The 72,089-nt window shown below is 37.9% G+C and overlaps 1 protein-coding gene across 1 annotated transcript; it reads right to left on the bottom strand.

The window, feature by feature from the left end:
• Nucleotides 1-51,473: 51,473 nt before the first annotated feature.
• Nucleotides 51,474-53,613, bottom strand: LOC149996291 (uncharacterized). Its single transcript, XM_090258251.1, has 2 exons — nt 52,920-53,613; nt 51,474-52,766 (listed from the first exon to the last, which is right to left on the bottom strand). Exons 1-2 carry the CDS (start codon nt 53,611-53,613, stop codon nt 51,667-51,669), a joined length of 1,794 nt encoding a protein of 597 aa, XP_090114377.1. The 3' UTR covers nt 51,474-51,666.
• Between the last annotated feature and the right edge of the window lie 18,476 nt (nt 53,614-72,089).

The raw sequence follows: 72,089 nt of genomic DNA, 5'->3' as shown, positions 1-72,089 counted from the left end.
TGATAGTATTTTTATTAATTGTGGAAATGTATCTAAAAAAACCTGAAGTATATCTAGCATTTCTTTTGACAGCATACATTTGCAGGTGGCTTAGTTAGTGTGTGCTTGTAACCATTCTGTTTGATGGCACTTTGTAGTGTTAATGCTTCATGCCAGACATTGAAGTTCTCTCCATGTATTCTCACAATAGCATTGTGTTGTCCTCTTTCTATATAGGAAAAACTGAGGCACAATGAGAAATAATCTGGCCTCATTTCACATAGATTTTAGGCGATAAGCTTGAGATTTTGTTGCAGGAACTCAGATTTCTGGGTAGGGGCATGTTTACATGCTCCTCCATCCAGGTGTCCTGTGGCTCAGGACATAAGCTGGCCTTGTCTCTGCCTGCAGCTTTAGACTGTACAGGCCACTGAATCATGGAATCCTGAGAACAAAGAGGTCTGTTAAGTACTCCATCTGCCTCATTGTAAATAAAGTCTTAATTGGAGCTGGCCTTGAGGATTAGTGGGTCTGCTTTGTATTCTTAATAGGTGCTATCTAAGTCATAAGTTACCCTAGCTGTATTTTACATATTAATGATACATTGTAAAAATTCTTTCACTATTGGCTCTAGAGCCACCCCCCACTGTTCTATATTTTGTAACTTTTGAAAGCCTAATAAAAGGACAGTGGGGTCTCATGCTCTCCGCTGACTGCCAGAGAGTGCTGCAACCCCCTGATCGTTTTTATCATTCTGCTTGCTGGAATTATCTGCGTGATCACAATTAAATATACATCTGGCACCCAAACAGGGACCTGAAGATAAGAACCGGGAACAGGCAGAACTGAGGAAGGCCTGGGTTGCGCGGTGTCCGCAAACCCCTTGTGAATACGACTCAGGGTCATATGGGGAATTCGCAGTCTTTAGAAGAAGAATATGCGATCCTCATACATTCATTTCTTAAAGAGTCTCAAATTAAGATAAAAGAAAGTACCCTTGTAGATTTGCTTGTACAAGTTAAAAACATTGTTATTGGTTTACTCCAGAAAAGGGAAAAACCAAAACCAACAAAAAAGGACCCACTTCCCATGAAAGAATGGGGTTAGGGTTATCTAAGGGACAAGAGATTTACTTTAGGATGTTACAGCAACTAATAAAAGGAAATGGATGCCAGATTAAGGAAAGGCAACTAATTAATTTACTGCATACTGCTGTGGCTCAAAGCACTGCAGTCTCAGGAAAACAAAGGGAAATTAAGAAAAATAACTCAATATTAAAAAGTGCCACAGTCATGATAAGGGAGGAAAGGGGGAGGAAAAGGGGAATATGTGGAGTGCTGTCAAACAATCGGCTCTGCAGACCCCTTCCCTCTGGAATGCTGAAAAGCCACAATATATCTCGCAGCCTCTGCCGGCTGACACAGGCCCACCGGCTAATCCAAAACTTGATGGAAAAACTGTAAAAATGTTTTTTCTACAATTGCCTTAAAACTAAGGCTCTATTTAGTAAAATAATATATTGTGGTATCGTCGTCGTCGTCGTCGTCGTCGTCATCGTCGTCGGCAGCCGTCCGTCTCGAGAGACGATGGTGTAGCTTCTTAAGAGTCTATCTGCACCGCCGAGAATGGCTGTGCAGTACGACTCGGGAGTGACATGGTATCTGTCTCCTCCCGTGTTGAATCGACATCTTGTGATGACGCTGAAGCTACAGAGCCTGGGCAGGGTAATATGGAGGGTCCGCTGTTGCCCATGCAGCAGACCCCCCCTCTCTTCGCAGCTGAAGGGTCCAAGGGAAAGACGGAGTCGATACAGCTTGGGTTCAGGTGCGCCGCAGGAGTTGCCGGTGTTGACTACAACGTCAAACCGCCTTAGGGACTCCGGCTCCGGATTTTCTGTCGGGGTTTACTCCCTTAGCCTTTCCCCTGAAGAGGTATGCCGCAAGGCAGCGGAGGTTTTTTGGAGTCAGAGTTTTCCTTCTCTGATGTACCCTGACTGGAAGATCGAACCAGCGACACTTAGCTCGCAGGCCGACGCTCAATCCACTGAGCTAAACCAGCCAGGGCCAATATATTGTGGTATATTACTCAAATATTCAACTAATATTCAAAAATTCATGTCTTTTAGTGCTAAGAACTGAATTTTTGTCAGTCTATATTAATATTATATATCTTTTATTATCACTTTAAATACATAGTCAAATATCATTTCATAATATATATTCCTTAGTTGACAAGATTTCCAAGATTTAAAAGTTAAAAATCTTTCTTACAACCTTGAGGTATTTCAAAGGGCCCTTGAAATATCTCAGGAATTTATTATTTTCTTCTTACCAAAAAGAAGAAAACTCTAAACCAATCAGGCTTAATACATTTTAAAATACTTGGAAAGCTTTGTCAAATAAGGAAATCTTACAAAAAAAGCTCAAAAACAATTGGCTTTTAAGAATGCTAATGAAGACTGTAAAACAGTTCTTCATCCTCTTAAACAAAACTTTCAAAATATTAGTCAGTTTATTCAGGTTTGTCAAAATATTGGCACAGAAAATTATAAAGCATCTCTGCTCTCTGCAGCCATCTCTACGGCTGCCACCAAAGGTCAAAAAGAGATTAAATGCTTCGCTTGTAGAAAAACAGGCCACCTTAGAAAGAAGTGCCACAATAATCAAAAAGAAAACTCTAAATCTCCAAGAAAGGACTGTCCTCATTGTGGCAAGGGAAAACATTAGGTCAAGGACTGTAAATCCAAATTAAATAAGAATAGTAAATGTATAGCACCCTCTAATAATCAGGGAAACTGGCAGCGGGGTGAGCTCCAGTGCCTCAAACCAAAACAGGAGACCCGAAGGCCCCAGCAATCAAATGCTTTGAAGTCAGGGCAGTGCCAAGTCACAGACCTTTGCGCAGCCACAGGAGGGAGTGCAGGGCTGGACTTGGTCACCACCCAGCAATTAACTCTTAAAGAACAAAATCACATTTATGTTGCTCCTACTGGAGCATGGGGACCTTTGCCTAAAGAATATGTAGGTTTAATAATTAGCCAATCTAGCCTTATTGTTAAGGGTATTATTACTCAACCAGGAGTTATTAACTCTAATTTTAATAAAGAAATCAAAGTTATAATACAAGCCACGGGCTCTCATATCATACCTACTAACACTCGCATAGCACAGCTTATACTTCTTCCTTATACTGTGCCTGCAACTTAAAATGTTAAAAAAGGAAACAAAGGCTTTGGCAGCACTAATAATAAATTTGTTTTTTAGTCTACCGCTATTAAATTACAAAAACCTCTTTTAGAAGTAAAAATTAAAAATAAAACATTTCAAGGACTATTAAATACTGAAGCTGACGTGTCCATCATATCTTTAGAACATTAGCCTAAGCATTGGGACACTAATATTATTAAGGCTACTTTTGTAGGCTTGGGCACCCTTAACAAAATACATCAAAATACTAAGTCTTATTCTTGCTATAGGCCTGAGGGACAAACGGCAGTTTTGCAGCCTTATATGGCCCCAATATCTGTCACCTTATAGGAAAAAATTTATTACAGCAATAGGATGTTATGTCAAAAGGAAAATATAATTGAATGGCTATTCTTACCTCACAAATCAACCAAAAGGTTAAAAACTTATCTCAGTAAAATTATTCAAATTATAATTCACGGCAAATTACATTTTAGACAACTTTGTAGTCAAAATCCTAATAAAAATTATTGTTCCTTTTACCAACAAGGAAATTGCTAATCATTGGATATTATGTGAGGAATGGCAAAATACTTTTTCTGACTTCCTAGGTAAAATTCATAATTCATGTCCTTCCTCCAAAAGGTTTCAGTTTTTAAAGCAAACTCAGTAAATACTTCCCAAATGTGTTGTCTCACAACCTTTATCTAAGGCAAAAACATACTTTACTAATGCTAATAAATTTGGTGTTGCTGGTTATAATAACTTGAAAAACAGTAAAACTATTCAAAGCCCTTATACTTCTGTACAAAAGGCAGTTATTCGCTATTGTTATGCTTCTAACTAAGGTACTTTCAGTTTCTTTAAACATCATTACAGATTCACAGTATGCCGCTCATACAGTTCAAGCCCTGGAAACTGTAACCATACCTCAGAATAGTTCTGAACTTAATACCCTTTTCTTACAGTTACAGTTCCTCCTTCGAACTCGCCATCATTTAATTTACATAACTCATATTCGTTCCCATACAGGTTTACCAGGACCTTTAGCTGAAGGCAAAAATTATATAAATACTCTAATTGGTTCTGTTATCAAAGCTTGAGCTGAACATCAGCTTCATCATCATAATGCTTGGTCACTTAGACACCGGTATAACATTACCTGGCATCAAGCACATCAAATTGTTAAGGATTGTCCTACATGTCAAATTATTAATCAACCTTCTTTACCAATAGGTGTTAATCCTAAAGGTTTACTACCTAATCAGATCTGGCAAATGAATGTTACTATTGTATCTAGTTTTGGAAAACTTAAATTTGTTCATCACTCTATTGATACTTGCTCTAAATTTTTATGGGCTAAAGCAATGTCCTCTGAATGTGCAGGATGTGTTACTACACATATCTTAGAAGCTTTTGCTAATCTTGGAAAGCCAGAAACTATTAAAACAGATAATGCTCCAGCTTATCTCTCTAAAAAATGTCAGAAATTTTTTTCTCAGCATAATATTAAACATGTTACTGGCATTCCATATAACAGCACTGGACAAGCTCCCATTGAGCATCATAATCAAACATTAAAAAAGCTTCTTAAAAAACAAAAAGGGGGATATAGTGTTACAGAACCCCTGGGCTGCTCCAATTGAAACAGAACCCACAGGCTCTTTAGTTAGGAGCCCGATTGCCCGCCGCCAGAATTATAACTCTCTCAATACCAGAGTTTAGTGAAAAGAAAAAGAATTGTTTATTTAACAGTTATATAGATTTAGATTATTTGCGGATTTCTGCTGTTAAGTCTTATGTTCTTTAAAACATCCATAAACACATATCCTTGCCTCCCCCCTACCAAACCTGGCCAGTCTTAGGAAGGTCAGAAACACCGTTTCCCCACTTTCCAAACACAGTTCAGCTTTACCAGCAGCTGCCACTCAATTCTGATTGGGGAGGTCCTTTCTGTGCTGTGGTGCCCTCCAGCTCTCAATGCAGAACCTCCTGGATTCTCAGCCTCCTTGTAAACTGCCCTCTTCCTGCAAACCGCATGGATCTCCTCTCCTTCTCAAAACCGCATGGTGAGAGTCTCTTCTTAAAGCAGCCTGGAGACCCCTTCTCCAAGCCACATGGAGGGAGCACACGAGAGCGAGGGCCAGAGCCAGCTAAAATGTCCGCAGCTGCTTATATATCCCTGACTGCGTCCTCTGACATAGGGGGTGTTGCAAACAGTTCTGACCATTCACAGAACCTTACGTAGGCTCTGTGTGCTTTTTCCATACCATCCCCTGGTTCAAGACCCCTCCTATCTACCTGAGGCTTTGGATGCATTAAAGCCATTTTGCATAAGAAAGACACTAGCCACCAGCCTCAGGCATGTGGAGGCATTCTAAAAGCTGCTTCCTTCTCACCATCCCACAGCCACAAACTCTGGGGAATTTTGGACTCCCCTGTTTCTGTAACAATAGTATGGACTCCTCCCTGGCTGGTTTGGCTCAGTGGATTGAGCGTCGGCCTGCAAACTAAGTGTCGCTGGTTCAATCTTCCAGTCAGGGCACATCAGAGAAGGAAAACTCTGACTCCAAAAAACCTCCGCTGCCTTGCGGCATACCTCTTCAGGGGAAAGGCTAAGGGAGTAAACCCCGACAGAAAATCCGGAGCCGGAGTCCCTAAGGCGGTTTGACGTTGTAGTCAACACCGGCAACTCCTGCGGCGCACCTGAAGCCAAGCTGTATTGACTCCGTCTTTCCCTTGGACCCTTCAGCTGCGAAGAGAGGGGGGGGGTCTGCTGCATGGGCAACAGCGGACCCTCCATATCACCCTGCCCAGGCTCTGTAGCTTCAGCTTCACTGGAGAGGACACCCCAGCGTCATCACAAGATGTCGATTCAACACGGGAGGAGACAGATACTGTGTCACTCCCGAGTCTGACTGCACAGCCATTCTCGGCGGTGCAGATAGACTCTTAAGAAGCTACACCATCGTCTCTCGAGACGGACAGCTGCCGACGACGACGACGATGAGTATGGACTCCCCAAAGAAAAGATTAATGAATGCAGTATTTACCCTAAATTTTTTGCAAATTGATAATGATTCTCTCATTCCAGCTCAAAGGCATTGGGCAATGAAAATGGTTTCACCAATAAATCAACCTGTTTATTGTTATGATGTTTTAACCTCCAATTGGCTCCCAGCAATTGTTATGGGTCCAAGGCTATGCTTATATTTCCAAAGGCACTTAGAATATCTAGATTCCTGACAAACGCCTTAAGCTGCATCATGTCCGCCCAGAAGAGGGGATGAAAGGACAGCGGCGAGAAGGACTGAAGGAACCTGCCGGACCAAATGCAGAAAATGACTCTAAAACGGAGAAGAAGAAGACCTCCCAGCACAGCCCTGCCTCTGGACTCCTTCATAAGGTGACTAAACAACTGCTTCGCCAAGGCAAGCATTTCATTGGCCTCCTTATTGCAGTCATCATGAAACTTATTGCTGTCACAGCTACCGCCGCGACTGCTGGTGTTGCTCTTCATCAGTCTGTGCAGACTGAGGACTTTGTACGGACTTGGCATCAAAATTCTAAACAATTATGGACTGCTCAATGCCAAATTGATGCTGAAATGCAGTCTGAGTTAGCTGATTTAAACCAAGCGGTTGTTTTAGTGGGTGATCAGTTACAAAGTGTTAAAAGGCAGTTATTTTTAAAATGTGACTGGAACCAATCTTCCTATTGTATTACTCCTATTCCTTATAATGAAACTGAATTCCCTTGGGAAAAGGTTCATAAACATTTGCTAAATCATGATAATCTAACCCAATATATTATTACCTTACAAACTAAAATTTGTACTACTTTTAAGAAACATTTAGAACAATTATCTGGTCAGAATATCTTTGAGGATGTTATAAGTGGAATTGAGAAAATGAATCCTGTCCCATATATTAATGGGTTTATTGGAACTCATGTTGGAACAATCTCTTTATTCCTTATTCTCATTTTAGTGTTTGTTATTATGTTTCTGCGCTATAAGAAAAAACAGAAAGTTAAATCTGCTATCTTCTCGGTCATGCTCCATAAGACTTCTGTAAAACAAAAAGGGGGAGATGTTGCCGGAACTCAGATCTCTGGGTAGGGGCATATTTACATGCTCCTCCATCCAGGTGTCCTGTGGCTCAGGACATAAGCTGGCCTTGTCTCTGCCTGCAGCTTTAGACTGTACAGGCCACTGAGTCATGGAATCCTGAGAACAAAGGGGTCTGTTAAGTACTCCATCTGCCTCATTGTAAATAAAGTCTTAATTGGAGCTGGCCTTGAGGATTAGTGGGTCTGCTTTGTATCCTTAATAGGTGCTATCTAAGTCATAAGTTACCCTAGCTGTATTTTACATGTTAATGATACATTGTAAAAATTCTTTCACTATTGGCTCTAGAGCCACCACCCCCTGTTCTATATTTTGTAACTTTTGAAATCCTAATAAAAGGACAGTGGGGTCTCATGCTCTCCGCTGACTGCCAGAGAGTGCTTCAGCCCCCTGATCATTTTTATCATCCTGCTTGCTGAAATTATCTGTGTGTCCGAATCACAATTAAATCTACAAGACTTGAAGACCAGAGCTTGGCTGTAAAATTTATAGCCCTCATAAAATGCTATACTGCCTCTCAATAGTTTATCAATGAGTATCCAATGATCCAGTGTAATTACTACTACTCAACCATGGTGGAACCAGTGGCTTTGTCTACTCAGCATTTATCTGTCCTCGAGAATTATCTTTTTTTTTAAAGAACTATTACTTCTCTCCTGTTAAACCTTCATGGTTACAGAGATATTTTCATGATAATATAACTCAGAGCCCCTATCTTATGATCTTCCACTATGGTTGGCAACCTGTCATATTTGGGTCAAATGATATACTTCCATGAAATTTTTAGATCTTAGAATGAGAACTTATTCTTTCTTCATCAGGCTGAACCTGGAACCAGTACAACTTCAAAGATATTGGTGTCACATTTTCTGCCATGTGGATCAGAGATATGTTAACATGATGTGAAAGAAAAGATTGGGAATCTCAGCAAAGGAACAGCATAGGAGAAGAGGAGAGCCCATACTAGGATTTCATGCTTTTATTTCAGTTGTTTTGTTCTGAACCTAAATGCATTCCTTTTCTAAATTTATGTGAGACATTCTTATATTCACACACACACATCTTCAGAGGGTGTCCACTCTTCAGAGTCAGGTGCTATTTGGTGTTGGGTACAGCATGGTGAACAAGAGAGACACAGTCCCTGTTCTCAGGGAAGTTACATTTGTGTCCATAGAGTCTAACAAATAAAGAAATAAATAAAGCACATTTCAGAGGCAGATTAAATACGTCAAACAGTAAAATAATAAACCATTAATGGTTAAGGTTAGGGTAGGCTATGTGTTCTGGGATGGTTTCTCTGAGGAGGAGACGTTGAGCCTGAGGTCAAATGACCAGAAAGGCCTGGGTTCTAGAATGTTCCATGTAGAGGAGCAGTAAATGAAGTCCCTGAGGTGGAATGAATTGGCTAACAGTGAATGGTATGTGAATGAGTTTGCTGCATTCAGGGGACAGATGAGTCTGAAAAGTCATGGATAAGGGGAGGTATTGTACAGATAGGCCAATATTAGTTCCTAGTCCCTCAAGTCTGAAAAGGAGATAAACTGAGAAAGCCAGTGTTCTCCAGAGAGAAAGACATTAAATTAAACAAACAAATAAACAAACCCTCAGAAGCTTCCTTAGTGCTTGCTTATGTGACTGGAGAAAGGAGAGAAAAAGGTAAATAATGTATAACCCTGAAAATACCTCTTTTATAGTTGAGAAAGAAAAATTAAGGGCAAAGTAGGGCTACATGGATCATGGGAATACCAGCTGGGGTGTGCTCTGGGCAAACCAGTACCATTCCACTAGTTCTTTCCTATTAAGAGAGTCATAGACAGCTGTCATCACCTTGAAACCATGTCATATTTTTAAACTGAATTGAAGGTGCCTCCTATAGTCCCTCCCCTTCATCCTAACTTTACTTTCAGGACCTAAATAGGTTGTTATGTGATGCAGAGCAGTGGATCTAAAATTTTAGCACTTGAGAATCATGTGGAAAGCATGTTAGACACAGAACACAGATTGATTTTTGATGCAATAGGTCTGGGGTGGGAACTGAGAATCTGCATTTCTCACATGTTGCCAGGAAATGCTACTGGCTCAGGAACCACACTTGGAGAACCACTGTTATAGCCTAAGGCTTTTAGGGTCTATGTTAAAATCAGTTGGAGGGTCTCCTCTGAATGAAAGAGTGCCTGATGATGTATTACTTGTTAATAAGTTATTCTAAATCTTGTAACTCCTGGTGTATTTAGTAATGCTAGACAGTGTTACATTCAAGAGGATCTTGAGTGGGAAGTGAATTATGGTTAGTACTTTGGAGAGTAGGTGTGTGATGGGGAGGTTAGTATGTAATGAGAATTTCTCTCAGTACTGGCTCTTTGGGAAAACTGTTAAGGAACATGAATTTGACATATTTCAAGGCTTGGATTTTACTAAATCACAACTATATTTTTATTCTTAGGTCTGGAATTTATATACATTCTGGTCTTAACCAACTTACTAAACTTGTAAGTGTATTTTTCGTTTTCTGTCATAATGGCAGTCTTTTAATCACTTTGTTTTTGTAAGAAACTGTATGAACTATTTTGCATGAATAATTATAATTATGTAGATTCCACCACAAGTTTTTTCTCTAAGTAAAATAATTTTTACTCTAAAGACTTAAAACGTACCTGACAAGCATGCTAAATGCTTCCATGTGTCATACTATAATAACATATAGTTTTAAATTTGCAATTAATTCATAGGTGACAAGAATGCTATCCAGATTGTATATTTCCTATTCCAATAGATTTATATTTAATATGGGTAACTGACATACACCATGAATTAAAAAACAAGCTTTTTAATGTATAATAATAGATTCATCTTATGCAGAAAAAGCATTAAAGAAAAACAATAGAAGGAAAAAAAGGCCCCAAAAGTGTTACTTGACATCTCCTTTTCTCATTAAGGTTATAGGATCTACTTTATATTTTTTATTAGGCATTATATGAATATATTTATAATTTATTAAAAGGACATAATAATCTGCTTACCTAGTTATTCTACTAAATATTCTACTAAACTCCTGCACATATAGTGTTTCATAAACAGGCTTTAGTTATCATTATTTTTTTTTTTTTATTTACTTTTTAGGGAGAGGAGGAGGGAAGGAGAAAGAGAGGTAGAGAAACATCAATGTGCAACAGATACATTGATCAGTTGCCTCTCACATGCCCCCAGCTGGGGATCTGGCCTGCAACCCAGGCATATGCCTTGACTGGGAATTGAACTGGCAACTTTTTGGTTTACAGGTCTGCACACAATTCACTGTGCCACACCAGCCAGGACTCATAAAAAGGTTTAGTTTTGCCATTTTGTATACATTGTTGGACTAGAAATTACTTAAGTTACTGACTGAAATAAGTTATAGGAGAAAAATATGAGTTATGTTAGGGGGATATCTGTTTCCCAGTTGCCTCATTCTAATTGTAAGTCCCATATTTTTATTCTCACCTGTCTTTTGTTTCCATTGAAATATGCTGTACACTTCAGGGTTACAAACATGGGGATTTTATTTCCTGCTCTATGATTGAGGCAGCTGGGGATATTGTTTTTGGGTCTTTTTAAAAAATAAGTAGTAATGGAATGGTTTTAATATTGTTGTTCTGCCTGGCCCACCGTTCATGTCTTTGTACAGATACAGCCCTAGAGCTTCTGGATGATCATTGACCAGCCTTACTTTGGTGGACCATTTTTCACAATGTGGGCCAATCAATAAACTTCACATTTTTTCTTTTATTTTCTAATTAATACAACCTAGGACATTTTCTCAGGTATTATTATCACATCCTCAGCAGCTTTCTTACAATGTAGGCAACTTGTTAAAAATTGGTTACATTTTGCAATTTTTTAGCGGACACAACCTCCTTATTTCCATATATAGTATCTCGTATTCTTATTCCTTAGAAGAGTTCTCCTTTGGCCAGAACCAGTGTCTTTTTATTCCACTCCACCTAATTTTAGATATCTCTTGTTTTATGTTAATACAGGATGAAGAACCTAATTTCAATTTTCAAGTTAGAGGTGTGAGAAATCTTTTCTGTTGAATTCAATTTTTACCAAAACTTGCAATGGTCTTTTCTGCTATCTCACTTTCTCAGCACTGTTGAAGTACCATTTTCTCTTACACTTGTGTAGTTGTTGCTCTTTCTCTTATCTTAGTTTAAAAAATAAATAAATTGAGTGAAAGAAAGAAAACAAAGGGAAGCAAACTGATTGTCTTATTACTTGGGCCTATTTAAAAATCTTGTGCTACATTACCCTTGAAAAGCTTTTCTTCATTGAAGTCTAATTTTAATTAGTATCTCTTGCCTAAAACTCCACAACAATACAATATCAATTTTGTTCCTTTGTTTTATTGCTACATGAACTTATCTAATACAGGGAATAACATTAGCAAAACTTTCAAATCAATAAAGCCTTATCTACATGCATATTTCTTATGAATACATTAGGGCAAATAAAAATTCTCTTTGAAGATTTAAAACCCCTAATTGTAAGCTAAGCGTTACATAGATGGGATATGTTAAGGTTTAATTTAATTTATTTTTTGGTTTATAGATTTAAAAATATTTCCTTTGTTCAGTATGAGGTGTTGAGTGGATCTAATACAATTTATTCACATTTTTGTATTTATTATAAATCTCCAAGCTGGGGAAAAACATTTATTTCACATTTTAGTTCTATAGCAATTATTTAATGAAAACAATTTATTATCTGAGTATTAAAGATTAACTTAATTCATTCATATGATTGATTGAAGGCACATGGAAAAAATAGAAGTACTTTTCCCTGAGTTAGTGCACTGTAGGTTATAGATTATTCTATCACTTTCTTGATATTGAAAAAATGAGACTTTTCTAACTTTATGTCTATGCTATCCTTAGTATAGCAAATATTATTCATCATATTCACTAGCAGCTCATTATAGTTGGAAAAAACAAATAAAATTTTGTTTTTATTAAAAGTACATTAAAAAACACAAAGGGAAAAATACATTTCAACATTTTGCTTCTAATAGTGTACTTTTTAGGCTTAGAAAAGAAGAGTTGGTATTTTCCCCTAAATAATTCTTCTTTGTTGAATTACTCATGCAAAAATAAGAAAGAAGATCTTGTTTTTTTTTCTTTTCTTTTGAGACTTTTCCTTTTTTCTTTCTGGTTCCACGACAATGCAACTCAGAACATAGAAGGTCCATAACATTTCTTTGTAATGTATTGTGGGCCATTGTAGAGATTAAGTCATAAAAGAAAGCTGACATCTTGAATGGATAACTGCCACCAGCCAAGGTATTGATATCCCTCTAGATTATTTTTTGTAATTTTTTAATAACAGTTGGATTTATACCTAATATTTTATTATTGAAAAATTGTTACATACTATTCAATTCTATAGAATCACTTCTCCTGAAATAGAAACCTATTTTTGAATTAGGGAAACATTTGATAAACCTTGACATCCTAGCCCTGTCCATCCCACTCCCCTTCTAATATGTAACAGTAAAAATAATTTAATATGAAAACCAAACTTTCTTATGCTGAACTCGCAGAAACATATTGATTATGATCAGTATGTTATTGTTCCACTTATTGATTCATTCATCAGTTGATTCTTCTATTTGCTCTGACAGGATCAACCCCACAATCTTGGCTCATTGGGACAATGCTCTAACCAACAGAGCTACCAAGCCAGGGCAAATATGTTATGATATAAAAAGTTAGATACAAAAACATACTCCCTGATAAACTAATCAGATGAAACAAATTACTGACTGATTACTGTCTCTTTCAATGAAATCAGATTTTGAAAGAGAAAATGGTATATAAGTTTTATGAGCACACTATTAAAGACAATTGGGGGCAAACTGTGGAATGCAGTGGGAACGATGGAAAGCAGAATAACACCTCTCATACATTGCAGAGCAGTTAGCACATGTTATTTCAGTCAAATGATCTCATTTTACTTGGCAACTTCATAGAGGTTTGAATAAGTTTGCTGCAGTTTATTAAACCAAATGAGTTACTACAGAATGTTAGTCTCAGAGATTGTGGACAGATAGCAGATTTTATGGTGTGTACTTTTCTCATTTCTGTGGAGGTGGCAAGTTGGAATCATGATACTGTCCATCAGATGGGAAGCAGTCAAATGAATTTCTTCCCCATCAAATGTAATTTCTGTAAAACTGTGTCAACTGAAGCATCCAGTTAAAAACTCATGTTTTTCCCCACCCTCTCCCTGCCATGCTAAATTCTTAGGTATATATTAACTTTTCACTTGGTGCCAATGCTGTCAAAAAATAATGCATCAGCAGAGTTAGCTGATGGGGCATTGTGTGGGTGATATTTTTTTCCTTTTAAGAAGAGTCTTGAGTTCTGAGACAAATGTATATTTTTCTCCAGATCAATTCTTGGCTTCCCTTTTTAATTCTCCTCATGTTCATGTATTAGACTGTTGGACTTTTCACATCTCTTATGTGGTTACCTCAGTGTTTTTAGGGCAAGTTGGAACAGTATGGAGTTTCAAGTCTTTATGATTTTTAATGGACTAAACTGGTGAATAGTCATAAGACAGTAAAATAACTGGCAGGAAAAATGAGGATTTCTCAGGGAGATTAATGACCATGAGGATTTTTCTTTGAATGGTCCTACCACTGTACCACTGGCCTTAATCAAAACAACTGAAAACCCCTAGCCAAAATGGAGAATCAGTGTAGTTGGCTTTATAATATAGTTGGAAAAATTGTAACACAGTTTTGAGTCTCTGCTGCTTCTGATGATTGATTTGTTAGTTCATTCATTCATTTAAAAAACATACTTCTGATGTGTCAGGCATGGCGATACAGTGAAAAATGAAACTAAGAATTGTTTTCTAGCAACTCATAGCTTGAAATGAGTGACCAATGTGAACACACATGGCCATCACAAAATATAACAAGTGAAGATAAAGTACAATGGTGTTTTCAATGGAGATAATCAACCTTTCTTGGATAGCAGAGAGGCCTTTACAGAGTTGGAGGTTTTTTGAAGGATCAGTAGGAGTTTCCCATGTTGATTGAGCAGAAGAGTGTATTTCAAATAGAGAAAAGTCTTTGAAAATGGATAAAAGCAGGAAATAGCTTGATATGCTCACAGACTGTTAACAACTTGATGTGGAGCCTAGTGTTCTGGGTCAGGGAGCAAGCAAGGAGGGCAGTGGGAGATGGACCTGGAGAAAGAGAGAGAGGGCAGATCATCACCAGCACTGCACACTCACTGAAGCTATTGGGAGTGCTGGAACCACTGAAGGGTATTAAAGCAGACCATGACATGGTGCTATTTATGGTTTTGAAAAACCACTCGGGGAGCAAGAGGGAAAGTGAACCAGAGGGTCTCAGGCTGAAGACAAGAAGGTAAGTTGGGAGGAAAATAAAATGACCCAAGAGAAAGATGAGGCTACAGTGCAGCCTTGTGTACAACTTGCTACTCTGGCACTATTGCATACTTACTCATGAAGTGGAAATTGGAATCGTGACTCATAAGAGGTAGTGAGCCTGTGATGTTTGGGACCCTTAGAAAAGTTAAGAAGCAGCCCTCCATTATGGTTAAAGCAAAATAGAAAAGACTGTGTTGAATTATTAACACCATTTGGACTGGTTGATCTTGCTTAGCCATATCACTCATGCATCAAGTTTCAGTTAGAGAAGATCTTAGAAAAAAGAACATTGATCTAGAATGCATAAAGGATAATGGATAATTAGAGAAATATGGCATTAATAAAATTCATTAGGTTGGTGTATTTGCGAGGACTTTGTAAACTGTAAAACAGTATACAAATATTTGGTGTTGCTATTATCTTCCACATACTCATAAAATCTGGGTATTTGCTCCAGTCACAGAGAAACAGATTATTTATTCTGTTCCATAGCCACAGAACTGAAACTTAAACAGAGGCATAAGCTCATAAATACATCTTTATAAACCCCTGGCTGGTTTGGCTCAGTGGATTGAGCGTCGGCCTGCGAGCTAAGTGTCGCTGGTTCGATCTTCCAGTCAGAGCACATCAGAGAAGGAAAACTCTGACTCCAAAAAACCTCCGCTGCCTTGCGGCATACCTCTTCAGGGGAAAGGCTAAGGGAGTAAACCCCGACAGAAAATCCGGAGCCGGAGTCCCTAAGGCGGTTTGACGTTGTAGTCAACACCGGCAACTCCTGCGGCGCACCTGAAGCCAAGCTGTATTGACTCCGTCTTTCCCTTGGACCCTTCAGCTGCGAAGAGAGGGGGGGTCTGCTGCATGGGCAACAGCAGACCCTCCATATCACCCTGCCCAGGCTCTGTAGCTTCAGCTTCACTGGAGAGGACACTCCAGCGTCAGCGCAAGATGTCGATTTAACACGAGAGGGGACAGATACCGTGTCACTCCCGAGTCGGACTGCACAGCCATTCTCGGCGGTGCAGATAGACTCTTAAGAAGCTACACCATCATCTCTCGAGACGGACGGCTGCCGCCGCCGCCGACATCTTTATAAAGAATGTATCTTAATTATAATATGGCATAAACTTTACCTTCATGAATAAAAATATCATACAGGTATCCTTGAATATTTTAGTAAATTTTCATTCAGTTAACAAACTTTTCTGGAACCTCTGCTATATCTTGTGTAGAGAGTCCAACATTAAACAAGATCCAGTCCCTGTCTTTGCTGAGCCTAGCTCTAAAGGAGTGCACCACAGATTAACAGGGATTTCAAGTACTTAATCCAAGGGGGGAAATATGGTGTAGGCTGATTGCAGCACACTGACTGAGCACATAGCTAGTGAAGGGTCAAAGAAGGAAGTCATATCTAAACTAAGCCCTGATGAGAGGCAGAAGATAGCCAAGGAAAGGAGTTGTATATTTGGAGCAGCAGAGGAACCTGTGCAAGCCCTGGAGGCATAAAAGAATGTTCCTGTGCTGGGAGAGGATCAGACCATCAGGAAAAGGAGCTGAAGGAATAAGAGGACTAATGCATGCAAAGCTCACTCTGTACAATGTAGAACATGGTCTGGAGAAAACTTAGACTGCATAAAGAAAAATTTACCTAAAAGATAATAGTATCCTGTGTAAGTGATGGTAAAAATGGATAGAAGTGGACTGAATGGAGAGATATTTAGGAGTTAGCACTGGCAAGACTTGGTGACTGATGGAATGCAGGAGTCTGGAGTGAGGGAGGGGTCCACAGAGATATGTTAATTTGGGGGATGACAGAAACAAAGCAGTTCCATAGATGGAGGAAAATAACACGGGAGGAAGAGCAGGTTTGGTAGAGAGGTTGAAGGGTTCAATTGTTTAGTTGGAGGCACTGGTGAGAAAGAGGAACAGTCTCTGGTAGATAGTATGGAATCTGAGAACAGAGAAAATGCTACATACAGGGCCTCAGTGTGGGGGCAGGGGAGCAGTGGGGGTTCTGGCTCTCCAGACTGAAAGAGGAGCTGGTCCTCTAGGCATAGCCTGTGGCTCTGACTTTATCTGTAAACTGAGTCTTAAATGTGTATTTTAAATACACCACAGGACACTTCTTGATGTTAGGAATAGGAGGCAGTTTGGGAGCTCAGAATATCTTGGGCACTTGGAAAAGCCCAGGAGGGGCCTTCACTTAGGGAAGAGCTCAAGGGGATGTGTCTGTGTTTGGGGGCTGCAAAGGGCAGGAAGTAAAAAGGTGTCCAATCAGAGATGGTTAAATGCCTTCTTTGGACAGTATATGCATGGCAGAGACGGTAGTCTTGGCAGGTGTCAGATTCAGGAAGGGCCATGAAAAGTGAACATCAGAGCAGGTATTCTACACAGAACCATCACCAACGTGTGTGCCAAAATCAGGCAAAGTGTTGCATGGTCAGTCCCTGGGGAGTCCTCTAGGTCTGTTTCAACCCTTTCCAACCAGTTACTTGCTTTTTGTATGCTGGGAATAGTACTCAATTGTTATGCATATTAAGGTGCCTCTTCCACTTCTCATTTTCCCTAGGCACTCTAAACAAACAAATCCCAATATAGGAAGTTAGGCAAGGAAGGAAGAGGTTTTTATGGTCAGAATTTTTGCCATAGAATTTGAATTGAGATCCATTTTCCTTTCAAAGTATCAACATTTAGTATTTAAAAATTTAATTGCTTCAATTACATCTCATTTTAGTTCATGGACTCATAGAGGCCACCTGTGTCGAAGTCAACATCAGGTGTGAGATGAACTCTTAATTTCTAGTGTTTGAGCAGATTCAATCTCTCTCTCTCCTTCTTTCTCTGAATGTTAGCCCCAAATTGTGTCATATTCATGGTAATTTCTACAGCAAGAGTAAGGTGTTGGTGTAGATTTAGTGTCACCAGTAACACAAATCTCTCCCCGAGGACTCGTGAACAGAACTAGTTGATAATATAGTGAGTTTATGAACTGGGAGATAATTTATTTCAAATAAAATTAGAAAACCCAAGCACTACTTTGCAATTTTGGAAAATTTTAGTGTTCAATTACCAAAGTTGAAACACTTGAAATATAAAAAGTGTCAATTTACAAAACAAGAATGGATTAATCTGTACCTTTGAATTAGAGCCAGGATAAAGAATACTGAAAACAGAGAAGTCACTCTTGGGAGATATTGCAAACTCAATTTTTGGCTTCCAGAATATTTATATACCCACCTGGATATATAAAGCAACTCAGACTTTTTTTTTAAGTATATTTTATTGATTATATTGTTACAATAGTTCCAATTTTTTCCCCTTTGCTACCCTCCACCCAGCACCCCCATCCCTCAGCAATACCCCCCAAATCCATGCCCATGGTTTGTACATACAAGCTCTCCCACTTCACCCTTTCATATACTCTTCTTCTTTTTTAAAATAAATAAATCATTAATTAATTATTTTAATAATAAAAAATAACAATCCATCCTCTCAGATATTAAGACCCTTTATAATCTTATAAAGGACAATGGGTGAAGGTCTCAAGCTCCTCTAGCTGCTTCAAGCTGGACATAGTCATCGTCCTACCTACTCTTGGGTCCAAAAATCCCTAATAAGAGTAGGGGTGTGGAGGGGTGAGTGTTATTCCCACATGGGGAAGGAGCGTGCAGACTCCAGGTCAGTTGGCTGTCCCCAGACAATGGCATGCTTGGTTTAACAGGCTGGCATCCTTGTTGTATACTGGGGGCAACAGATTTGGCAAAAGGGTTAAAAGACATCATTCAATCCATAACTACTAGATGACAAAAGGCAGGGATTAATTTTTTAATGTCCCACATTAGGAAAAAAATAAAAGGGCTTCTTTGGAGGAAGGTGTACCAAGCATATCTCACCTGTCCAAAACCCTTTTGCCCATTATACTTAGTTTGGGATGAGGGAAATATTTTAGGTTTCCCCCACTCTCAGACCTCTGGGCTCTTTCGGTCCAAGCCATTAGGATAAAAAAGAGAAACAGTTTTAAAGTGAAGCCCATGGACCTCCCCATTCTTCACCAACCCAGCCACTTAGTTTAGCCCAACCGTTGAGTTTCAGGAGGCAGTGCTGCAGACAATCACTCAGGTAATGAGATCATAGACTTATGCCCTTTGAAAACAGAAAACACATTAATTTATGTAACCTAACCGACAAACAAGTCTCTAAACCTCTAAGACTGTCTTATTGGAAAGACATCCAGTTGCAGGGCATTTGACATTCTTCTTGCCTATAAACTAAACATCTTTGGTAATACCACAGACATAGTTTAATTTTCAAATCAAAACAAACTTTAAATGAAGATAAACTTTAAAGATGGTTAGCTGCACTACTTTATAGTCTACCAGTGAGCATTGTGATTTTCCTTGAATAATGATTTTTCTCCCTAAGATTACCCTCCTTGTCATTAAAGGGACTGAATTAAGTCCATTTTTAATTTATCCTGTTCATTTGCATAAATACAACAAGAGCAGAAAATGATCACTTTTGATCTTTAGTTCTGCTTTGCTGGAACTTATGCAAGAAACATTTAGGGTGACCTTCAATCTGCCCTTAAGGGCACAGAAGCTGAGCCACATACCTGCCATTCAGCCTTGCCTGTACACACCTGTCTTTTCCAAGTTCTTCTGGTTTTCCACTGTGCCTGAAGGTCCCGTCTAGCCATCTTTCAGGAAAACAACCTTCATTCCTTCCCTGGAAAGATTGCTGTGGATCGCACAACCAACAACGGTACCAGACCTTTTATCTTGTGGGCTTTTATTACCTTCAAAAGTCATTCCCAGTTCCTCAAGGCTTTTTGGTAACAACCAGAGCCCAAGCATGTCTTCTTTAGGCATGACATTCCAGTCAAAGACTTGGTAAAAGAAAAACAAAATCTCTATTAACAACTGGTCTTATTAGATTTATGCAAATAAACTTATGTCATTACTTACTTCTTTAGAATGCCAAACTCTGGAGGGATCAGATAGGGAGAAAAATATACAATGTGAAGGAAAATCCTTGTCCTTCTACTATTCACTGAACTGGCATTTCCATTCTTCATATTTTCATTTTTCCCCCACCAAAAAATTTTTTGTTTGTTTTTCCATTACAGTTGTCCCTCTTTTTTCTCCCTCTTGCTTCCCTGCATGCTGTCCCTCCCTTTCCCCACATTCAGTTCCCACTCAGTTGTCCATGTCTGTGGGTCATTTACACAAGTTCTTTGGCTAGACCCTTCCCCTTCTTACGCCCTTCTCTCCCTCCCGCCTCCTCTCTTGTTACTGTTAGTCTACTCCTTGTTTACATAGCTCTGGTTCAATTTTGCTCATTTGTTTGTGTTGTTCATTAGTTTCCTGTAATAGGTGATAGCATAAGGTATTTTTCTTTCGTTGCCTGGCTTATTCCGCTAAGCATAATTCTCTCTAGTTCCATCCATGTTGTTACAAATGGTAGAAGTACCTTCTTTCTTTTTGCTACATAATACTCCATTGTGTAAATGTACCAGTTTTTTGATCCACTCATATACAGATGGGCACTTGTTTCCAGCATTTGGCTATTGTAAATAGTGCTGCTATGAACATTTGGGTGTACAGGTTTTTTTGAATTGGTGTTTTCAGGATTCTTTGGATATAATCCTAGCAATGGAATTGCTGGTTCAAAAGGCAGTTCCATTTTTAGTTTTTTGAGAAAATTCCAAACTGTTTTTTATAGTGACAGCACCAGTCTGCATTCCCACCAGCAATGCACCAGGATTCCCATTTCTCCGTATCCTCTCCAGCACAAGTTGTTTGTTGATTTGTTGATGACGGCCATTCTGACTGGTGTGAGGTGGTATCTCATTGTGGTTTTTATTTGCATCTCTCTGATGGCTAGTGATGTTGAGCATTCTTTCATAAGTGTATGGACCCTCTGTATGTCCTCTTTGGAGAAGTGTTTGTTCAGGTCCTTTGCCTATTTTTTAATTGGGTTGTCTGTCTTCTTTGTTTTGATTCATATAAGTTCTTTATATATTTTGGAGATCAATCCCCTGTCTGAGATATTATTGGCAAATATATTTTCCCATATGATTGGTTCCCTTTTCATCTTGCTGATGTTTTCTTTAGCTGAGCAGAAACTTTTTAGTTTGATGTAGTCCCATTTGTTTATTCTTTCCTTTATTTCCCTTGCCTTAGGAGATATATCAGTGAAAATGTTGCTACGTGGGATATCTGAAATTTTCCTGACTATATTTTCCTTTAGGACTTTTATGGTGTCATGGCTTACATTTAAGGTTTTGATCCATCTTAAGTTTATTCTCGTTTATGGTGTAAGTTGGTGGCCTAGTTTCATTTTTTTATATGTCCCTGTCCAGTTCTCCCAACGCCATTTGTTGAAGAGGCTCTTTTCACTTCATTTGATGTTTCTTCCCCCTTTGTCAAATATTAGTACCATATAGACCTGGGTTTAGTTCTGGGCTCTCTATTCTGTTCCATTGGTCTATATGTCTGCTCGTATGCCAGTACCAGACTGTTTTGATTACCGTGGCCTTGTAGTATAGTTTGATATCAGGTATTGTGATTCCTCCTACTGTGTTCTTCTTCCTCAAAATTGCTGTGGCTATTCAGGCTCTTTTTTGGTTTCATATAGATTCTTGAAATATTTGTTCTAGGTCTGTGAAAAATGTCATTGGTATTTTAATAGGGATTGCATTGAATCTATAAAAATCTTTGGGTAGTATGGACATTTTAATGATGTTGATTCTTCCCATCCATGAACATGGTATATGCTTTCATTTATTTGTATCTTCCTTAATTTCTTTCTTCAGTGTTATGTAGTTTTCTGAGTACAGGTCTCTTACCTCCATGTTTAATTTTATACCTAGGTACTTTATTTTTCTTGTTGCTATGGTAAATGGGATTTTTCTTTCAGTTTCTATCTCTGAGATTTTATTGTTGGTGTACAGAAATGCCTTCGATTTCTGAATATTGACTTTGTACCCTGCTTTTGCTGAATTCACTTATTAGTTCGAGTAGTGTTTTTGTGGAGCCTATAGGGTTTTCTATGTTCACTATCATGTCATCTGTAAGTAATGACAGTTTTACTTCCTCTTTTCTAATTTGGATGCCTTTTATTTCTCTTTCTTGTATGATTGCTGTGGCTAGAACTTCCAAGACTATGTTGAATAGGAGTGGAGAGAGTGGACATCCTTGTGTTGTTCCTGACCTCAGGGGGAATGCTCTCAGTTTTTGCTCATTGAGTATGATGTTGGCTTCAGGTTTCTCATATATGGCCTTTATTATGTTGAGGTATGCTCCCTATATTCCCATTTTGCTGAGAGTTTTTATCATAAATGGGTGTTGTACTTTATCAAATGCTTTTTCAGCACCTATTGATACGATCATGAAATTTTTGTCTTTCATTTTTTTATGTGGTGTATTATGTTTATTGATTTGCGAATATTAAACCATCCTTGAATCCCTGGGATAAATCCCACTTGATCGTGGTGTATGATCTTTCTAATGTGTTGCTGGATTCGGTTTGCCAAAATTTTGTTGAGAATTTTATCATCTAAGTTCATTAGCGATATTGGCCTGTAGTTTTCTTTGTTGTGTCTTAAACTGGTTATGGATTTAGTATAATACTGGCTTCATAGAACGAGTTTGGGAGTCTTCCCTCTTCTTGGATCTTTTGGAATAATCTGAGGAGGATAGGAGTTAGTTCTTTCCTAAACGTTTTGTAGAATTCACCTCTTAAACCATCCGGTCCAGGGCTTTTGTGTGCTGTGATTATTTTTATTACTGCTTCAATTTCACTCGTTTTTATTGGTCTATGCAGGCTTTCTGCTTCTTCTTGATTCAGTTTTGGAAGACTATATGTTTCCAGGAATTTGTCCATTTCCTCTAGGTTCTCAAATTTCTTGCCATACAGTTGTTCATAATAATTATTACAATCCTTTGTATTTCTGTGGTATTGGTTGTGATTTCTCCTCTTTTGTTTCTGATTTTATTTATTTGGGTCCTCTCTCTTTTATTCTTGATGAGCCTGGTTAAAAGTTTGTCAATTTTGTTTATCTTTTCAAAGAATTAGCTCCTATTTATGTTGATCTTTTGAATTGTTGGTTTAGACTCTATGTCATTAAATTGTGCTCTGATCTTGATGATTTCCTTCCTTCTACTCAATCTGGGCTTTGCTTGTTGTTCTTCCTCTAGTTCTTGTATCTGTAGGGTTAAATTTTTTTATTAGAAATTCTTCTATCTTTTTTAGGTAAGCCTGTATTGCTATGAACTTTCCTCTCAGGACTGCTTTTGCTGTATCCCATAGGTTTTAGGTTGTTGTGTGTTCATTATCATTAGTTTCCAGAAACGTTTTGATTTCTTCCTTGATGTCATTGTTAACCCATTCATTATTTAATAGCATGTTATTCATCCTCCATGAGTTTGAATGTTTTTGAGTTTTTTCCTTGAGGTTGATTTCCAATTTTAAGCTGTTGTGATCTGAGAAGATGTTTGATATAATTTCAATTTTCTTTAATTTGTTGAGGCCTGTTTTGTGTCCTACCATGTGGTCTATCTTTGAAACTGTTTCATGTGCACTTGAGAAGAATGTATATTTTGGTTCTTTGGGGTTAAAAGTTCTATATATATTGACTCAGTCCGATTGATCTAGAGTATTGTTCAGTGCCTCATATCTTTGTTGTTTCTTTTCTTCGAAGATCTGTCCATTGTTGACAATGAGGTTTAAAAGTCCCCTGCTATGAGTGTGTTGCTATCTACATCTTTCTTGGAGTCTTTCAAAATTTTTCTTACATATTTGGGTGCTCCTTAGTTGGGTGCATATATATTTATAAGGGTTATATCTTCTTGATGGATTTTTCCCTTAAGTATTATGAAATGTCCTTCTTTGTCTCTTTTTACTGTCTTTGCTTTGAAATCTGTTTTGTCTGATAAAAGTATCACTACCCCAGCTTTTTTTTCATGTCCATTTGCTTGAAATACTTTTTTCCATCCCTTCACTTTCAGTCTGTATATATCTTTTGTTTTAAGGTGAGTCTCTTATAAACAGCATATATGTGGGTCATTGTTTCATATTCATTCAGCTACCCTATGTCTTTTGATTGGAGCATTTAATCCATTTACATTTAAGGTTATTACCGATAAGTACTTATTCATTGCCATTTTTCCCCTTTGTACTCATGTTCCTCTCTATCTCTCTCTGTTTCTTCATCTTCTTAAAGCAGACTCTTTAGCATCACTTTCAATACTGGTTTGGTGGAGATGTATTCTTTTAGCCTTCTTTTTTCTTGGAAACTCCTTATTTCACCTTTGATTTTGAATGAGAGCCTTGCTGGGTAGAGTATTCTTGACTGTAGGCCTTTGTTTTTCATTGCTTGGAATATTTTTTGCCATTCCCTTCTGGCTTGTAGTGTTTCTACTGAGAAATCTGATGATAGCCTTATTGGAGCTCCCTTGTATGTTAGTTTTTTCTCTCTTGCTGCTTTTAGGATTCTCTCTTTGTCTTTGAATGTTGCCATTTTAATTATGATGTGTCTTGAAGTGGGCCTCTTGGGTTTCATCTTCATTGGGTCCCTCTGTGCTTCCTGGACTTGTGTGACTCTTTCTCTCCTCATGTTAGGGAAGTTTTCTGTCATTAGTTTTTCAAAGAGGTTTTCTATCCCTTGCTCTTCTTCTTCTCCTTCTGGAATTCCTATGATATGGATATTATTACGTTTCATGTTGTCCTGCAGCTGTCTTAAAACATCTTCAGTCTTGTTCAGTATTTTTTCATTTTGTTGAACTATCTGTGAGTTTTTGTCTACATTTTCCTCCAGCTCGCTGATCCGATCTTCTGCTTCCTCTAGCCTGCTTTTAATTCCTTCTATTGTGTTCTTCAATTCAGAGATTGTATTCTTCATTTCCTCCTGGCTCTTATTGATAGTTTCTATGTTCTTTTTCATGCTGGTGTAATTTTCGGTAAGTTCCTTGTAGTTTTTTTTGAGTTCCTTGTAGTTTTCCTGGAGTTCTTTGTAGTTTCCGCTGAGCTCATTGAGCTTCTCCATAATCCATGTTTTGAATTCCATATCTGATAGTTTGTTCCCCTCTATTTCATTTAGCACTCTTTCTGGGGATTCTACCTTTCATTTCGAAGGGGGGTTGTTTCTCTGTCTCCCCGTTTTTCTGACTCCTATTGTTTATTGGTGCTTCTTAGAATGATCTGCACTTCCTGGATCTGCCTCTGGTGGCGTCAGGTCCTGTACCAGTCTGGGCCTAGGCAGCCTGTTGGAGACTTCAAGGGATCTACTGCCTTTGTCTGTCTTCTTTCGTTGTTAATCTATTCAATCTGTGATTAGCCGTCAGGCTTAAGGACCGTGGGTGTGGCAGGTTAATTCCTGTAGGCAGGGCTTTTGCTTCCCCTCAGGCTGATGCCACTTGGAGGGGAATGGTCTGCCTTCAGTACTGGGGGTGAGTCAGCACTGGGACCTGGCATACATTTTTTAAAGACTTACTACTATTTGTCATAGACACTATTAATACTATTTCCATTTTACAGGTGAGAAAGTATTTGGAAGTTAAAAGGATAATTTAGCATGAAGAATTGAAACCAGGCTGTGAGACTTTGTATCTGTGTTTTAACCACCATGCGGGATACTTCGATTACCCATCTAGTGAGTTTTTAATGTATGATGGTTTCATAAATAGTTTTATTTTTATAAAAGGCCAAATAATAATTTCTTTTCAGAATCCTTTTGTATCTGCAATTGTTTTTCTGTTGATTACACTATATGAATGACAACTTGGGTAGGTAAATATTGGTGGATTACAACCTCTTTCTCAGAATCCAGCCATTGTCTTGGATATTTGTTGTCAAGAAGTTCAAGGTGACTTTAATATGTGTTCCTTTGCATTGTGTTCTCTCCACCTCTGCCTCTGCCCAATGCTTGTCGAAATTACTTATTTTCTTTTTCTCATTAACTTTTGGAGTCCAGGATATATTTGGTGTAATAATCTTTTAAATTTTTCTTTTGGTTTTTCACTGCAATGCAGTGAACACTTTCAACGTGTTATTGAAACTTTTTTAGCTCAAGGAAATTTTTCTCTTGATTTTTCTTTCCTTTCATTGTTTAAAAAACTCTGGAATACTAATTATCTCTATGTTATATCTCTGTTCTTGTTTCTCCATGGCCATTTTCTTGTCTCTAGTGGTTTTCACCTCTGTCATCTTTCTCTTCATCTTGGGCAGGTTTTCAAGTTTACCTTCCATGCTGCTGTCTTCATTTTCTTCGGTGTCAGTTCTGCTCTTCACTGTCTCCTACATGGATTTTTCATCTGATATGTTAATCTGAAGTTACTTACATTTTCTCTTTCCTCATTTATTCTTTTATCTCTCTCTATTCTGTTGTTGTACCATCAGTTTGTTCTCTTTTAATATCCTTTTCCTGTATTCTACAGGCGACTTCTGGTAGAAAGATAGTGATGGTGATGTGCACGGCTGAGATGGAAGCAGCATTGCCTCATTTCAAAAACATGTCATGTTGACAAGATAAAAAGGGTCAGGACAAGGTAAAGGAAATGGAAATGCACATACCTTATGTCTAAATTTTTAAGAGTGATATATCAGACTTAAGAAAATGCTAAGTCAAAAATGTTTTATCCTCCTGTCTTTACTAATATACCTTCATAATTCCAAAACTGAAAAACATGTTTAAAGTTGTGGTTTTTATATGACTAAATGCTAGAAAAATGTGACAAAATTTTATGATTATTGCACATCTTAGTATTCTATTGATAGGTGTCTGATGAGTATAAAATGAAAGCATATATATATATAATTTATTATTTATTATGCATATGAGAAAGTTTTTGCCTTAAATTAATTAAAATAACTAATTGTTTTCTTTTTAAAGTATACTTTATTTATTATGCTATTGCAGTTGTCCCAACTTTTTTCCCTTTACCCTTTCCACCTGGTATCCCCCTTCCCTCCAACAATGTCCCTGCCACTTAGTTTACATCCATGGGTTATGCATATAAGTTCTATGGTTTCTCTATTTGCTTTACTATTCTTAACATCCTCCTGTCTGTTTTGTATATACCAATTATGCTTCTTAATCCCTGTACCTTTTCCCCCATTCATAGATATAGAGATCATATAGAGATATGATCTCTATATCTATGATTCTGTTCCTGTTCTGGTTGTTTGCTTAGTTTGTTTTTGTTTTTGTCTTTTAGATTCATTTGTTGATAGCTGTGAGTTTGTTGTCATTTTACTGTTCATAGTTTTCATTTTCTTCTTTTTCTTAAATAAGTCCCTTTAAGATTTCATATAATAATAGCTTAGTGATAATAAACTCCCTTAACTTTACCTTTCTAGGAAGCACTTTATCTGCTATTTCTGACCTAGATGGAGGCATAGGTAGACACGCTTTGCCTCCTCACCCAACCATAAGGATTACAACTATCTCAAAACAAACAAACAAACAAAAACCAACCAGAATTGCCAGAAAATTACACTGTATGAAACTCCAGCAACCAAAGATATAAGGAAGAAATATTCATCCAGACAGGTAGGAGGGCAGAGACAGGGAGCTGAGGTAAAGAGGATGCAGTGTGGTGAAGACAAAGTGGTGGTGGTAAGGCAGTGGCTGCAGCAGGCAGGCCAGTGGAACAAGTGGTCCCACATTCACCTGTGGCAGATAAAAGCCAAGAGGGACACCTGGGAAGTGATACCAGCCCCAAGCTTGACCACACAGTTCACAGTGCCAGAAAAAAAAAAAAAAACCTCTTAGCTTTTGGCTGTGAAAACCAGTCAAGGTTGGGTCAATGGAAGAAATTGCTGGTCTCTCAGGAGAGTCCATTTAAAGGGCTCCTATGATTCTATAATGTATGCAAACCCACCTACCATGGGAACCATCACCAGGGCAACAGCTAGAGGGATGCCAGTCATTTAAGTAGTGGGTGAAGTAAATAAAAAAGCAGTGAGTGCTCCTTCCCCCACATATAACACAACAAAGCACTGAAACAGGTCACTCCACACTGACAAATACCTAAGGCTCTGCCTCTTACAATATAACAGGTGCAATACTATACAGCAGAAAGAACTCCTACCTTTGCATCATAATGGATGGAACTGGAGAATATTAAGCTAAGTTAAATAAGCCAGTCAGTGAAAGAGAAATACCATATGATCTCATCTGTAAGAGGAATCTAATGAACAAAATAAACCAATGGAAAATATAGAACCACAGACATGGAAATATGGAACAGACTGAAATTGACTGAAGGTGAGGGGGAAGGGGGATATTGGTGGAAAGAAGAGAAAGGGACTAGGAAAAGAGCATACATGAATTGCTGATGGACATGGACAACAGTGTGGGAATTGGCTGGGAGCAGGGGGTGGGGTAGGTGGAGGAGGGAAAAGGGAGAAAATTGGGACAACTGTAATACAATAACAATAAAATAATTTTATAAAAAAATAAATAATTAATTAAATACTATGAAATTGTTAAGAAAATCCAAATTTTTTATTATTTAGATTTTAAAGTTATTCTTTCTAAAAATTCAAAATGTCCATTAGATAAAATATAAAGTATAACTATTAATATAAATTTTTTATATAATTATTTATATAAAACTAAACTTTAATATTTTTATTTTTGAAAAATACTTCATTAAAATTTTTCAACAATCTAGACCTACATACACACAACTCATAAACTGTTTAATATGGTATGATATTCTTCAGCTACCATGTTCAAATGTAGCAAATAAAAGATGAGGAAGCATACATATAACAAGCTGATGTTTGCCAAAGGGAAGGAGATAGGAGGATAGGAATAAATGAAAAAAAAAATATGATGAACAGAGAAATGGATGCCTGTCTCCATCAGAACATGACACTTCATTATACAAGAAACTACTGCATTCATATGACATTGAAAAGGAAGAAATCAACATGTTATTCGTTTGTTTTTATTTCTTTACCTAACTGCTCTGCTGACTACTTCTTCCCTTCATCTTCAAGCTTTGCCCATCTTGGATGAGAACAGAAGTGTACCTCACAAACCACTACAGCATACAAATAAAATTGATTTCTGTTTCAAGGATATAGGGCAAGAGCTGTAAAAAGTTTCTAGGGATCCCTGACTAGAGTGGCTCAGTTGGTTGGGCATCATTTTGGAAACCAAAAGGTCACAGGTTGGATTCCCTGTCAGGGTACATGCCTGAGTTGCAAGCCAGGTCCCTGGTTCAGGGCTTGAGTGAAGCCACTGATTGCTGTTTCTCTTGAAAGTCAATGTTTTTCTTTTTCCTTTCCTTTCTCTCTGAAAATAAATAAATAAATAATATTTTTAAAAAAAGTTTCTAGGGAGTTGATGTAGCGTGATTTATGGGCAAATCCCTAGTAAGAAGCTGCTGTGTGCAGTGTGAATTATTTTAGTGTGTGTGTTTGTGATATGCAGGGTCCAGGGCAGGCTCTTGGGGATACGCTGTTCCCATTTTCCTTGGCTGGTAGAGTAACCGGTCTGTGAGTTAAGCAACAGACATCACAGGAGTTAGGAAGCATCTTACTACATTTTGGGAGCTTTTCTCTGTTATGCTATTATTACTGTGTCCAGGGAAGAAGATTATATTCTAGAAAAGAGACAAACACTTGAGAGAAACACAAGAAATAGGCCTTGAATATTTATTATGTTGTTAATTTAGGAGTAGAAATTCTTTAAAGACACAGTGTAGGTTTTTTTCCAGCAAAAATATTAAAAACTGATTTGAAACATTGTTATCAAGGATGGCTGCTGATCTAATGTCTCACACATAGTTTTCTGGAATGAAAGTTCACAAAAACCTCACATTCTGATAGTCTCATATTTAAATTCTTTTTTATTGCCAAACACTGATCTTCAGGTATTGCTTTAACTATAAAAAATAGCAGGAAATTACAATGTGGATGTTTTAAATAAAGTTTAGAGAACTATGAGAGTCACCTAACCAGGCTTGTTAGACTCAAACAGAAGTCAGTGTAAGTACTTAGATGACAGTGACTAATCTGAAATAATCATGTCTCAATTTGTGTTGGTTTTATGTGTACTTTTTTCACTTTGCAGTTTCTTACATATAGTTATTCTCAAGAAGTTGCTTTTAATTCAGTTCTGACCTGTTGTTTTATGCAAATGATTTCATACAATGGCTTTCTTAGTTGATAATCTTCACTGTGAAGAATATGTCATTCAGTCATTGACCGTGGCCTGAATCTCCACTGCAAACAGAAAGCAAGGATATTGTGGTAAATTACTAGTCAATAGAGAGATTTTAATAATGTGAATGTGGTGACCAAAATGCTTAAAAATTCCAGAACCTAATTTTATAAACCACCCATATTAAAGACCTTTAAAAAAGAATACTTAATATTTTTTTGAAGCAAGAAAAAAACCTCAGAACTTTTTAGTGATCAATACTATGTAGTTTTTTCTTCTTATTTTTCTTTATCTACTTATACATCTCAAATTTAATAAGATTCTTGTTATTTTAATAGGAAAAAGGGAATTGAGATAAAAATGATTAGACTAATAAATATTTTAAAAACTCTTCATTTTGAAATAAGAAAGCAATTTCTACTGATTTCCTTGAGCACTTAGCAGAAAAAAAATGGTTTGACTGTCCCAGCAGCCTTCCATAATTCATGAAATGGACTCTGATCAGTATTCATCATTGGAAATTGATCTAATTTTAATTGTTTTCACTTTCATTGTGATTTAGGAGTTTTCTAAGATAACTCATTCTCATGCTTAATTTTTTTTCTCTTTGAGATGACTACTTCTCACAGATTTTTTTTTTTTTTTTTGGTATCACTTTCTTTTTCAAGGAGTGTACTGTATAATCACCAAACTCCTCTATAATTACATGGCAAAAACTATGTAAATACGTAATTATGTTCATGCAGATTACTTGATAATTATATTCCCAGTTACCAAGTAATGAACAGAATAATCATCATGCAACTTGCAGCTCTTAGATTTTCAGCTTGGTCTTTGTCTTAAAAAAGGAGAGCACTAGGTAATTACTCTGTGGTTATATGGCACTTACATTGTCAACAGTCATGTATTTATATTGCTATCACATTGTTGTTTTTTATCTTGTGAAATAAAGTGGTACTGCCTTTCACAGAAGTCCTTTCCTTCTCTTTTCAATAAAAATTCCATGTCTCATGATGGTGAATATCAAAGCTGAGCTTGTCTTCTGTATATACTTTAATACATGAGGAAGCACAGAACCAGAACTGAAAAGGTCTCTGAACTTATCTTTGTCCATACTAAAGTAAAAAATAGAGAGAGAAAATATATATATATTTAAAGTTTTATCAGTGAAATGTGAAACACAGAGTTATTAATCCCAAATCTAGAAGACTTATTCCCTAGACAACAGAGTTTTTTGTTCAGTTGTTTAGCTTCTTCACAGTGCCATTTAACCCCAGTTCTCTCTGCCTGGAGTGCACATTCTCTATTGTTTCAGGAACCAGCTCTACTGCATATCTATGGGCATGTCATTCCCAAACTCCTCGTGAACATCATGTGCTCCTTCCTCTAATCCTGTGTACATACCTTTAGGGTAACATTACATGTGTTTTATTGTAGTAAGTTTTTACTCAGGATATTGAGGAAAAACTCTGTTAAAGCTTCTGTTACATACTGTTCTTCATCTCATCTCTAGATTCTAGTACTGAGCATGGGTATAAATAATTTATAAATATATATTTAATAAATAAATTAAGAGGTAAATGTATAGATAGAAAAAACAAATCTATAATATAATAGTTATATACAGCTGATTAATAAATTACCAAATTATTATATTTTTTTTTCATGGGTTTAGCCATGTGTGGATGCAACAATGAACAACATTTTTGACAATTTTGTATAGTTATCTTTAAACTTTTTTTCATGGCATGCTTTGTCTTTGACTTTGGAAGTTTGATGAAGTTTGAAATAAAAGTATATGGCATTGGATTCATGAATTCATATCACTGATCTGACATTTAGTTGACACACATTATATTCAATGCACTGTGATTAGCACAGAGAGAGTCAAAGATTAATAAGGTATTTTTTTCTTTAATAACTGAACGCACAACTCATTGGGGAAAAATAATATCCATTTTAAAATGAATTACAATATAAAGCAGAAGAAACTAAGAACTATAATACAAAGCAACAGAACTCTAAATATTGCTTTTTTTGTGATTCTAAGTAATTATATATTTCAGTGGCTACTTTTATTTTTCAAGAGAAAATTGGCTAATGTTGATCAAATAAATTAACCTTTCACTATGTATGACCCATATGTTGAGAATTTTAAATTAATTTTGCAAATTCCAAAAATTACAATACATACTATTGTGTTTCTGTGCTAGCAAACAATAAGTATTAATAGCAATTTTGTTTTTGTTCTTCAGGGAAAGTGAATTTGTTTTTGTATTTTTAAACTTTCTGTAGTTTCATTTATTATTTTTTAAAATTTTGATTTATTTATTGTTTTTCTACTACAGTTGTCCCACTTATTCCCCCATTGCTCCCCTTCACCCCACCCACCCCTCCCCCCACAGTCAATCCTAACCTTATTGCCCATGACCATGGGCCATTTATACTAGTTCCTTGACTAGACCCTTTTCCTTCTTACTTCATTCTCCCGGTGCCCCGCACCCTCCATCCTGCTCCGGTCACTGTCAGTCTTCTCCTTGTTTACATGCCTCTGATTCTATTTTCCTGATTTGCTTGTGTTGTTCATTAGTTTCCTGTATTAGGTGATATCATATGGTATTTTTCTTTCATTGCTTGGTTTATTTCGCTAAGCATAATACTCTCCCGTTCCATCCATGTTGTAACAAATGGTAGGAGTTCCTTATTTCCTTCTCCTGTGTAGAATTCCACTGTGTAAATGTACCACCGTTTTTTGATCCACTCATCTACAGATGGGCACTTAGGCTCTGTCCAGCACTTAACTGTTGTAAATAGCACTGCTGTGAATATAGGGATGCATAGGTTCTTTTGACTTGGTGTTTCAGGATTCTTCAGATATAATCTTAGCAATAGAATTGCTGGTTCAAAAGACAGTTCCATTTTTAGTTTTTTGAGGAAATTGCATATTGTTTTCCATAATGGTTGCATCAGTCTGCATTCCAACCAACAATGCACTAGAACTTTTTTGTTGTTGTTGATTGTTTTTTGTTTTGTTTTTTTTAATTTTATTTCTTGGTTATTCAATTACAGTTGTCCCATTTTTCCCCCATTGCTCCCCCCTCCCAGCCCATCCCTTCTCCCACAATTATATCTCTCCCCGTTGTCCATGTCCATGAGTCATTCATACACGTTCCTTGACTAGACCCTTCCCTTACTTATCCCCCTTCTCTCCCTGCCCCCTCCCCCCTACTGACTACTATTCTAGTCTTTGCCTATTTAGTTCGTTGGTTTGTGTTGCTCTTCAGTTTCCTGTATTGGGTGATATCGTATGGTATTTTGTTTCTTTGCCTGGCTTATTTCACTAACCATAATTTTCTCCAGTTCCATCCATGTTGTCGCAAATGGCAGGAGTTCCTTCTTTCTTTCTGCTACATAGTATTCCATTGTGTAGATGTACCACAGTTTTTTGATCCACTCATCTACACATGGGCACTTAGGCTGTTTCCAGCACTTAGCTACTGTAAACAGGGCTGCTATGAACATAGGGGTGCATAAGTTTTTTTGAATTAGGGTTTTAGGATTTTTCGGGTATAATCCTAGCAGTGGAATCACTGGTTCAAATGGCAGTTCCATTTTTAGTTTTTTGAGGTAATTCCATACTGTTTTCCATAGTGGCTGCACCAGTCTGCATTCCCACCAACAGTGCAGTAGGGTTCCTGTTTCTCCACATCCTCGCCAGCATTTGTTGTTTGTTGAATTGTTGATGATGGCCATTCTGACAGGTGTAAAATGGTATCTCATTGTGGTTTTTACTTGCATCTCTCTGATGGCCAATGATGTTGAGCATTTTTTCATGTGCATATGGACCTTCTGCATGTCCTCTTCGGAGAAGTGTTTGTTCAGGTCCTTTGCCCATTTTTTAATTGGGTTGTTTGTTTTCTTGATGTTGAGTCGTATCAGCTCTTTATATATTTTGGAAAACAGTCCCCTGTCTCTGATATCATTGGCAAATATGTTTTCCCATATGGTTGGTTTCCTTTTCATCTTGCTGATGTTTTCTTTTGATGAGCAGAAACTTTTCAGTTTAATGTAGTCGCATTTGTTTATTTTTTCCTTTATTTTTCTTGCCTTAGGAGATGTATCCGTGAAGATATTGTTACGTGTGATATCTGAAATTTTCCTGCCTATGTTTTCCTCTAGGACTTTTATGGTATCACAGCTTACATTTAAATCTTTAATCCATCTTGAGTTTATTCTCGTGTGTGGTGTAAGTTGGTGGTCTAGTTTCATTTTTTTGCAGGTGCCTATTCAGTTCTCCCAGCACCATTTGTTAAAGAGGCTCTTCTCACTCCATTTTATGTTCCTTCCTCCTTTATCAAAGATTAGTTGACCATAGAGGCCTGGGTTTATTTCTGGGCTTTCAATTCTGTTCCACTGATCTATATGTCTGTTCTTATGCCAGTACCAGACTGTTTTGATCACAGTGGCTTTGTAGTATTGTTTGATGTCTGGTATCGTGATTCCTCCCGCTGTGTTCTTCTGTTTCAAGATTGCTTTTGGTTCCATATGAATTTTTGGAGGATTTGTTCTAGGTCAGTGAAATATGTGATTGGTATTTTAATAGGGATTGCATTGAATCTGTAAATTGCTTTGGGTAGTATGGTCATTTTGATGATGTTGAATCTTCCCATCCAAGAACATGGTATTTGCCTCCATTTATTTGTATCTTCCTTAATTTCTTTCTTCAATGTTGCATAATTTTCAGTGTACAGGTCTTTTATCTCTTTGGTTAAGTTTATTCCTAGGTACTTTATTTTTCTTGTTGCTATAGTAAGTGGTATTTTCTTTTTTGCTTCTGTCTCTGATATTTTATTGTTGGTGTACAGAAATGCCATAGATTTCTGTATATTTATTTTGTACCCTGCTATTTTGCCAAATTCACTTATTATATCAAGTAATCTTTTAGTGGATTTTACAGGGTTTTCTGGGTATACTATCATGTCGTCTGCAAATAGTGATAGTTTTACTTCTTCTTTCCCAATTTGGATGCCTTTTATTTGTTTGTCTTGTCTGATTGCTGTGGCTAGGACTTCCAAGACTATGTTGAATAGAAGTGGGGAGAGTGGACAGCCTTGTCTAGTTCCTGATTTCAGGGGGAATGCTTTCAGTTTTTGTCCATTGAGTATGATGTTGGCTTCAGGCTTCTCATATATAGCCTTAATTATGTTAAGGTATGCTCCCTCTATTCCCATTTTGCTGAGTGTTTTCATCATAAATGGGTGTTGTACTTTATCAAATGCTTTTTCTGCATCTAGTGATATGATCATGTGATTTTTGTCTTTCATTTTGTTTATGTGGTGTATTACGTTTACTGATTTGTGAATATTAAACCATCCTTGCACCCCTGGGATGAATCGCACTTGATCATGGTGTATGATCTTTTTGATGTATTGTTGGATCCTGTTTGCCAATATTTTGTTGAGGATTTTCGCATCTATGTTCATCAGTGATATTGTCCTGCAGTTTTCTTTCTTTGTTGTGTCTTGACCTGGTTTTGGGATTAGGGTAATAGTGGCTTCATAGAAAGAGTTTGGGATTTTTCCCTCCTCTTGGATTTTTTGGAATAGTTTGAGGAGGGTAGGAGTTAGTTCTTCCCTAAATGTTTTGTAAAATTCGCCTGTGAAGCCATCCGGTCCAGGGCTTTTGTGTGGAGGGAGATTTTTTATTACTATTTCAATTTCCTTCCTTGTTATTGGTCTGTTGAGACTTTCTACTTCTTCTTGATTCAGTTTTGGAAGGTTATATGTTTCTAGAAATCTGTCCATTTCTACTAGGTTGTCAAATTTCTTGCCATATAGTTGTTTGTAGTAATTTCTTATAATTGTTTGTATTTCTGAGTTATCAGTCGTGAGTTCTCCTCTTTCATTTCTGACTTTGTTTATTTGGGTCTTCTCTCTTTTTTTCTTAATGAGCCTGGCTAGAGGCTTCTCAATTTTGTTTATTTTTTCAAAGAACAAGCTCCTAGTTTTGTTGATTTTTTGGATTGTTTGTTTCATTTCTATGTTGTTTAATTCTGCTTTGATCTTGATGATTTCCTTTCTTCTTTTTGCCCTAGGCTTTGTTTGTGGTTGCTGTTCTAGTTCTTGTAGCTTTATGGTTAGGTTTTTTATTTGAGCTTCTTCTAGCCTTTTCAGATATGCCTGTATTGCTATGAACTTCCCTCTTAGGACTGCTTTTGCTGTGTCCCATAGGTTTTGGGCTGTTGTGTGTTCATTGTCATTAGTTTCTAGAAATTTCTTGATTTCCTCTTTGATGTCATTGTTAACCCATTCATTATTTAAGAGCGTGTTGTTCATTCTCCATGAGTTTGGGTGTCTTTGATTTTTTTCCCTGAGGTTGATTTTTAGTTTCAAGGCATTGTGGTCTGAAAAGATGCTTGATACAATTTCAATTTTCTTGAATTTGTTGAGGCTTGTTTTGTGTCCTATTATGTGGCTTATCTTTGAAAATGTCCCATGTGCCTTTGAAAAGAATGTATATTTTGCTTCTTTGGGGTGAAAATTTCTATATATATCAGTTAAGTCCATGTGGTTTAGTGTGTTGTTCAATGCCTGTATATCCTTGGTGTTTCTTTGCTTTGATGATCTGTCTATTGTTGATAATGGAGTATTGAAGTCCCCTACTATGAGTGTGTTGTTGTTAATATCCTTCTTGTGGTCTTTTAGCATTTTCTTTATGTATTTGGGTGCTCCTATGTTGGGTGCATATATGTTTATCAGTGTTATATCTTCTTGATGAATCATTCCTTTAATTATTATGAAATGTCCTTCTTTGTCTCTTTTTATTGCACTTGCTTTGAAATTCGTCTGATATGAGGACTGCCATCCCAGCTTCTTTTTCAGGTCCATTTGCTTGAAATATTTTTTTATATCCCTTTACTTTCAGTCTATGTAAATCTTTTGTTTTCAGGTGTGTTTCTTGTAGACAGCAAATATGTGGGTGCTGTTTTCTTATCCATTCCGTTACCCTATGTCTTTTAATGGGAGCATTTAATCCATTTACATTTAACGTTACTATTGACATGTATTTATTCATTTCCCTTTTGTATCTCTGTTGCTCTACTCTTTTTTTGTTTTTTCTCTTCCTTTTTCTTAGAATATTTCCTTTAGCATCTCTTGCAATGCTGGTTTTGTGGAGATGTATTCTTTTAGTCTTCCTTTGTCTGAGAAACTCCTTATTTCCCCTTCTATTTTGAATGAGAGCCTTGCTAGGTAGAGTATTCTTGGTTGTAGGCCTTTGTTTTTCATTGCTTGAAATATTTTTGACCATTCCCTTCTGGCTTGTAATGTTTCTGTTTAGAAATCGGTTGATAGCCTTATTGGAGCTCCCTTGTAAGTTATCTGCTGTTTTTCTCTTGCTGCTTTTAGGATTCTCTCTTTGTCTTGGAATGTTGCCATTTTAACTATGATTTGCCTTGGAGTGGGTTTTTGGGGGTTCCTCTTTATTGGAACTCTCAGTGCTTCTTGGACTTGCATAACTTTTTCTCTCATCAGGTTCGGAAAATTTTCTGTCACTATTTCTCCTATCAGTTTTTCTATTCCATGCTCCTTTTCTTCTCCCTCTCTTATTCCTATGATCCTGATACTATTTTTTTTAATGCTATCCTGTAATTCCCTTACATCTTGTTTATATTTTTTCAATCTTTTTTCATTTTGCTGTATCATTTGAGAATTATTACCTACATTATCCTCTAACTCACTAATCCGATCCTCTGCTTCGTTTAGTCTGCTTTTGACTGAGTCTACTGTGTTTTTCAGTTCAGAGATTGCATTCTTCATTTCTTCCTGGTTCTTGTTGATAGTTTCTATGTCTTTTTTTATGCTGGTGTAGTTTTCTGCAAGTTCCCTATAATTTTGTTGGAGCTGTTGGTAACTTCCTTGGAAGTTGTCATAGTTGTTTTTGAGGTTTTCGAGCATATTGAGCTTCTTCACCACCATAGTTATGAATTCCATGTCTGACATTTGTGCTATGTCTATTCCATCTACCTCTCTTTCTGGGGATTCCTCTTTTCTTTTCTTTGAGAGGCTGTTCCTGTGTCTTACCATGTTGGATTCTTCTTGTTTGTTTTTGTTATTTGGATTTGTCTGCTTTGCCTTCCCACCTTTGTGGTATGAGATTTTTTATGGTAGATCTAGGGGTTTCAGTGATGCAGTCTCTTTGATCTCCTGAGCCTGATGTTCTTGGGGGTACCTTTTATATCGTTTGTTTATGCTGTCTGGTTATATTTCAGATTTTTTTGTTAGGATATTCCTTCTGGCTTGTTGATTGAGAGTCACTCTATCCACTTTATCTCGAATTCTTTTGTGGAGATGTCCGTTTTAGCCTTGGTGTGTTGCCTTCTTTTTCTGCGTCCACAGCTGGTCTAGTGTGGTGGTTCAGAGGTTCTTGTTTCTTGCAGCAATGGTGTGTGCCCGCGGTTGCCACAATGGTGCGTGCCCGTGGTTGCCAGCACGGCACGCTCCCTTGCTGCCCACCGGAGCCAGTTGAGGTGTCCGTGCGCGCGTCCCTGCACGCGCGCGAGCAGCCCGAGAACTTGCCCTGCGATTGGCGCCTATTGTCCCCAGGCTGAAGTGTTTTCACGCTTGCGTGCCCATGCCCTTAGTCCCACTGAGCCGAGCTCCGGGAGTTGGTCTCTCACCTCTTAGGGCGGGGCCACGGACACTTGTGCTCAGTGGAAGTGAGCGTCTGTGAGTCACTGCCGCCCGTTGTTCTGGCGCCGCAGCCGACTGCCTTCCCTCACCCATCTGGGCTGGCAGGAACAGAGCCTGAGCTAGTGGTCTGCTTTCTGGCCTGCGGCCCGGCACCCACGGGAGCTGTCTAGGGGTATCTGCGCACGGGCCTCTGCGTGTTCAGTAGGCCCTCCCTGTGCCCATTGGGGCAGTGATCTTATGTCCGTTGGGGAGTGTCCGAGGGACGCCTGGACTCACGGCCCCATGCACCTGGGCCAGTGAGTGAGAGCACTTCCCTATGCGCGCCCTGTGACCCAAGGGGAGGGTTGGGGGGTGGATGAGCGCACCACTGCGCCTGCGCTCCTCAAGAATGGCCTACCACCCCCAAACTTTCCTCCCCTCTCCACCATCCACTAGAGAAAAATATAAAGGAGAATTATGTTCTCACTTGCCCGGCAGCACGCTGTCTCCTGTCCTTCAGCGCCAATGCCACTTGGTCGGGTCCCATCTCTGCCAGTGGGCAGAGATCCGCTCTCCTCCCAACTTCTCTCCCAGGTAGGCTGTGATCGCCAAAAAGCCTTTGTGTACTTCCAGCCACAGCTCGGGCAGCCGTCCCAGTCAGGAATCCTGTTTTGTCCCCTTTTCCTCCACTATCCTCACTAAATAGGTTGTTCCCAGATGGATTTTCTCTAATCCAGCAGTGCCTTGGCTCGACTCCTGCCAGTGTCCAGCTGCTCACTGAGATGTTCTGTCTGCAATTAGCCCAAACTGCAGACGGGTCTCGGGACCCTGAAACCGCAGCCTCTTCTCACTCCTCTGCCATCTTCCCCTCTCTTTATTTGGATTCTTTATTCTGCCCTAAAAAGAAAACTTTGAGAAACAAGAAGTTGGCCTGGTCAGGGAGAGCCCTCTAAAGCAAATGAGAGTAGACATCTCACTATGTAGAGGGCTACAAAGCTTCCAGGTGGCTTCTGTGTAATCAGAGCAACTGAGCTGCCAGAAGAATTTCCTGGCCCTGGAGTGCAATTCCATTTTGTCAAAATACTGTTGGTGGTACTCTACTTAATGTAGAAAAGGAAGATGCACATCAGCATGGCAGCTACTGGAAACAGCGGCAACGACAGCCACACAATCGCACGATGTGCAATGATGACTGCAGATTGCTTGGAGTAAAGGCTTCATGCAGCTTTCTAAGTGGCTGAGCTCTGAAAGGGCAAAACCGTGTTAACTACAGGCACCATAGCCAGTGCAGCTAACAGAGCTGATTTGTTGATGATGGCCATTCTGACTGGTGTGAGGTGGTATCTCATTGTGGTTTTTACTTGCTTCTCTCTGATGGCCAATGATGTTGAGCATTCTTTCATATGTGTATGGACCCTCTGTATGTCCTCTTTGGAGAAGTGTTTGTTACGGTCCTTTGCGCATTTTTTTAATTGGGTTGTATGTCTTGGTGTTGAGTCATATAAGCTCTTTATATATTGTGGAGATCAATCCCTTGTCTGAGGTATCATTGGCAAATATGTTTTCCCATACAGTTGGTTCCCTTTTCACCTTGCTGATGTTTTCTTTTGCTGAGAAGAAATTCTTTAGTTTGATGTAGTCCCATTTGTTTATTCTTTCCTTTATTTCCCTTGCCTTAGGAGATATATTGCTACATGGGATATCTGAGAATTTTCTGCCTTTGTTTTCCTCTAGGAATTTTATGGTGTTATGGCTTACATTTAAGTCTTTTATCTGTCTTGAGTTTACTCTTGTGTATGGTGTAAGTCGGTGGTCTATTTTCATTTTTTTTTACATGTCCTTGTCCAGGTCTCACAGCACCATTTGTTGAAGAGGGCCTTCTCACTCCATTTTATGTTCCTTTCCCTTTTGTCAAATATTAGTTGTCCAAATAGACCTAGGTTTATTTCTGGACCTCTGTTCTGTTCCATTGATCTATATGTCTGTTCTTATGCCAGTACCAGGCTATCTTGATTACAGTGGTTTTATAGTATAGTTTGATATCAAATATTTTGATTCATACTACTGTGTTCTTCTTCCTCAAGATTGCTGTGGTTATTTGGGGACTTTTTTTGGTTCCATATAAAATTTTGAAGTATTTGTTCTAGGTCTGAGAAATATGACATTGGTATTTTAATAGGGATTGTGTTGAATCCATAAATTGCTTTGGGTAGTACAGTCATTTTAATGATGTTGATTTTTCCCATCCACAAACATAGTATATACTTCCATTTATTTGTATCTTCCTTAATTTATTTCTCTAGTGTTATGTAATTTTCTGAGTACAGTTTTTTTACCCCCTTGTTTAAGTTTATTCTTAGGTTCTTTATTTTTCTTGTTGCTATAGTAAAAGGAGTTTTTATTTTCCTAGTTTCTATCTCTGAGATTTTATTGTTGGTGTACCAAAATGCCTTCAATGTCTGAATATTGACTTTGTATCCTGCTATTTTACCAAATTCACTTATGAGGTCGAGTAGTTTTTTCATGGAGTCTATAGGGTTTTCTATGTACACTATCATGTCATCTGCAAGTAATGACAGTTTTACTTCCTCTTTTCTAATTTGGATGCCTTTTATTTCTTTTTCTTGTCTGATTGCTGTGGCTAGAACTTCCAAGATAATGTTGAATAGGGGTGGAGAGAGTGGACAATCCTTGATCTGTTCCTGATCTCAGGGGAAATGCTTTCAGTTTCTGCCCATTTAGTATGATGTTGGCTTCAGGTTTCTTACATATGGCCTTTATTACGTTGAGGTGTGCTCCCTCTCTTCCCACTTTGCTGAGTGTTTTCATCTTAAATAGGTGTTGTACTTCATCAAATGCTTTTTCAGCATCTACTGATATGATCATGTGGTTTTTGTCTTTCATTTTGTTTATGTTGTGTATTACGTTTACTGATTTGTGACTCTTAAACCATCGTTACATCCCTGGGATGAATCCCACTTGATCATGGTGTATGATCTTTTTAATGTGTTGTATCATCTGGTTTGCCAATATTTTGTTGAGAATTTTAGCATCTATGTTCATCAGCGATATTGCTCTGTGGTCTTCTTTCTTTTTTGTGTCTTGGTCTGGTTTTGAAATTTGGGTAATACTGGCTTCATAGAAAGAGTTTGTGAATCTTCCCTCTTTTTGGACTTTTTGGAATAGTTTAAGTTAGCTCTTCTCTAAATGTTTTGTAAAATTTGCCTGTGAAGCCATCCAGTCCAGGGCTTTTGTGTGCCAGGAAATTTTTGATTACTGGTCTGTTCAGGCTTTCTGCTTCTTCTTGATTCCATTATGGAAGATCATGTTTCTAGATATTTTTCCATTTCATCTATGTTGTGAAATTTCTTGTCATTCAGTTGTTCCTAGTAATTTCTTACAATCCTTTGTATTTCTGTGATATTTGTTGTGATTTCTCCTCTTTTGTTTCTGATTTTGTTTATTTGGGTACTCTCAATTTTTTTCTTGATGATCTGGTTAAAGATTTGTTGATTTTGTTAATCTTTTCAAAGAACCAGCTCCTGGTTTTATTGATCTTTTGAATTGTTTATTTAGTCTTTATATCACTTAATTCTGGTCTGCTCTTGATAATTTTCTTTCTTCTACTTTCTCAGGGCTTTGTTTGTTGTTGTTCTTCTTGTTTTTATAGTTATCATGTTAGATTTTTTATTAGAGATTCTTCTATCCTTTTTAGGTATGCCTGTATTGTTTTGAACTTTTCTCTCAGGACAGCTTTCACTGTGCCCAATTGGTTTTGAGCTGTTGTGTATTTATTATTGGTTGTTTCCAGAAACTTTTTGATTTCTTCCTTGATGTCATTGTTAACCCATTCATTATTTAATAGCACTTTATTTATTTTCCATTAGTTTGAATGTTTTTGAGTTTTTTCTTGAGCCTGATTTCCTGTTTTAAGCCACTGTGATATGAGAAGGTGCTTGATATAATTTCAATTTTCTTGAATTTGTTGAGGCCTGTTTTGTGTTCTACCATGTGGTCTATCTTTGAAAATGTTCCATGTGTGTGCACTTGAGAAGAATGTATATTTTGGTTCTTCGGGGTAAAAAGTTCTATATATATTGACTAAGTCCATTTGATCTATTGTGTTTTTCAGTGCCTCAATATCTTTGGTGTTTCTTTGCTTCGAAGATCTGCCCATTGTTGACAGTGGGGTGTTAAAGTCCCCTATTATGAATGTGTTGCTGTTTGGTATCCTTCTTATAGCTTTCCAATATTTTTCTTATGTATCTGTGTTCCTATGTTGGATACAGACACATTTACCATGGTTATATCTTCCTGATGGATTGTTCCCTTAAGTATTATGAAATGTCCTTCTTTGTCACTTTTTATGGCCTGTGTTGTGATTTATAGTTTTTATAATATGGTAATTTGGTTACCATTTGAAATTGGTATGAACCTTGCTAGAATATTTTAATTTAAAATTTAAACTCAAATTCATAATGGTATCTAAAGATGTCTAATCACTTTTGTAATTTTATATAAAAATTATAAAATTAAAAAATACTAAATCCAAGAATTTTTGCATGAATTAAAATAGAAGAAGAATGCAAATAGATATGAGAATTTAGTATGCAGATTTGCATTTAAATAATGATTGAAAAATAGCCACCTCGAAGAAGCTATAACTAAGTTTCTATATTACTTCTTTTAGCTATATAAAGACATACAAACTATTAAATTAAAACCATAAGAATATAAAATAACTGAAAAAATATGAAAAACTAATATCATTTAGCCTAAAATTTTTATTATATGTTTGGTTATATATATTAAAATTATAGAATAAAAATAATTAATTTTCTCAATTTATGAAAGTCCTATAACTCACTAAAAGAATGAACACTATGAAGAGTAAAATACATTAATGATAGTTCACAGAGAAAAAACACTCACACACAAAACTTGTCAAAACTGCTAAAGATGCTTTAAAACCAGCCATGGAAATATATATATAAAAGCAATGAGAAGACCAACCAGATTCAAGAAGATGGAAAAACAGACTCCACCTGTGCATGAGAGGGCAGCAAGGAATTTGTAGCTATCTTTAATCTTCTCTTATTCTCTCTCCATACATATTTATATAGGGTAGGGCAAAAGTAGGTTTACAGTAATGAGTACACAAAACACAGAGTTTATTCTTGTGTTATTATCTATTAATTATTGTATTATTTTCCACATGAACTACTGTAAACCTACTTCGCCCCACACTGTATTTTTATTAGTTCTGTTTAACAGCTTGACCAATGGCTGCTTCTGGGCAGAGACTGAGAAATCAGAGATCTGAGATTAGAAGAGTACCTATTTTTTCACTTTATTCCCACTTATACTCTTTCATTTGTTTAAATCCTCACCCAAGGATATGTTTATTGATTTTTTTTTTTAGAGAGAGAAAAAGGAAGGAAGAGAGCGAGGTGGGGGGACATTAATTGGTTGCCTTCTGCACACTCCCTGACCTGGGATCAAACCTGCAACCATTGGGTGTACAGGAAGATTCTCTAACCAACTGAGTCACCTGATCAGGGTTATGCTTTTTCATTTAAAAAAGAAAAGATTTATCTTGTTAATTTTTTTTAAAAAAGACAGTTAAGTCTATATGGTGCCAATATAGAAAAATCTCCAAGATGCGTTATAAAATTTTAAAAAAGCAAAAATACAGGACAATGTATATAGAATTCTTGTATTTATCAAGATATAGATGCTGACATGTCATGTGTATGTGTGTGTGTGTAACCATGTAACATGCTGTGAATATGCCCACTGACAAGCAAAGGCTCTAAGAAGAGTTGTGTGGGAAAACAGGTAGAGAAAAGAGCAACATGTATACAGTGGGGTAAGTCCTTACTATGTGGATTTTTTACTATCTTCATCAAAAGTCTTGCCGTGCTGCAGAAGATCAGTGAACCTTTATTTTCCTGTGGTGTGTTGCTATGTGCACACTATAGAGGCTGATAATAGTTCAGAACCTGCCCGACTCAGAGCCACAGCTCATTTAGGACACAAAGATATAGCACACAGATAATGCCTGTGCACTTTCTACAAAAATGATAAACCTCTTATCTCCATTACTGAGAATTTTAACTTCTATCTAAAGTTAATCCTTCAGTTTGCTTCTGGTTTAAGAAGTAAATTCAGGCTTCTAACAGATTCTTGAAAAATCCAGGTTGTAAAATCCAATAATGAGTAAGGCATTCTCACCTCATAAATCTATGCCTATAGAGTACAAATGGGTTGTGAGGAGAATCCAATTTGTGAATGATCTTGTGGTTTCTCCTCACATCCACCATTGGTCAGATACTTTGTTTTAGATCAAAGACTAAAGATCAGTATATCATTCCTATCCCTAGTCACAAAGCTCTGGTGCTTCTGTAGGACCAGTGGAAATCCTGTTAGAGCTTAGGTTCAGCCTGAGTAAAGAAAGCAAATCTCACAACTGGGCAAATTATTCTCTGCATTTTCTGCCATTGAGTAACCCAACAGTTCTGTGGTAGCTTAGAGATTCCAAGATACAGTACCTACTCCTCTCATTGCTATTTAGCACTATTTTTGTCTCTTCATCTTCTATTGTGGCTCTTGCCTATGGCAGTTCTAAAGTTACTGTTCATATGGAAAATTTAAATACTGGGGAATGAGAGGAACATCTCATTCCTTAGAAGAGCAAAAGATAAAAAACACAAAGATTACTAGAGTTTCTTCTATACAAACTGCATAAAATGAAATATGTATTTGATAGTTTTATAATATTTTTTCTTTTGGTTTGGATTCCCAAACTTTCAAAAAACAAACAAACAAACAAACAAAAAAACGCTGATGGGTGAGATGTGAAATATTTTAATATATTACAGAACTGTAGTAAAGATAGAAATATCCTAGAATGTTAATGTTAAAATTCTTGACCAGGAGTCTATCATGGGTTACAGTGAGCCTGATAAGTCTCTTATAATTATGTGCAAAATGTGCATTTGTGATTACATGCAACTTTTTGAAGAGATGATTGTTAACTTCCAGTAAATCTTTAAAGGGGACAGTTGCCCCATAAGAAGTTAAGAACATTCAGCTCCTAAGTATTTTATGCCTCAAAATAATTTTTGTTCAAGTGAAATAACAGACTAAAGTATTTGGCAAAGTCCTCTACACAAATAAATTATTAATATTTAGGTACAAGGTGCTGTGCATACACATTGTGTTGTGTGTATGTGTGTGTTAATGGTATAAAATCACTAGTTCTATTTCATGTGAAATTCAATCTCAAGTGGGTCTCTTGGAGACAATATATTTCTTATCCATTCAGCTACTTTATATTTTTTTATTGGAGTATTTAAGCCATGTACATTTAAGAGGATTATTGATAGATGTGTATTTATTGCCATTTTATTTATTTTTACTATTTTTCTCTTTCTTCCTCTTCTTCTTAAAGCATGTCCTTTAACATATGTTGCAGTACTGGTTTGGTGTTAACAAACTCCATTAGCTTTTTCTTGTCTTGGAAGCTCTTTGCTCTCCTCCAAATTTAAATGATAGCCTTCCTTGATGGATAAAGTAGCCTTGGTTATAGGTCCTTGCTTTCCATCACCTTGATTATTTCATGCCAATCCCTTCTGGCCTAAAATGTTTCTGTTGAGAAATCAGATGACAGTCTAATTGGAGCTCCCTTGTAGGTAACTACTGTTTTTCTCTTGTGGCTTTTAAGATTCTCTCCTTGTCTTTGAGATTTATCATTATTCTTATGATGGGTCTTAGTGTGGGCCTCTTTGGGTCTATCTTATTGGGGATTCTCTGCACTTCCTGGACTTGTGTGGCATTTTCCTTCCCATATTAGGGAAGTTTTCCATCATTAATTCTTTAAATAGGTTCTCAATCCCTTGCTCACTCTCTTCTCATTTGGGTATTCCCATGATGCAGATGTTGTTATGTTTCATGTTGTCCCAAATGGTTTTTAAGCTCCCTTCACTAAAAAAAAATTTTTTTTTCTTTTGGCTGCTTTGCTTGGGTGTTTTTTTTTTTTGTTTGTTTGTTTGTTTTTTGTTTTTGTCTTTCAAATCACTGATTCTATCTCTGCTTCATCTGACTATTTATTCCTTCCAGTGTAGTATTTATTTCAGATATTGCATTCTTTATTTCTGACTGCTCCTTCTTTATAGTTTCTATGTCTTTTTACATGCTATTGAATATCCTGATAATCATTACTCTAAACTCTATATCCTATAAATTATTTGTTTCCATTTTATTTAGTGCTTTTTCTGGAGAGTTCTCTTATTCTTTCATTTTGGGCCTGTTTCTTTGTTTTTCCATTTTGCCTGTTTTTGGTATTTGTTTCTAGGTATTAGGTAGATCTGCAAAGACTCAGGTTCAGACCTATGTCTGATACTTTATGTGACTGGCCCTAGGCAGCCTGTTGGAGCTACCAGCAATTCAAAATTTGTGGTTCCCTCTGCTGGGCTTGTTTTTATGCAGAAAGAACTAAATTGTGCAGTAAGGTCAGCTTTTACCAGTATTGGGCATGGGGGAGTGTTAGCTTATCCTCAGAGCTCCCAGAGATCTGCCTTTGCTGTTAGGCACAATCACTGAAATAGCCTCCAGCTGTACTCATCAGCCTTGCTTAAGTTCCACAGGGTGGAGAGGGAGGGTTTCCTCTGGGTGGGCCTATTGCTTTCCCTCAGGCTGATGCCACTTGGAGGGGAGTACTATGCCTGAGAAAAAGGACTTCTGCAGTATAGTAGGTCACTGAGCACAGGAATCCTGAGAATTAATTCTTCATCTCTTTGCAGAGCCACCAACTCCACACTCCCCTCATGTTTTTCTAGTCCACTATGCCCTTCCTCCTCAGAGTCCTCGGTAAGTGACTGCAAATGAGATTTAGTGTGTTGGTCCTTTAAGAGGCTTTCTGTGTCTTTAGGCATCTCTCCCTTGCAGACAGAAACCCTGCTGCTTTCACAGCTGAATTTTATTTGGGTTCCTTTCAAGTTCTAGTGCTCTATGTTGGGGAGCTAGCTTGGGGTTTAGACTCCACACTTCTCAGGAGAAACCCTTCTGGCTGCTGAAGTATCCCTTGGGAACTTCAGTGGCCACCTGTGGGAGACCAGCCAGCCTTCTCACACATCTGCACTCCTTACCAGTGTCATTGTGGTGAAGTGGTTTCTTATGTATATCATTGGTTGTAAGGCTTCTCTCAAGCTAGTGTTCAGTTGGCTATTCAGGATGATTTTTCTTTACTTTAGTTATAATCCCAGTTTGCTCCTGGGAGAAGATTAGTGTAGTTATCACTTACTCTTCCACCAGTTTGGGCCCTACTCTTGTGTACAATTCAGTTATGTACAATTCAGTTCTGTACAATATGTGTGATTACTTGCTCTTGGAACTACTAGTGATTACTTTCAGTTGAAGTCAAACTAGTTGACATTACTGGATTGAGTGCCTGTTAAGGGAAAGTGGTGATTTATACACAAAAGTTTTAATACTAGAAGAATTCCAAAGGTGAATTAAGCCAGTTAAGGTTATGCTGTGGTAACAAATAACCACCAGTACTTAGTGGCTTAAAACAACAGCGATGTTTTTCTCTTTTTTACTACTCATTCTACACATCCATTTTGACTCATAAAGAGCTCTTCTCCACATTATTTATACTCAAGGATTCAGTCTGATGGGAGCTTCTGGAACTACCTGAAAGGTCGCTCATTACTGTGGCAGTGGAAAGAGAACCAGCAAATCACACACTAACTCCTGAAATTTTCTGCCTCAAAGTGACACATTCACATATGCTCACATCTGTTGTAATGTCAGTGACATGGTCATTGCCTGCTTTCAGGAGAATGGGAGGTACAATCAATTTTATCATGTGTCCAGATGGGGACATTGGAACATTGCAGAGCAGTGGAATTGCCTTAGCAGAGGAAGTATTATTTTGTTTGTTTTGTGAATGTGAGAGCTAAGGATCAGAGTATAAGTAATACGGGGTAAGATCAATAGCCAGAACTTGGGCAACAAACTGCATAATGAAGACAGATGTTACTATTAAGGAATAATTATTTGAAAATATGAAAATACTATCAAACTTAACATTGGTTTAATAGTTTTGATGATTTTTATTTAAGGTCATTAAATTGTTCAGATTTTCAGTGTAACCATTAACTTAGAAGTGCTAGAGCATTGTATAAGGTGCCTCAGGACATGCACATTGAATTATTTTTTTTCTTTTCAATTCTCCCAGCTAACTCTGCAGTCTTGCACAGTTATCTAACTTGCCTGAATTATAGTTTGTTCTATCAGGTGAGATTGTTGGGTGTATTGCTCTTCCTTTCATTACTGACAAGCTGGGTAGTAAGTTGAGTGCCTGGCTGTCAATCACCTCTGACTTCTAATTTTTCTTTTTATGTTTTTTTTTTTTTTTTTAACAAGTATTTTACATTTATTTTTTTTCTAAAATATTCAGACACTTTGAGAAGTAAACATCTGTATAAAGAACTGAAGGCAAACATGCATAGCAGCATTATTTGTAATACCTCAAACCTGAAAATAAACCAAACCATAGACAGAAAAATGGATAAAAAAAACACAGTACTACTCAGCAATAAAAAGAACTATTCACAGAAGTATTAGTGTTCACTCTCAAAATAACCATGCAGCATGAAGGGAACCAATATTTCTTAAGAGTATACACATTATAATGTCTATAAAGTCATACAAAATATGACCTATTATAAAGGAAGATATATTAATGATTGCCTGGGGGAGGGGCTAAGAAACCCAGGGAGAGATTATAAAAAGGCAAGAGGTAACTACAGGATGGGACAAAAGTAGGTTTACAGTTGTTTGTCTGGAAAACAATGCAATTAAATAATACAAATAACAATAATAATACCAGAATAAACTGTTTTGCATACTCACAACTATAAAACTACTTTTGCCCCACTCTGCATACAAGTGCCAGTTAAATTCCTTTCATGAGTGATGGTTCACAGCTTTGTCCATGTCAAAGTTCACCAAATAGTACACATTAGGTAAGTGCACTTTGCTGCATGTCATTGTACATATACCTGAATAAACTTTTTAAAACAGGTTCCAAATAAAAACCTAGATATCCCTTTTCTTAGAAATTTAGGTTGGCAACCCTATTTGGACTCTACCATCTATCACCTCATATCCTGGGAGAAAGCGTTGCTTCCGTGGCAGCAAATATTATATAATGTGTATGTGAATGAGGGAATATAATTTATATAGTTTACAGAAACACAACCAATGCCCTCTCTTCAATGTGACCTATGAGCTCCTTAATAAATGAGGCAGAAGGATGCAAATCAGGACCACAAAATTACACAATCTTTCTTTTAAGGACTTGGGTGTCAAAGCAAAAAATAAGCCAGTATTGGACAGAGTATTTTCTGCCACTTTTACGTCCCTTCTAAAAAAAAAGTTTAAGAGCTCCACAAAAATCTGTTCACTCTACATGCTGACAGACCACAATTCTGCTTTCAAATCAACCACTGAAAAGAATCACCAAAGGTAAAAAAGCAAAAATATCTTTACAGAAGACCATACACCAGAGTAGTGTGTACAGGAGGCAGATTACTGGTTTGTGAATGAGGAGCTGCAAAAACCCATCAGAGCATGTAAGAAAGACAATGTCTCTGATGGAGGCAGTCATTAGCTAAGGATGGGTCTTCCAGACCAATACTAAGTCTGGTCCATTCCCCAGTCAGAGGAAAAGAATGAGGATCATGCTGAGAGCTCAGAATATTCTTAAATTCCTCAAGCAAATGGGAGAACACAGAGGTCAGATTTCCTGAGCATGCAGGAGCTGTGACTGGCACACAATGAACAGGTGAACCAGGTGGTAGAGGTGAAATGGCTTGATCCACAAAACTAGCAGTGACATCAACCTGGTAACATCTCTGGACAGGTTAGAAAGTGCAATCAGCTCCTTAAAGGCTCGCTTATACCTGAAACATTATAAGGAATCTAGCACATTTTATGTTCTGATGAAATATAAAATCATGCACATGGGTCTAAAGGAGTTTCTCTTCCAGTATTGTTATAGAGTGGAGAAATAAAATATTCCCAGTATATTTAAGGCTTTCTCCACAGTGAACTCTCTGGCATTTAAGGTGAGATTTACAAGAAAAAGATTTCTCATGTTCATTACACTCATAAAGTTTAGTTACAGGGTGAACCGTCTGATGAGGAATGAGGTCAGGTTTGTGGGTAGTTTCCCATATTCACTACACTGATAAAACATTTCACCACTGTGAACTCTCTGGTGTTGAATAAGGATAGAACTTTGTCTGAAGGACATACCACTACCACTACACTCATACAGCTTTTCTCCACTGTTAAATGAGTACACATCTGTAGCCAAAGCATTTCCCACAATTACCACACACATATGGCTTTTCTCCAGTGGAAACTTTCTGGAGTAAAAGGAGGGGAGGATCGCAGCTAAGATTCCTTACCTTTACTATACTCATAAAATCTTTCCCGAGTGTGAACATTCTGCTGTTGAATCAAACTAGAGAAATGCATAAAGAATTTCCAAAATTCACCACTCATAATGCTTTCCTCTAGAATGAACCGGATGGGTTTGAATAACTTTGAAGAGTTCCCTAAAGAATTTTCCACCATCACCCCAACCGGCATGGCTCAGCTGGTTGAGCCTTCTCCTGAACAGTAAAGTCACTGGTTTGATCCTTCATCAAGACACATGCCTGGCTGCAGGCCCAGTCCCCATTTGGTGTGCATGTGGGAGGCAAGCGATTGATATTTCTCTTCTGTTCCTTCCTTCTCCTCTATTAAAAAAAAAATTAACAAGTATAATCTTTCAAAAATACCATTTAAAACAAAAGAATTTCCCACAATAACACTGAGAAGGCATTTCCCAAGTGTAAGATGTTCTATATCAGATGATGTTAAAAAATTTTCCAGTCCTGGGTGTGTTGGTTAAAGCATCGTCCCAATAGCCCAAGGTTGGAGATTTGATCCCTGGTCAGGGCAAATATCATAATTAATAGCATGCATAATTAAGTGAGCAAGTCAATTTGTCCAAAGTTTTCTCCATATTCGCTTCATTCATAAGGCTTTACTGTGAATTACGTGGTGTCGGGAAAGGCTAGAGCTTTGTCTAAAACACTTCCCACATTCACTACATTCATATGGCCTTTCCCCAGTGTGACTTCTACGGTGATAAATGAGCATACTGTTTTGTGTGAAAGACTTCCCACAATCACTGCACTCAAAGGGCTTTTCTCCAGTGTGATGTTTCCGGTGTTGAATGAGGGCAGACCTTTGGTGGAAGGACTTCAAACAATCACTGCACTCAAAGGGCTTTTCTCCAGTGTGAACTCTCTGGTGTTGAAGGAGGGTAAAGCTTCGGCTAAAGGACTTCCCACAATCACAACATTCATAAGGCTTTTCTCCAGTGTGAATTCTCTCATGTTTAATGAGGACAGATTTGTAGCGAAAGCATTTCCCACAAAAAGTGCACTCATTCTGCTTTTCTCCACTAGGAATTTTCTGCGGTTGAATGATGCTAGAGCTTGGGTTGAAGGATTTCCCACAGTCACTACAATCATACAGCTTTTCTCCAGTGTGAACTCTACCATGTCTCTGTAGGTGATATTTGCGACTAAAATATTTTCCACATTTAATACACTCATAAGGCTTTTCTCCAGTGTGAACTCTCTGGTGATGTAAGAGGTTAGATCTTTGGCTGAAAGACTTTCCACAATCACTACACTCAAAAGGCTTTTCTCCAGTGTGAAGTTTCCTATGTTGAAGGAGGTTAAAGTTTTTTCCAAAGGTTTTCCCACATTCGCTGCATTCATAAGGCTTTTCCCCACTGTGAACTCTCCTGTGTGTTTGGAGGTGATGTTTGCGAATAAAAAATTTACCACACTGAATACACTCATAAGGCCTCTCACCAGTGTGAGCTCTGTGGTGATCAATGAGTTTAGACTTTTGTCTGAAAAATTTTCCACAATCCTTACATTCATAAGGTTTTTCACCAGTGTGAATTCTATGGTGTTGAATGAGAGAAAAGGAAAGGCAAAAAGATTTCCCACATTCACCACACTCATAAGGTTTTTCACCAGTGTGAATTCTCTGAGGCTGAAGGAGGACAAATTTGTGGCGAAAGCATTTCCCACAAAAAGTGCACTCATACCGCTTTTCTCCACTAGGAATTTTCTGGTGTTGAATGGGGCTAGAGCTTTGGATGAAGGACTTCACACAATCGCTACAATCGGGCAACTTTTCTCTGGTGTGAACTCTCCTATATGGAACAAAGTTCAAAATTTGTCTGGAGGCCTTACCACCTTGGCTACCCTCATCAAGCTCTTTTCCAGAACAGACACTCTGATGTTGAACGAGTTTCTGGGTGTGGCTGGCAGCTTCTTCACATTCACCCAATGGGTGATGAGTTTTGCTACCATGAAAGGCCTGCCCACTCCCATTGCAACTGTGTGGCTCCTCACTCTTGGGAGTGGCCTGGTGCTGGATAAAGCTTGAGATGGCCGAGAAGTCACTCCTAATCTCCCTACTGGTAAAAGGTGCCCCTGATACGTAAAAGCTGCAGCTGGTCACAAACGAGGCCCTGTCCGTATCTCCTTTCCAGGGCTTCTGTCCACTGGCAGGTCTCTGTTGCTGGTGAAGGTTTGCACTGAAACAGAAGCCTCTCACACACGCGTCACTGAGACAGGCTTTCTGTTCAAGGTACGCTGCTTGGCACTCAGTCAGGTGAAAAATATCTTTCAAGACTGAGACGCACCGCTCACAGGGATGGTTCTTCTGGGTTGCTGGAGCTATCTCAGAAGCCCCGACCTGTGACTCTGCTCCTATAGATACACTCTGCTCAGAAGGGGCCTCCTCATCTTCCCTTTCATGACAACAACCCACAGATGCGACAAGTGCAAAGATCTCCAGCATCGCACTGCAGTACAGGTGTCTCTGAGCCTCATCAAGGAGCTCCCACTCCTCCTGGGAAAAGGCAATGGCCACGTCCGCAAAGTTCATATCCATAGGCATCACCTTGGCCTTTCTACTCTTTACTCAGCACATGTGGTCCGGAGAATACATGGTAAAATCAAACAGTATCAACTACGGTCCAGATTCTGACAGTCCCCACTGACGGAGGGTGCCTTCAGTTCTGCTGTAAAGGCCTCCCTTCCTGAAAGTTCCTGGCTTCAATCTCATCCACTGAGAACCAGATCAGTTCTCAGACATGCACTGCCCTCCTCCACTGGTGTTGCACTTGATGTCCCGACACCAGACTCAGCCCTCCCCTGTCCACCTCGCCCTTACTAAAGGCCCTGCTCCAGTGGCCCTCTACCCCATGCCCAGGAAGACTCTCATATGCCCACTTATGACCCTACGCTAACCCATCAGCTTGACTGGGACACCCCAGGTCTCACCAAGGATCACAACAAAGTCCCGATGAGACCAGCCCCCATCTCCTCTTGTGTGAATTACTCTCAACTTTACAATCTATCTCACATCCACGCATGGGCTTGGACATTTGACAAACCGTAATCTTTCCTCATCTCTCTATATGACCACTTCTGACTGTATCCTCTGTTGTGACACAAACTCCCCACAATCAGAATTCCCAGTAGAAAACTTGGTCCACAGCCCCAGCCTGTGCCTGGGCCACTACTACCATTATAACCCTGATCATGAGTCCCCTTATCAAAATGATCTACAGCTCCCCCCTGGCCCATACACTTTCCCCTTCCTTTGGAGATGTCTACATCCCGAATTCCACCTCAGAGGTACAGGCGTCTATGAACTGCTCTCTGAAACAACCTCATACCATTAACGGGCCCCAGACAACGCTTGAGAGCCCCAGTGAAAATCATTCTTACTACTGTGGCCTTCCCCTTCTCAGACGATAATGCTTCCATAGTTCGAGTTACTAAAACAAAACCACTGAATCATTCCTGACTACCGCTGTCTCTCTCTCAGTCTCAAAATGAGAAAATTTTGGCGGCCACACCTAAAAAAGCCTCATCCAGAATCCAACTGCTTCCCCCACCTCAGCAGCCGCCTTCCTGGCCCCTTACACTCACGCAGGTTATCCAAGCAGCCTTCTGCCTGGTCCTTCTACGACTTCCCTCACACCCATAATATTCTCGCGGCTGTCGCCAGCGGACCCTCCCGGCGAAGCCGAGGCCGCGACCTCAGAAACAAGCAACTCACGGAGCGTCGACCGCCTCCGCGCACTTTCCGGGAAGCGCCCCCTGGGCCCTGACCCAGCGCTACGGAACCTCGACTCAGGGCAGCTAGGGAGGTCAAAAGGACCGCCACAGGAAACCGGAAGTCTCTTTTTATGTTTTGATCGATGTACCTGATATTCAGCAAATAGATTAGTAATTTAAACTGATTTGCAATTCTAACATCACTTCATAGAACTCTAGTCTTAATAACCTTTTAAAAGATCTCAACCTAGAACATTCTCAAAAGTTTTCCACTCTTCAAAATACTCATAATGATTTTCATAAATTCAATTCAAAATGAAGCTGCTGTGTATTGAAAGTATTTAAAGTCATTAAAAAATTGTCTTCTGTTCAACAATAAATTTCTGGCTATCTTAATTATGTGGAAGCACCAAATTAAGTGTATGGGGTTGTGAAGATATATGGATCACATTCTACTTGTAAGAGCCTTAGTTTATCCCAGAGAAAATAAAAAAAAGTTATAAGGCAATTGATTATTTAATAAAATAAAGTATTGTGAAAATACAGAGCTTTTTGATCAAAATTTAGAGATTTAATATAGAATGAAAGTAAACCTGAACTATGCTTAGATGTGTACATACAAAGAGGTCTATCCAGAAAATATCCAGCCTTATTATGTGAAAAATAGAGACATTTATTGAAGAAGATGGAAGATACAAGAAACATTGTACATAGGACAATGACATCTCAGTGCCCTTCAAAGAGGGCACTTTGGGATCTCACACAATTCTCCCAATTGCTATTAGGTGTCCCATCATATTTTCCTGAATTTCATTGAGGGTCTGAAATCTCTTCCCTTTCAAAAGTGATCTTAGTTTTGGGAAAAGGCAGAAGTCACAGGTTGCCAAATCTGGGTTGTAGTGGGGCTGAGCCAGCTGGTTGATTTGACGTTTTGCCAAAAAACTCTTTACAAGATGTGATGCATGAGTGGACATGTTGTTGATGAAGCTGCCAATCACCAGTTGCCCATAGCTGCAGGCTTCTTAACTCATCTAAATAATTTCTGAGGAATGTGCAAGCTAACGCAAAATTTGATACAGATTTGTTGATCTACTTGCTCAGTCATTTTTGAATATGATGGCCACACAGTACAGATGCTCACTCAAATACATCTACCACCCCCACGAACTAGTACAGCGAAGTTGTCATTGTTCACACATGTGCATTCCAGTACACACTCCTTGGCTGCCAGGTTACATTGATGTCATGCAAACTGTTCTCATTTTATTAACAATGCCTGGACTTTTTCCAGACAGACCTCGTAGGTCTTTGTTTTTCACAGAAAATATTTCTAAAGCATAGTTGACACAGATATAGAAGCATTTGGATTGAATTTCAGTAAAAATTCAATAAGAGTGTAATTCAGAATTATTTTTGGCATTGCCACACTTCTTTGCACCAAGAGCCTTTATTGAGTCATTAGTGCCTGTTAGTTGATTTCTCCTATTTTATCTGTAATAAATAGTGAGTCTTTTCTGCCACTCCATTTTCCTACATTAAAGTGTTTACAAAGGAGCCTCAACCTTAGCCCATGTTACTTGGCAAGAGCTCAAGTGATTGACAGCCTCATAGTGGCCTGCTGGAAGGTCCTGATGCATCTCTGATGAATTTTACATTAGAAGCAGAGCCTTCATCAGCAGTAGTACTCAGCCAAGGGGGAGTGTAGCATGTCCTAGGGAAATGCAACACAGAAGAACAATGTATCCGACAAACTGTCTTTAAAAAGTGGCAGTTCTGTATATGGAAGTTTCCGAAAGCTGACTGGAATTTCTAATTTCAAGACAATATTTGAAGGTACTTGGCAACTTTTTTGCATTTTACATTTTTATTGATCATTGCCAGGAAATTACATAATAAAATAACCCATTCACAAACATGTTAAGATTAGAATTAATGAGACTAAACGAGGTAGAGAAATGAAAGTATTTGGTAAACTTTTAAATAATATACAGTAGTGTATTATTTATTATGATTTAATTTACAGGTTTGATTTTCTATGTCTTTAGACAAAATACCATTTCTCTGACTGCAAGATGAATCTTCTTCAAAGTGTATAAAAAAACTATTGAGGTACCTCACATCCACCAAAACAAGAAAATGTGTTGTCTGAGCAGAAAATATTTTTTCAGAGTTGGCTCTAGAGTAATTTGTCAGTATTGTGATGTGCACACTTAGGTTCTGCACATGTCTTGTCATCCTGTTTCTACTGCTTTGTCTTTGCAGAGAACTCTAATGTTCACTAAGTGATTTCATATTTGTGGTTCATTACATCTGAGCTTCATGGTAATATATCTTAAGATAGATAGGACAGGAGGTATTATGGCCCCATTTTATATATGAGCAAATCAAGTCTTAGAGAAACTAAACAATCAACCAAGATCATGCTGATACTACCTGGCCGGTAGGCAGGTCAAACCCCATTATGCTAAATTCACAGCTAGTATTCTTTCTAGTAAATAACTGCCAGATTGTAAGCCTCATGAGAGCAAGGACAAGGTCTGCTTTGTTTTCCTCTGTATTTCCATGACTTAGCATTGTGGGCACCAAGACAGTGCACAGTATATATGTTTGCTGGCTTATTATGCTTGGATTGTCAGTTTCCATAATTCTATAAAATTAAGGAAAGAAGCAGCATCATCATTGGGGAATTGCTTATTTTTAGGGAAACACACCTTCTTTAAAAAGGATCATGGAACTTGCATAGTTTTTCATTCCATCAAATATTTTATCATCAAGTTATTCAGTTGATATAGGTCTTTTACACATCAAAGTCCAGGAATTTTTTTTTAAAGGTATCTCGTCAGTCAACAAAACACATGAAATTGAGCATAAGGCTCAGTTAACATTTCCACCTCAAAACCTTTCTGAAAAAATAAATCAACAATTATATTTAAATATGGGAAACAGCCTAACTTAAAGAATTATAAGCACCTTCAAGGAATTTGGATTTATTCTCTGTCTCTTAACGTACCTGTTTTCTATCCCTCTCTAAAGGCCATCTTACTGCCATAGCCACAACATTTGATCATTTACAAACTATGGCATGCGTTGTCTATGCTGTAGGCTAAGTTGGAATTGAAACTAGGTGTCGCTAGAATAAGATCTCCCTATTTCCCCAGAAAGCAAAGAACAAGATGGTTGAAGAATCTCAGTCACTAAGAATATGAGGAACTGGTCCTTACAGGGACTTATTTACTAAATCTGGAAAGTAAAATAAGGTTTATATCTGAGATACCAACAGCTGAGTCTGTTTTTAGAAACTAAAATACAAATTAAGGAAAGACATCTCTCTTTCTAACTTGAATTCACTCACTGTGAAGACATGGAGGTTCTGCAGAAGGGTTTTCCAATGTCCCTGAGTGAGTAATGAATGGTCTGAGGGGCTAAGACACAGAAGTGTGGGGGTATTAGATGGAAGCACATGAAACTAACATCCTGCAATACAATAAAGGTGGCTGAAAGAAGAGGACTCTGCCCATATTCATTTTGAGATATTGTGCCTATCAAAATAAAACTGACCAAGGCAGTTTTATCTGGTAGCCAAGGCAGAGGTGAAGCGCCTGTGCTTTCAGCTCATATGTAGGTGGCTGGTATTCAGAAGGCCTGTGGTCCTTGGGGAAATTGTGGAAAGAAGGTGATGCTGGACCAATTGTTTGCTGGGGGTGTTGCCATGGTCATGGAGGATGGGCCAACCCAGCCAAGGATAGAATGAGATTCTAAGGCAGACTTGAATCTATCTTTCAACAGTGTGAACAAGCCTCTGGGGCTGTCTGAGTCAGTAGGCACTCCTGCTGGTTCTTATCCAGCCCAGAAAGAACTGACAAGGAACTCTCATGCTGCAGACGTCCAGCACACGAGGGCTGGTTGAGCCATATAGAGCATCAATGGCCAGTGAAAATTCAGAGAAAAATATGCATGGCACCTTTTCTGTTGGTCACTGAACAGCTGTCATCATTGGGAACAGTGAGACACTTTAAAGAATTGACCTTCTACCTGAAAGGGTAGTTTACTAGTATAAACTAAGAGGAGATGGAACTGAAAGCAGGTGAGATACATTAATTGGCAAATCTGTTTTTTTGCCCCTCAGTGGAGTGGAAGGGTGCAAGGAAGGTGAGGTCAATTATAGAAAAATACAGAAACCTTATTTTCATTGTACATGTGAGTATGTTAAATACATTTATATGATACTGTGTATGTATTCTTTTGAAAATGAAGAGTTAAGTGGAGGATTTTGCTTTACACTGTGAAAAATATTCACCTTAATTCTGTAAGATCTCAGAGCATCATTAACCCATTTTATAGATTGTATAAATGAATGAAAGAGCAATTGGAATTTAGAGACATCTATGTTTCTAAGGTTTCTATGGAAAATAGTATTCAAACATGGTTACTTATGACAAATGTGTGGGAACTAATATGCATACTCTATTTGGTTATATTTATGTTTGAATATTGGTAAGGTTATATATATGTTAAAAGTATTCCATGAGAAGGTATAGCTAGTGAAGAACTGAGGGAGCATTGACCAAACACACAGCTTTTCAACCCCGGCATTGTTCCCAGGTTGCCCACTGATATTGGAGGTTATATCCTTGATTATTTTGTTTTTACCCTCTTCAACAGCATTACATACTGGATGATTAATAAGTGAATGAATTCCAATTAAGTTAATTGAGATGCACCTGCTCAAAGAATCATAATTCCTAAAGCAAATGAAACTTTATTGATTTTTAATGTCTTCTTAAAACACTACCACATATTAGATGATAAACAAATAAGTATTCAATATGTTCAAGGGAGGAACGATGTTTTAAAGGGGTTTTTAATTAATATTAATAAAAATCATCGTCTTGGAGAAAAATTTATGATTTGTGAATGAAATTATGTTGATACCAACTTAAATAACTTTAGCATTATTAAGAAAGACACAGATTAAAATAGTCAATAATTCTATGCCTACAAATTAAGCTAGACCTTAGGTTGATATATCCTCAGTTAACACAGTGATACAAAGTCATACCATTTTGTTGAATTAGAATTTCACTTCTAAATAGTCAAATCCTTTCAAATGGCCACCTTATTCATATGAGAGTTATTTTTATTTCATGATTTCATCCAGGAGAAGGAGAAATAAAAGACATATGAGCTGGCTTATCCATTTTACCCCAGAGAGATTGCTCTCCATCTGGGGTGAGCTAGAATGCTGCCCTCCCTCCCTTACGTCAATGTAAACTTTCTATCAGACAGAAACCTGGCCAGGCAGGGTCAGCATAAGGGAAAGTGTGGAGATTAGTGAGAGATTTTTAAAAGCACCTGAGAGGTGTTTTTAATCCTCTGAAAGTGTGAGCCTTTCTGATATGGCAGCTGACTCCTGGAGAGAATCACACAGGGTTCCCTATACTTGATAAGAAGAGTGTAAAGTAAAATGAATGAACTTAATGATGCAGAAATTATTATTAGAGGAAATTAATACCATCTTCAGGAGATTTGTGTCAATGTAGCATTTGAGAGAAGCAAAATTTCCTTTATATCAACCTTTCATTTTAAGTATAGACATGTACATTTGCATTCTGTCATATGAAGATTACAAATTTGGTTTTGAATTGATAAAGGTTATTTAGTGTTGGAATAGGAGCCCATGCAGCAGTTGTAGAGTGGATTTCTGGGAGGTGTGTGGCTATTCGAGTTTGTCTTTAGCTTTCTTCTCAACAACTCTTTTATATTTGGGGTATAATTTTGATTATTTCCAAAGGTCATTTCAGTATTGGACTCAACAGAGAAAATGTTTCAGTTGATATCAACTTCTACATAGCTACTGCAACACAACACAACACAAACAAATCACTACAGAGAGCCCACCTGTGCTCTCCACTCATTGTCATTTCATCTATTAGGAGAGGGTGATGAAAAGAGAGGGTGTACAATAGTTGAGAGAAGATTTCCTTCAGCAAGCCTTCTCCTTGTCAATTCTACTGTTTCTGGGGCCTATCAATGTCCACTTCCACTTTTATCAAAGGCTAAGAATGGAGGTTAACTTGAAGTTATATTTATGCTAGAGATGAAGGCCACAATCCTGTCATGATTTTCTAGTGAGTGCTAATCAGCAATGGTGGGTAAGCCCTTCATAACAAAGAACCTTTCTCATTAATAGAACTATGAAATTTTGGAGTTAGGATAATCTCAATATTATCTGGGTGAAGCCCTCCATTATATAAAGAAAACTCAACCAAGAGAGATAAAGTAAGCTAATCAAAGCCACACAGTTATTTGGTGAAAAATCAGTTTTTTCTCATTATTACATTGTTTTTTGTCTGTTTTTGGAAATCTACCCTTACTCAAGTTTCTTTTTGTTAAAAAGATTTTATTTTCTTTATTTTTTAGAGAGAGGAGAAGGGAGGGAGAAAGAGATGGAGAGATACATCATTTGGTTGCTTCTCGCATGCCCCAACTGGGGACCTGACCTGCAACCCAGACATGTGCCCTGACTGGGAATCAAACTGAGATCTTTTTGGTTCACAAGCTGGTACTCAATCCACTGAACCACACCAGCCAGGGCTCAAGTTTTAGTTACTTTCTTCAATTGGATGATCTAAATTCTTTTTAAATGGTAAAGTTACATTAGGCATTTTTTTAAAAAATCCTGAAAAACAACCTTGCATTCTTTCTCTTGGAAGAGACAAATAGAAATTGGGAGAAAGTAGTTTATCAGAAGTAGGGTCAGTCACAGGTTCTGAAACTTGTTCTAGGATACCTGAAAGATCCAATAGCCTGGTGATTTGATATCCATACCTAATTCATTCTCTAGAGGCCTCTGATGTGACGGGAGATTAGCATAACACCCAATGCTTCTTCATTTTCTTTTTATTTTAGGATAGTTGAGACCCAAAAGTCCAGTGGGTAGAGATTGGGTCTGTTTATTACACAAATTAGTTAATTTCTTCTTCATAAAATTTTGTATTTTCTAGGAGTGAAGAACCTGCATGGAACAGAATCAAGTTTCTTACTAAGGAGTCTGAAGAGTGTCTTTGTCATAACAAAATTAAGCTAACATATAATTGTCATTTGCTTTATTCTTATGGAAATTGAACATTAGCATGTGTATAATTGATCTGCAATACAGACACATCAAAGACATGAATCTATGTATCTAGTGCTTTAAATCTAATTATAAGAAACTACATATGTTTTTACTCAAAACTTGTTTTTGCTTTCTAATTTTTTTAAATAAAAGGAAATGTTTTTTTTTTAATTTCATGCCCTTCCCCCCAGCTTTTAAAATTCTCTTTCCTTTTTTTCTCAAATGACCGGAGCTGCAGTCATCAGCCTCTCTAGGGCTCTTGAACTGAACACTTATTCTTTTAAAAATCATCAACACAGGATCTGTTGCCAAGTGGAGAAGCCAATTCTCTGTTCATGCTCTAGGAAGTGTTTCCTTTATCGCAGGTTGGCATGGAAGTGAAGGGCCTGGAACTAAATATTGAAATGGCAGTAAAAGTGCTGCTACTGGATACAAGTTTATTTCTGAATCAAAGCACATACATCTAGAAACTGTAGTTAGGATATTCAAATATAAGCCATGAAAACCTTTAAATGTGTCTGTGTGGGTATCTCTCACTTGAGATCAATAGAAAACTAAGTCTATTTGCTTTATTATCACAAAGTACACATAGATTTTCTATTGCATCAATAGTTTGACTCAAGCATAAAAGAAAACTTAGAAATTAGTACTAAAATTAATTGTAAGTAATATGACAAAAATGCAGCATTTGTAGCTAGATATTAGGTTACAATTTCTTATGACAATTACAGAACAGATAAAAATCTTTATTAAAAAAAAGTCATCATAAAGTTAGATGTATAAAAAAGGGGGCTACAGAGATTTCAAATTCAGAGTGAACTTTCTGGAATTCTTTCATGCATTTGATACATGTGTGTTGTTTTGTGTTTTATGCATAATATGAAGTATATGCTTCTGATATTGCACATTAACATTTGGGAAAAATTAATATGCTATATAAAATATGGCAAAATGTTCCTGCATATATAATTCTGTGAAAGGTGAATAGATACTTGTATTTTATAGCTACTTTTATTAGGTTTTCTAAGAGAAGTGAATTAGTATTTTCTAATACATAAAGCCGCATTCATTTGAAAAGCTAAGATGTATTACTGACATTACTGATGTGTTTTAGGTTATCTCTATATCAATATCACACAGTGCTTATTGCTTTCACATGCAGGCGGTAGTTACATGTGTGTGCTTGTGTGTGTGTCTGTGAATGTATGTGTGAAAAAAAGGTTTCCTTCTGGAACCATGTGCCAAAAATAATTTTAACAATAGCTAATATAAGAAAAATTTGCATTCTTAAGACTAACTTAAAAAAAAATCTATCATGGATCCTCAACTGGACCACACTGTATATAAACATTTAAATTTTTTTAGTAAACTATTTTTAAATTTCTAAACTGCTAAAAATTAAAGTCTATATATCCAGCTGTCTCTTGACAGTTCTTACATATAGAAACTTAAAATGTCTAAAATAGAGCACTTGATTTTCTCCTATCTGCTCCCCTAATCTTCCTCATCTTAGGAAAGGACACCAAAATTCACCACGTTATTCTATGCATTTTGTGTGGAGGGATCCAATAAAAATGGAATTATCTTTTGGAATGTGTGCCCCCTATAGTACAGGTGTCCCCAGCTAGGTAAGTGTTCTAGGAAACCATCTGTATCAGTGTACCAGCTAGCAGCATTGTGAGAAGCTGCATTTGGCTTCACTGATTTTTTTTGGAAGACTCTTCCAATGCATTTGTCCATTTCATGATGGGTGATTTACAGCAGACCTGCTCACACCATGCTGAGTGTTCAGCAGTTTTTGACCCAAAAATGATATAACCCCCATGCCCACCCACCCTATTCACCAGATTCCACCCCAAGCAACATTTTTTGTTTCCCCTGATGATAAAGTCCTCAAAGGGGAATGTTTTGCTGACGTGGAAGAGGTGAAACAAAAAACTGCAGAAGCACTAGAAGGCACCAAAATCAACAAGTTCAAAAACTGTTTTGAGCAGTGGAAAAATGTTTCAATAGGTGTATTGCATCAAATGGAGAGTACTTTGAGGTGACTAAAGTTTAAACATGTAAGAATAAATAGACAATTTTTATAAATAAATTCCTTTGTGGGGCCCCTCTGGTAAAATTTAAGTTTTGTGCATGTGTGTGAAGAAGAGTAGTCTGACACAGTCACTGAAAATTTGTTATATATAATTCCAAGTTACACTATAAAGTTCCTCTTATGGAGGGTCTTTGTATGAAAGACTAGATAGGTTTTCATTAACAATGATGCTGGATGACAAATTCTTTGCATAATCATGTCTACATTAATAATTATCAAGGGTATACAAATGCTAGACAGTTTTCAGCATTGTGAATATATCTGTGAATTGATGTATCCTAGCTTTGAAGAAACAAAGTCAAATAGATCATACAAACTAATTATAGTCAATTCTTCTACTATAATTTCCTATTGAGGACACTCCCCAAATCACAAAACTCATTTATATAATTAAGAATATCTTATTTAAGTGAGTGTCTGGACACTGGCAGGAGTTGAGCCTTGGCATTGCTGCATCAGAGAAGACCATCTGGGAATGACCTGTTTGGTGAGGATAGCAGAGGAAAAAGGAATGAGATGGGATTTCTGACTAGGTTGGCTTCTCGAGTTGTAGCTGGAAATACAAAAAGACTTTTTAGTGACCACAGGCTTCCCCAGAGAGGATCAGGAGGAGAGTGGGTCTCTGCCCACTGGCAGAGCCAGGAGTGGGCCAGGTGGCATCTGGTGCTGAGAGACAAGAAACAGCGTACTGCTGTCTATGTAAGAATGTGTTTTTCCTTTATATTTTTCTCTTGGGTGCTACAGAGAAGGGAGGAAAAGTTGCAGCTGATAGGACACTCTTGAGGAGCGCAGCCTCAGAGGTGTGCTCGCCCACTCCCCAACCCTCCCCTTGGGTCACGTGGGCATGCACAGGGAGGTGCCCTCATCCACTGGCCCAGGCTCGCAGCCAGGTTGCTGGCCGCACGTCCCAGTGCCCCTTGGACCCACCCCAACATGCATAAGGTCAGCGCACCAACGGGCACAGGGTTGGCCCACTGGGCATGCAGGAGACTGTGTGCAGACACCCATGGCCTGCCCCAATAGGTGCCACGCTGGCGCACAGCCCACTTGGGCAAGCGCTACTCATGCCCGCCCAGGTGGGTGCAGGAACAGCTGGCGGCTTCGGCAGGAACAGTGGGTGGCAACAACTCACAGATGCCCACTTCCACCATGCACAAGTGTCCGGGGACCCGCCAGAAGAGGCGAGAGACCGACTCCCAGGGCATGGCACCGCAGGCCTGAGGCTAGTGCACAGGCCACAGTGTGCACTCATATAAGCATCCCAGACGGCTCCAACAGGTGCCAAACGAACGCGCCGGGCACCACGGGCACGCGGGTGTTACCAAGGCACGCGAACAACACCGCAGGCAGGCGCACACTGCTGCTGCCAGGATCAGGAACGTCTGGCCCACCTCAATAGACCAGCTGTGGATCCAGAAAAGAAGACGGCACACAAAGGCTGAACTGAGTAAAAACTTTCTTTCTTTTTTCCTTAATTTTTATTTTTGTTTTAGTTTTTTTATTTGTATTTTATTTCATTTTAATTTTTTTAATTTCTTATTTTATTTTTAATTTTAATTTTTTGAAAAATTTTAAAAACTATCCCTTTAATGTTTCATATCGTCTCTCCTTCTCATCCTTCCTCTTTAATTTTTTTATTGTTTGTCTGTTTTTTTAGCCTCCTTTTCACACTAAATATATAGCATATAACTACTATATAAATCTAATACTATATAATTCCACTTTCTTACTATATTCTACATTCTTCCCTCTTTTTATTTTATCATTATTAACATATAATGTGAATATTATCTACTGTCTTGCATAGTCTCGACACTACTTGATACTATCATTAATCTATCATCCCCTCTCTCAAAAATTATATTTTCCCTCATTAAAAACAACTCTTATCTATTCTTCCTATAGTATGAAAGCCCTAAACTCTCTACATTTATATTCATACTGGCTCATTTGATAACAATAGTGAGATAGAGGGTGGGGGATATTTTTGAGTGTGTGGGTTTCCTGCCTGGGCTGTGTGTTTATGTTTTTAACAGCATATCCATGAAAGAACTCAAGACAAAGTGGACAGAGTGACTCTCAGTCAACTAGCCAGAGGGAAGGTCCCACAAAAGAGCATCTGAAATATAACCAGACAGCATAAACAAACGACATAAAGGGTAACCCAAGAACATCAGGCTCAGGAGATTAAAGAGACTGCACCATCGAAACCCCCAGATCTCCTATAAAGAATCTCATACCACAAAGGTGGGAAGTCAAAGCAGACAAATCCAAAAAATAAAAGCAAACAAGCAGAATCCAACATGGTAAGATGCAGAAATAACCTCCCAATGAAAAGAAAAAAGGAATCCCCAGAGAGAGGAGGGTGGAATAGACATAGCCCAAATGTCAGACATGGAATTCAAAACAATGGTGGTGAAGAAACTCAATATACTTGACAACCTCAAAAACCACTACAACACTGGAAGTCTCCAACACGCTGCCTAGGGCCAGACTGGTACATGATCTGACGCCACCAGAGGCAGATCCAGGAAGTGCAGATCATTCTAAGAAGCACCAACAAACAATAGAAGTCACAAAAATGGGGAGACAGAGAAACAACCTCCCATCAAAAGGAAAGGTAGAATCCCCAGAAAGAGTGCTAAATGAAATAGAGGGGAGCGAACTATCAGATATGGAATTCAAAACATGGATTATGGAGAAGCTAAACGAGCTCAGCAGAAACTACAAAGAACTCCAGGGAAATTACAAGGAACTCCAGAAAAACTACAAGGAACTCACAGAGAATTACGCGAGCATGAAAAAGGACATAGAAGCTATCAGTAATGGCCAGGAGGAAATGAAGAATACGATCTCTGAATTGAAGAACACAGTAGAAGGAATTAAAAGCAGGCTAGAGGAAGCAGAAGATCCGATCAGCGAGCTGGAGGACAACATACACAAAAACTCCCAGACAATGCAACAAAATGAAAAAAGACTGAACAAGACTGAAGAGGTTCTAAGACAGCTGCAGGACAACATGAAACGTAATAATATCCATATCATAGGAATTCCAGAAGGAGAAGAAGAAGAGCAAGGGATAGAAAACCTCTTTGAAAAACTAATGACAGAAAACTTCCCTAACATGACGAGAGAAAGAGTCACGCAAGTCCAGGAAGCACAGAGGGTCCCAATGAAGATGAACCCCAACAGGCCCACCTCAAGACACATCATAATTAAAATGTCAACATTCAAAGACAAAGAGAGGATCGTAAAAGCAGCAAGAGAGAAACAACTAATAACATACAAGGGAGCTCCAATAAGGCTATCATCAGATTTCTCAACAGAAACACTACAAGCCAGAAGGCAATGGCAAAAAATATTCCAAGCAATGAAAAACAAAGGCCTACAACCTAGAATACTATACCCAGCAAAGCTCTCATTCAAAATGGAGGGTGAAATAAGGAGCTTCCAAGACAAAAGAAGGCTAAAAGAATATATCTCCACCAAACCAGCAATGCAAGAGATGCTAAAGGGTCTGCTCTAAGAAGATAAAGAAAGAGAGAGACAGAGAAGAACACAAGTACAAAGGGGAAAAATGACAACGAATAAGTACTTATCGATAATAACCTTAAATGTAAATGGATTAAATGCTCCAATTAAAAGACATAGGGTAGCTGAATGGATTAGAAAGAATGACCCACATATATGCTGTCTACAAGAGACCCACCTTAGAACAAAAGATCTACACAGACTGAAAGTAAAGGGATGGAAAAAAGTATTTCAAGCAAATGGACATGAAAAAAAAACCGGGGTAGCAATTCTTATATCAGACAAAACAGATTTCACAGCAAAGTCCATAAAAAGAGACAAAGACGGGCATTTCATAATACTTATTGGAAAAATCCATCAAGAAGATATAACCCTTATAAATATATATGCACCCAACTTAGGAGCACCCAAATATATAAGGAAAATTTTGAAAGACTCCAATAAAGATATAGACAGCAACACACTCATAGCAGGGGATTTTAACACCCCATTGTCAACAATGGACAGACCTTTGAAGCAAAGAAACACCAAAGATATTGAGGCACTGAACAACACTCTAGATAAAATGGACTTAGTCGATATATATAGAAGTTTTTACCCCAAAGAAGCAAAATATACATACTTCTCAAGTGCACATGGAACATTTTCAAAGATAGACCACATGGTAGGACACAAAACAAGCCTTAACAAATTCAAGAAAATTGAAATTATATCAGGCATCTTCTCAGATCACAATGGCTTAAAATTGGAAACCAACCTCAAGGAAAAAACTCAAAAACATTCAAACTCATGGAGAATGAATAACATGCTATTAAATAATGAATGGGTTAACAATGACATCAAGGAAGAAATCAAAACGTTTCTGGAAACTAATGATAATGAACACACAACAACCCAAAACCTATGGGATACAGCGAAAGCAGTCCTAAGAGGAAAGTTCATAACAATACAGGCCTACCTAAAAAAAGTGGAAGAATACCTAATAAAAAATTTAACCATACAGCTACAAGAACTAGAGGAAGAACAACAAGCAAATCCCAGATCAAGTAGAAGGAAGGAAGTCATCAAGATCAGAGCACAATTAAATGACATAGAGTCTAAACTAACAATTCAAAAGATCAACAAAAGTAGGAGCTGCTTCTTTGAAAAGATAAACAAAATTGACAAGCCTTTAACCAGGCTCATCAAGAAAAAAAAGAGAGAGGACCCAAATAAATAAAATCAGAAACGAAAGAGGAGAAATCACAACTGATACCACAGAAATACAAAGGATTATAAGAAATTATAACGAACAACTGTATGGCAAGAAATTTGACAACCTAGAGGAAATGGACAAATTCCGGGAATCCTATAGTCTTCCCAAACTGAATCAAGAAGAAGTAGAAAGTCTGAATAGACCAATAACAGCTAGTGAAATTGAAGCAGTAATCAAAAAACTCCCAGCACACAAAAGCCCTGGACCAGATGGCTTCACAAGTGAATTCTACAAAACATTTAGGAAAGAACTAACTCCTATCCTCCTCAGACTATTCCAAAAGATACAAGAAGAGGGAAGACTGCCAAATTCATTCTATGAAGCCAGTATAACCCTAATTCCAAAACCAGGTCAAGACACAACAAAGAAAGAAAACTACAGGCCAATATCGCTGATGAACATAGATGCTAAAATCCCCAACAAAATATTGGCAAACCGGATCCAGCAACACATTAGAAAGATCATACACCACGATCAAGTAGGATACATCCCAGGGATGCAAGGATGGTTTAATATTCGCAAATCAATAAACGTAATACACCACATAAACAAAACGAAAGACAAAAACCACATGATCATATCAATAGAAGCAGAAAAAGCATTTGATAAAGTACAACACCCATTTATGATAAAAACTCTCAACAAAATGGGAATAGAGGGAGCATACCTCAGCATAATAAAGGCCATATATGAGAAACCTGAAGCCAACATCATACTCAATGGGCAAAAGCTGAGAGCATTGCCCCTGAGCTCAGGAACAAGACAAGGATGTCCGCTCTCTCCACTCCTATTGAACATAGTCTTGGAAGTTCTAGCCACCGCAATCAGACAAGAAAGAGAACCAAAGGCCTCCAAATTGGAAAAGAGGAAGTAAAACTGTCATTATTTGCAGATGACATGATAGTGCACAAAGAAAACCCTATAGACTCCACAAAAAACCTACTCAACCTAATAAGTAAACTCGGCAAAATAGCAAGATAGAAAGTCAATATTAAGAAATCAAAGGCATTTTTATACACCAACAATAAAATCTCAGAGATAGAAACTGAAAGAAAAATCCCATTTACCATAGCAATAAGAAAAATAAAGTACCTAGGAATAAACTTAACCAAGGAGGTAAAAGACCTGTACTCAGAAAACTACATAACACTGAAGAAAGAAATTAAAGAAGATACAAATAAATGGAAGCATATACTATGCTCATGGATGGGAAGAATCAACATCATTAAAATGTTCATACTACCCGAAGCTATTTATAGATTCAATGCAATCCCTATTAAAATACCAGCAACATATTTCACAGACCTAGAACAAATACTTCAAAAATTTATATGGAAACAAAAAAGGGCCCGAATAGCCACAGCAATTTTGAGGAAGAACACAGTAGGAGGGATCACAATACCTGATATCAACCTATACTACAAGGCCACGGTAATCAAAACAGTCTGGTACTGGCATAAAAACAGACATACAGATCAATGGAACAGAATAGAGAACCCAGAAATAAACCCAGGTTCATATGGTCAACTAATATTTGACAAAGGGGGAAAGAACATCAAATGGAGTGAAAAGAGCTTCTTCAACAAATGGTGTTGGGAGAACTGGACAGGGACATGCAAAAAAATGAAACTAGACCACCAACTTACACCATACACCAGAATAAACTCAAAATGGATCAAAGACTTAAATGTAAGCCATGATACCATAAAAGTCCTAGAGGAAAAAATAGGCAGGAAAATTTCAGATATCCCACATAGCAACATTTCCACTGATATATCTCCTAAGGCAAGGGAAATAAAGGAAAGAATAAACAAATGGGACTACATCAAAGTAAAAAGTTTCTACTCAGCTGAAGAAAACATCAGCAAGGTGAAAAGGAAACCAACTATATGGGAAAATATATTCGCCAATGACATCTCAGACAAGGGATTGATCTCCAAAATATATAAAGAACTCATACGACTCAACTCCAAGAAGACAGACAACCCAATTAAAAAATGGGCAAAGGCCCTGAACAAACACTTCTCCAAAGAAGACATAGAGAGGGCCCATAGACATATGAAAGTATGCTCAACATCACAAGCCATCAGAGAGATGCAAATAAAAACCACAATGAGATACCACCTCACACCAGTCAGAATGGCCATAATCAACAAATCAACAAACAACTTGTGCTTGAGAGGATGTGGAGAAATGGGAACCCTGGTGCATTGCTGGTGGGAATGCAGACTGGTGCAGCCACTGTGGAAAACAGTTTGGAATTTCCTAAAAAAACTGAAAATGGAACTGCCTTTTGAACCAGCAATTCCATTGCTAGGATTATATCTGAAAAATCCTGAAACACCAATTCAAAAGAACCTATGCACTCCAATGTTCATAGCAGCACTATTTACAATAGCCAAGTGCTGGAAACAACCTAAATGTGCATCTGTAGATGAGTGGATCAAAAAACTGTGGTACATTTACACAATGGAGTTCTATGTAGCAGAAAGAAAGAAGGAACTTCTACCATTTGCAACAACATGGATGGAACTAGAGAGAATTATGCTTAGCGAAATAAGCCAGGCAACGAAAGAAAAATACCTTATGCTGTCACCTATTACAGGAAACTAATGAACAACACAAACAAATGAGCAAAAGTGAACCAGAGCTATGTAAACAGGAAGTAGACTAACAGTAACAAGGGGGGAGGTGGGAGGGAGAGAAGGGGGTGAGAAGGGGGTAAGAAGGGGAAGTGTCAAGTCAAAGAACATGTATAAATGACCCACGGAAATGGGCAACTGAGTGGGGACTGAATGTGGGGCAAGGGAGGGGCAGGGTACAGGGAAGCAAGAGGGGAAAAAAAGTGAGACAACTGTAATGGAAAAACAAACAAACAAACAAACAAACAAAAAACCACTACAACAACCTCCAAGGAAGTTACCAACAGCTCCAAAAATATCACAGGGAACTTACAGAGAACTATACTAGCACAAAAAAAGGACATAGAAACTATTAATAAGAACCAGAAAGAAATGAAGAATACAATCTCTGAACTGAAAAACACAGTAGAATCAATCAAAACCAGGCTAAACGAAGCAGAGGATCAGATCAGTGAGTTAGAGGACAATTTAGAAAAAAATTCCCAGACATTAAAACAAAATGAAAAAAGATTTAAAAAGTATGAAGAAGATCTAAGGGAATTACAGGATAACATGAGACAAAATAACACCTGGATCATTAGAATAAAAGAGGGAGAAGAAGAGGAATGAGGAATAGAGAAGCTGATAGGAGAAGTAATGACAGAAAATTTTCCCAACC

The sequence above is a fragment of the Furipterus horrens genome, unplaced genomic scaffold (genome assembly GCF_987537825.1).
Source record: "Furipterus horrens unplaced genomic scaffold, mFurHor1.1.pri manual_scaffold_12, whole genome shotgun sequence".
In the NCBI taxonomy this organism is placed as follows: Eukaryota; Metazoa; Chordata; class Mammalia; order Chiroptera; family Furipteridae; genus Furipterus; species Furipterus horrens.
This window is presented reverse-complemented; position numbering and strand designations above follow the sequence as displayed.

Excerpts from the sequence above, each read along its gene's own strand:
- LOC149996291 (XM_090258251.1), bottom strand. The coding sequence starts at position 53,613 with ATGGATATGAACTTTGCGGACGTGGCCATTGCCTTTTCCCAGGAGGAG. Across the intron at positions 52,767-52,919 it reads TGGAAAAGAGCTTGATGAGG|AAAAGCGGTATGAGTGCACT; the intron begins GTAGCCAAGGTG and ends TTCCTAGTGGAG.